Consider the following 72,089-nt stretch of genomic DNA (forward strand, 5'->3'; position numbering starts at 1 on the left):
CAGTACCGCCGATTCCGCCTCATTTCCAGCGTGTATGGGTACATGTCCCCTGGAAAAGATCCAAAGTTTTAGCACTCAAGCAGACACTACCCGATCCCCGTAAAAACCTGACAGGGTATTATAAGGAGTTGTCGCAAACTGCAAGCTCATGTATAATGAATTTAGCGGATATAGACATGTTGTTTGGGAACATTGTTCCACATCCTTTATGGAGTAAAATCCGTCATACGGATCATGACCAAGAATTAGGTGACTCGTGGGCGAACATTACAACTACAGATGCTAGACAAGTCGGTGGTTTTAAACCTGAGCCGTTAATAGCTGAACTTCCCGGTAGAATTATAGCGTACATGAAGACAATAATGCCTGAAGTACGCGTAAACTGGGATAAGCTATCTGCGTGCAAGCAAAAGAAAGATGAGAATGTGTCTGACTTTTTCACGAGATTTGAGGAAACTTTCACCGACCATAGTGGTCAGGATATGGCTACCGAGGGTGGCCAAAGATTGTTCGTAGACAAATTTGTACATAATTTGCTTCCTGAACTGTGTACTAAACTAAAAGATTCAGAAAGTGCTTGGGCTGTCTCTACGTCAGCGCAGATTTTAGCAACAGCCCAGTACTATGAAAATAGGTGCAAAGATGAGTTAGATAAGGCAGACAAAAAGACGAAAGATTTAAAAACTAAAGTTCTTCTCCAGCAGGCCTATCCGCCTCGTATGGCTAATGAGCCCAATCACCAGCAACAACAGCAGTATTCGAGAAACGCGCAAGGAAACGAGTTTTCCCATCAGCGTGTTCCGTATGGCCCGAATCAGTGTGCGTATTGCAAGGAAGAGGGTCACTTCAAAGGTAATTGTCCGGCTCTTGCGCGACGCTTGAACGGTGTTTCAGGTGTAAGGGGAAGAGGTGTTCAACATGCCCTTAGAGGTAGGGGCCGTGGAAATTTCTCCCAGAACACAGCTTCTTTTCCACCTCAGAATTCCATGAATAGCTTTGACCAACAGAATAATGCATCGTCTAAGTCAGCTCAGTACTATGCTGACGACTATTACACCGAACACGAAAATGAGGGTAACGATTGCTAGGACAGCCATGGACAAAGAGAGGTAGTTGTTTCAGTTCCAGTAGATCAGAATGGACCTTATGTCGAGGTAATTACATCAGGAGTGTCAGAGCCATTTCTGCTGGATACTGGTGCTACAAAAAGTTCTATTATGCACTCGAAACTTCCTGGCGCACCTTTGTCTGGCGAAATGAATGTCTCAGTAGGTTTCTCTGGCGCCCCTGTTAGAAACCCGATCTCTAGTCCTATATCACTTTCTGTTGGCCCATGCGAGTTGGAAGCACCCCTCATTCTTACGACAGGTTGCGGTGAAAATTTGTTAGGTTTGGATTTGCTAAAAAGGTTATATGCGACTCTATACTGTTCCCCCTTGGGAGTACAACTTACTTTAGGTAAGAAAGTCATTTCTCCAATGTATTTGTCGAAGGAAAATATTCCAACTGAATTGTTATCACTTCCTGATATACTTTGGGCTAATGGTTCTAATGATGTCGGTCGTTTGGAGATAGCACCGTATGTCATAACTTTGAAAGCCAACGTTAGGTTACCACGTATTCCCCAATACAAAATATCTAGCGAATGCGAAAAGGCGTTGTTAACGATCGTTTATGATCTGATCGATAAAGATGTTATCGAGGAAACAACAGGTAACGTTTGTAACAGTCCAGTTTTGCCAGTCTTAAAACGTACTGATCCTTCACAGCCCCCTGTGTATAGGTTTGTGATTGACCTCAGAGAAGTAAATAAGGTAGTTATCCCACAGTTTCCAGTTGTCCCCGACATTACTGCTTTATTGACAATGGTTCCAGCTTCAGCAGCTTGGTTCTCGGTGATTGACCTGAAGAACGCTTTCTTCAGCATCCCGATTGCTGAAGAGAGTAGAAACATTTTCGGCTTCAATTTAGGAGGACGAAGCTTCCGCTTCAAGTGCGCTCCTCAAGGCTACTGCGAAAGCCCATCAATATTCAGTCAGGCTCTGAAAACACAACTAGACACAATTGTGCTACCAGATGGGTCAACTTTGATTCAGTACGTAGACGATCTGCTGATCGCTGCAGACACTGAAGAAATTTGCAAGCAAGCTACGTTGTCATTATTGCATCACTTATGTGACATGAAGAACAAAGTATCTCTTTCCAAACTACAATTTTGTCGACAAGACGTAACCTACTTAGGTCACATCTTATCGAAGGAGGGAAGGAGACTGACACCAGAAAGAATACAGGCAATCGCAGAACTAAGTGCCCCAAGGACACAGAGAGAGGTTCGAGCCTTCTTGGGCATTACATCGTACTGTAGACAATGGATACCGAATTTCTCACTACTAGCTAAACCCTTGCTGGCACTACTCTGCAAAGACACGCCCAATCCTATGCCCTGGTCTGAAGATTGTCAGACGAGTTTCCACGAGTTGCGTGATGCATTATGTTCGGCTCCCGTGTTGGGAAACCCCAACTACAGTAAGCCTTTTACACTATATGTCCATGAAAAGGAAGGTTGTGCATTATCAGTCCTAACGCAATACTTTGGGGACAAACAGCGCCCATGCGCGTATTTTTCGGCAACTCTAGATCCTGTGGCTAAAGCCCTTCCAAGTTGTCTGAGAGCAACCGCCGCAGCAGCTGTCTGCATTCAACAGTCTGCTGGATTAGTCATGAATAATACTCTGATCGTTATGGTTCGGCATGCAGTAGACATTTTGCTAAATAGGACAAAGACACAACACCTCACTAGCGCTCGACTATCCAGTTACGAACTTACACTGCTAGCAAGTCACATCCACATAAAGAGGTGTGATACACTCAACCCCGCTACGCTACTTCCCATCCCGACAGAAACAGACACAGACAAGATTGATAACCATGACTGCTGCTTTAGGACAGAAGAAAAGACAAAAGGGAGAGTAGACTTACAGGACACTCCCCTTCCTGAATGCAACGATACTTTATGGGTTGATGGTTCATGCTTCAAGTTGCCAAATGGTGATACGACTACAGCATATGCCGTAACGACATTACACACCATTATAGAGACCGCGCGTATTTCCCACAATTCTGCGCAAGCCGCAGAACTTATTGCACTCACCAGAGCATGTGTGTTGGCGAAAGGAAAACGAGTGAATGTGTACACTGACAGCCAATACGCCTTTGGTGTGGCTCACAGTTTTGGGAGATTGTGGCGTGAACGTGGGTTCTTTACGTCACATGGTGCAAAGATACAACATGGTCAGCTAGTTAATGAGCTCCTTGAGTCACTGACCTTGCCACTACAAGTTGCCATCATAAAATGCAGTGCACACAAAAAGATTCAGGATGATGTTGGCCGCGGGAATGCATTTGCAGACGAGGTTGCGAAAGAAACTGCAAGGAACACAATGAGTCGGATGTATGTTGTGGGTCCCGCTAGATGGATTGCTGATGTGGAAATGTGTGAGGACACCATTGAAAGCGTGAGATCGATACAAGCCGAGGCCACTGAGAACGAGGTGAATGAATGGAGAGAAAGCACAGGTAGATTAGATGCGAATGGTTGTTGGGTCGAACTATCAGAACACCAGCGATGGCTATTACCTAATGAATACGTACTTGCAGTAGTAACGATGGCTCACGGAATTGCGCACATCAGTTCGAAAGGAATATGTAAACTATTGGCCCCAGTATGGCAGAATAGTAATATCCCAAAATATGCAGAGAATGTGGTCAGAAAGTGTATGGTGTGTTTGAAGTACAATCCCGGTAGGGGAACCCCAACTCCAGCTGGTCATTTTGCGCCTCCAACGTACCCGTTCGAGGTTTTGCAGCTCGATTTCATCCACATGGAGAGGTGCAACAATCTGAAGTATGTGCTCGTCGTTGTTTGCGCCTTCTCCAGGTGGGTGGAAGCGTACCCCCTTAAGGACAATACCGCCTTATCAACTGCCAAAGCCCTTGTCAAAGAGTTCTTCCCGAGATTCGGTATGCCTAGAATTGTCTGGAGTGATAACGGAAGTGAATTCGTAGGATGCGTGATGAAGAGAGTGTGTGAGTGTCTAGGCATACACCAAAAATTCCACGCTGCAAATCACCCCCAATCGGCTGGATTAGTAGAGTGCTACAATGGCACTTTAAAACTCAAACTAGCCAAGATCCAAGCCAGTACAGGTCTTAAATGGCCCGACGCCTTGCCTCTAGCACTCTTGTCAACCAGAATGACTGTGCATTCCAGATTAGGACTTAGCCCCCACGAGATAGTGTTTGGCCGCCCAGCCAACGTCTGGGGCGTGCCAAGACCAAAGAAACTCAGTGAAATAGAACACCCCGTACTGCTTGACTATTTGTGCGAATTGACAACTAAATTGCGTGTTTTACACCAACAGGTTCACAGTTCCTCTCCGCCAGCCTCTGACGATCCAGGCCACCTCATCGAACCAGGCACGTGGGTCCTGGTGCGGAATTTCCAGCGCACCAACAACGGACAGCCGAGGTGGACCGGACCGCACCTGGTACTTCTTTCCACGAGATCTGCTGTTCGGGTGGAAGGCAAAAAGAACTGGGTACATGGGACCCATTGTAAACGGGTCCCTCTACCCCTTCCATACGACCGGTGGGTCAATAAAGGACTTGCCGACTCCGAGACAGAATCCGTACCTCGCTTCATCCCTTTCAGCGATGCACGTTTGAAAGAAACTAGTACCGAAAAGGAGAGTGATCATATTTTACAAGGACTTGTGTCACCGTCTATGCAATTGGACACTACCGAACCTGAGACATTGTTTGAAGACCACACCGTACCTGGGAAACGACGGTACAACCTAAGGTCTAGACAAAGAAACTAATAAAAATGCAAACTAATGTGAATCTCTTTTCCCCTAAGAACTATTTTTGATTTTTCAGCTCTCTCGTCCCAGGGAACTTGCTCATTTTTGATTTTCGAACCGGCATCCGGTTCTGCTGCTAGGGTCGCGGTTGAAGTCTGGGGAGTGCAACTGGGGAAGTTTTAGGTCCACGGTTCTGGTTGGTCCACGGGAGTTACCCCGGACTGAACAGAGCGCGCTCCCTGGCAGAATCAATCTACCACCGCGGGCAGCAACTAGAGGATGGAGTTTCCTAGGGTAGAGAGACCTATCAGACTCACGAACTTTGAAAAACAGTTATGCACGATACTGTCCAAAAGAAGATTCCTGATAATATGTGTTTTAATGTTATGTAGCATAGTTGTGTTTTTGACTCTATTCGTATTTAAAGTTACCTTTTCGAATGACACCCAGCCACCACCTCCTCCTACTATTTCTCCACACTACTTTCACCCTCTACCTGAACACGAGTCTGCCCGAAGACTCGAATTTGTAAATAACTCTTTCATTCAACTTCTACACCAACACCAGTCCATAATGAACACCTCGAACTGTTGGATAGGCGGACTCATGCCACACACCACCGATAAGGGGATCCCATACTTCATTCTGCCATTCAGTTATTATGGCTCTCTGTGGGCTTTCCAGACCATGTTCCTATTCGCCCTAGAACCATACCCGACCCGTTCCACTGAGAGCGATTCCAGTAACAAGGCACTAGTTGCAGGGATAAGAAATATGAGTAGGGATATCGACACATATCTGACAATCCCCAAAGATGAACTCAGTCCCTACACCCGTTGGAACGTGACCAAACATGGGGTTTACCTGGTCAAGAGCCAGGCAGCAAAGAAATCCCGCCCAGTTTGGGTAGTGCCCCACCGAGGTCATTTATGTTTACAGGGTATTGGTAGGGATCCCACAGCACAGTTAGGAAAGAGCAGTTGCACAGAAACATATGTGTTCGCTTCCCGAACTTCCCCTATACTCTTAGCAGCCAAAGGCACGTATTTCGTCTGCCACGACCAAGCCTACACGTGGTTGCCCCCTGACTTCTCAGGTACATGTTTCATCTCATTTCTGCTACCTCCCACCTACACGGCCAGAGCAGATTACCATCGGACAAGGACAGCTAGGGGTGTCGTGAGTAAAGAGAACACCGCGGGTCAGGAATTCGCTGACTTTGCCAAAGGTTTTCTGCCATTTTGGGGTCCTATGGTGAACAGCAGGAATATTCGTCAGTTATCGAGGATAGTTGAATCCGCCGTGATTACAACGGCCGGAGCCCTTGGCAATTTGACAACCGAGCTTCAGTCGGATCGACTTATGACTCTTCAGAACCGAATTGCCCTAGATATCATACTCGCCGATCGTGGCGGTGTGTGTAGAGTCATCCAATCCAGTTGTTGCATATTCATCCCTGATAATGCGCCGACAGTATACCAGGCCATCTCTAAACTACATGAAATATCTGGTTCCCTTCACGTTGAGAAAGGGGATTGGTCCTTGCTGGGGTGGTTCTGGGAACTGATCACCGGCTGGGGATGGAAAACACTGATCTTCATTGGGATGATCTTAGCACTTCTGTTCATGTTTTGCCTGTGTGTACAGTGCGCTCCTGCACTATGTGGCCTCTGTGCTACTTCGTGTGTACGGAAGCCTGTGTCAAGGGACGAACGGAGTAACAGAATGATGCTACAGCAGCATCTCTGCGAATTTCTTCATACCGATTTGGACTCAGATTAACGTGAGTTATTGCCTTAACATAAGGGCAAACGGAGGGTCTGTGGTTCTGAAAATCTGGACCCTGTTGTTATCCCGATATCGAGGTCCAATACCCGTGTCACAAAACATCAACATACCATGACGAATTTAGTATCGACGAACCGATAATGACTAGGACATCATTCCTATGCATTTGCATAGGAATCGAAGGTTGCTAACACCCCTAAATCATAGTTTCCGTTCCAACCCTTTAAACTCCATTTTGTAAGCGGCATCCATCTTGTGCCTTGCCCTCATGATAAGTCAATTAAAGGTCGAGCTTGATCCAAAAGGACACGTCCACCTTCCCTGACTTCCCCCTGACCTGTCCCAACTGACTCCACTGCCTTCAGCCAGACCTGTTTGGGCAGCTCCTCGCCCAGTGGCCGAACACGATAACATCTATGCATAACATTCCACAAACCATTCACTACATACAGACCATGCTTTCTGCAAACATGCACCTGTCCACGTTCCTTGTTTATGGCCAGTTTTATGACTAGGAGGTGCCTTTCTTTATTGAGGTTTCATCGATATCTGATGGGAGTTCCGGGCCTAACTGGGTAATCTATCAACGAACTGGACATCTAAAATGTGGGCTTGCTTACATGACTTTGCTCTTTGTATTATTGTAGAAATATGTGTATAGCCATATCATAAACTCAAGAATTCTTGCTCGAAGCTATTATGTTTGTATATAAGGAGAAGGCTGGTTCTGTAAAAACGAACAGTTCTCCCGAGAACCTACTATCCGTGTGGTGTACTTCTGGGACACGTGTTACTTGGTAGCTACCAATAAAACTTGATCTTTGACTGCGACTAGAAGACTCCGAGTTTCTGTGGTCCGGAACAAGGGTGAACTCAGAGGTCTTCGGGTGTTATCCCCTGGCACCAACGGGTTCCTAAAAACCCGTTACCTCAATACTCACACACATCCCACGCATACACAGAAACGGATCCGGAGGCCAACTCTTCTCATACATCACTCTTAAAGCGTAGAACGACTTCCCTCAATACATCAGAGCCTCCTCCTCAGGTCTAGAGCTAACCAAGAAGCTGACGCCCTGGTTCTTTGAATGACTCCTCCCTCTAGGCTAGACATCCACACCTGCACAGCACCAGGATACCTTCTCGGGTGATAATGCATTCTAAAAATACACTTAACAAATGATTATGCATATCCCAACTTATTTTCCCCAGTCAAGGTAAAAAGCAGTTCCAGGTGCACAGATTAAGTCTTCAGTGAAGGTCTCTCCAAAGTGAAGTGCAGTGTAGTGGTTTCCTCTTCTGCTAGCACTGCATACAGTGTGAGTACAATGTAGTGCAATAGTCACAGACACCCGCATTTATTTAAACCCCCTCAGAGTGCCAGACATAAAAGATACAGTGTGTGAAAGTTTCCACAAAACGTAAATACCTCTCACAGTGTGGGCAATAATCAGTGTAGAGCACACATATTTCTTAAACTCTAAACACACTCACTGCACTTCATATTACTAAATAGTGAGGAATCTGTACACGCTGCAGGGTCCCTTACTGTACTATGAGGAATCTATGCACTGCACTGCCATATACTGCACTGTGAAAAACCTGTGCACCTTGCACTTTACTGCAATATGAGAAATCTGCCCACACTGCACTGCATCTTACTGAACTATGAGGAATCTGTACACACCGCAGTGCATCCTATTGCACTATGAGAAATTTGTGTCACTGCACTTCATCTTACTAAATTGCAAATTTCGGACCGGTTTTTTAAAGTGGCTATTCCACCTGGTCAGTCCTCATTTCATCCGCTGGGGCTGGGGGTTCCGCAGGGCTCTGCGTTGAGCCCCACCCTGTTCAACCTATATGTGAAACCGCTGGCTGCAGTCGTCAGGCAATGTGGCCTTACCATGACATCGTATGCCGACGACACGCAGCTGGCGGTGACACTCAGCGGTGTTCCTGAGGTGATCGCTCCCAGATTCCGTGCGGGACTTATAGCCGTGGCAAATTGGATGCAAGCAAATTGTTTGCAGCTAAATGCCAAAAAAAACGAGGTCCTGATTTTAGGAAAACAGGCGGAGCTTTGGGGAGATCAGTGGTGGCCTCCAGAATTGGGGGTGACTCCCATTCCAGCTGCCGAAGTTAAGAACTTGGGGGTTTGGCTGGATCCTACACTCTCCTTCACCAGCCATACGAAGAAGGTTGCAGCTACCTGCTATGGTATTCTGCGAGGGCTGAGACCGGTCCTCAAATTCTTCGACCCCCCTACTCGGCAACTGGTGGTCCAAGCCTCCATTCTCTCGCGGCTGGACTACGGGAGTGCGCTGATGCTCGGAGTGAATCAGGCAGAAGCCACTAGACTGCAAAGGGTGCAGAATGCCGCGGCACGTGCCATCGTTGGCCTTCCTAGACGGTGTTCTGTCTCTGCAGTTTTGACTTCTCTCCACTGGCTGCCAGTCAGACAGAGAATTAAATTTAAGGCTCTCTGCCTGACATTTAAAATCTTGAAGCTTTCTTCTCCTCCAGCCCTTGCTAAGCTTGTCTCCCCCTATGTCCCTACGCGGTCCCTCAGATCGGAATCTCTCCATCTGGCGGTTAATATACGGTTCAGACTTAGTAGGATGGGAGGTCGCTCTTTTAAAGTATTTGCGGCTGGATTGTGGAATTCCCTCCCTGCCCACATTCGAGCCCTGAACAGTCTCACTCCTTTCAGGCGCGCCATAAAAACTTTTTTGTTTCCAACTGTTGAATGATTTCTTCTTGTCTTTCCCAGCACCGATTTGTTATGTTGTGGTACCTGATCAGGCGCCGGGACGCCCCTTGGCTGGGGCAGCTGTGCGCCTTATAAAAAATACTAACATAACATAACAGTGCTGTGGTACAGATTCTTCAGTGCAGTAAGATGCAGTGACACACATCCATCATAGTGTAGTAAGATACAGTGCATTGTGCACAGATTTGTCCCAGTGCAGTAAGATGCAAAGCACCTTGCACAGATCTTAACACAAATGATGATCACAAACACCCACAGGGTCAGAATGAAAGCCCCCCTCCTCTACCCTCCCCCACCCCCACCCCATAGAAGAGCCCGGCTCCTGACAGAGATTTCCCCAGGATTATACCGTCTATTTCTACAAACACAGCACAAGATGCTGACAATTTCCTACCTGAGTAGAAACCTGTGCAGACATTTACAGGCTCTCTCCTCCTATGGCGGGGGTGGGGCAGGTGCACATCTGCGAACTGGGGGGGGGGTCTGTGAAGGTCTCAAGATGAAGATAACTGCACAGAAAGACAGGGCGTCCTGCAGCAGACTGGGAACAGATAAAGAGGCCGGAAGTGATGTCAGCATCCGGTGCTGGTGCTGTCTCTGCCACCGCTGAGCTGGAAAAGGAAACTCTTTCCTTTCATAGAATGTGCTCAGTGGTTTCATCAGCAAGCGAGGAGCGCCCTCTGGTGGCCACTAACAGAACCTCCATTCCCAGTCTCCAGGAGTGAATACATTTCACAGGAACAAACATTTTGTGGCAGGAAAGACCGATAGATATGTTTTTAAGACACACACAGTCCAAGTACAGGGTCTCATTCTCGGTTGCTGCTGTAGAAAAGTATTTACAGCTTCACTTCACATGAGAATCTTCAAAACACTGATGCAGAGGACTAAAGAGTATTTACAGGAAGCTGTCAACTGGAAGCAAGACTTTATATTTCATTAAATATATGAGAATATGTGTTAGATGTGCAATTAAACTGGACAGCTTATTTCTTTTTTCATTTTTTTTAAACACTTAATTGGGTTTTTCAAATGCACAGCAGGGTGTATATAGCAACGTAAATAGAGAGAAATACCATGACGTTTTATCCACCAGATCAAATTCAGTTTGGCATAAGGCATGCTTTAATGCGGAAATTAAAAGAACAGCCTGTTGGATTCGTTACGGCAGTGCCAACACGTAAGTGTATTGTTTTGGTTGGGTTTGCTGGCTCTGCCTACAGCCCCGTACACACTTTTCATTGATGACTGGACATGTGGCAGACGTTGGACTCTGCAGGTGCACAAGGCCAGGATATTTCAAGCCAGCTCAAGTCACTCTTCTTTCGTTTAACCACTTCGACTCCTTATCTCACTTTCAGGACCTATGGCAGCAGGAGACAGCTCAGCGCTAGCCTCTGCCTCTCCACCCCCATCCTGCAGGCTTGAGCAGAGCCCACTAGGACTCTGCTGTGTTTTTTATGCTCTCACCTCAGGTAGGGTTGACCGTTTTCCACAAGATAAATACCGACCCGTTGTTGTTGGTTTAGAGTCTGAAAGGCCCGGGTATGATACTAAATGGGACTTTAAACAAAATCATATATATAAATTTGTAACATCACTTTTCTGCCTCAGTTTTCTCTTAATTATTATTCAGGGTATCGTACTCAGTACTCCAAGGTGCATCAATATCTCCTTGTGCTGTAAGGACACTTGTCTTAAGCCATTTTTCGCTCTCCTTACACACTTCACAATCCACACACAAGCCATCATCTGATCATCCATTCGGGAGCACCAAAAATTCTCCCTCACCCATTTTTTGTCAAAGTTTGCCCTAAGTGCCCCTCACGATAATGTTTTAGCACCTCAAACCCTCAGGTGGTACAAACTTGTAATTTCTCATTAGAACTTTTGTGTCACTATGAGTTAGTTCATCCAGAATCTTAACAAATGGTCTCACAGAAGGACCAACCATGCTCTCCCTAAGCTCGCCATGCACTACCATTTGTTCAACACTACGTCCCGATCCATGTACGAACGCCCAAGGCGTTAAGCGGGCCAGGTCCTGCCGGTGCTCACTGGCAGTTCTAAAAAGCAGGTACTGAGATGGGCTCCCCATTTTTGACTTTACCCAAAGGGTGAAAAAAAAAATCTTGACTCTGCAGCAGTTCCATCCTTCACTGCCTTTAATGTAACTTCAAAGAGCCTCGTTTTAGTTCTTTCACAGTCTCATTTCAGAACGGAAGTATTTTCAATATTATATACAACAAAGCCATAGTTGTTGCTTATTTATCTTATTGAACACACGGAAGATGCCACAGGTCTTTGCACGATCCAGAAACACTGAGGAACCTACAAAGTATTCCACAAGAGGAACTGGAAAGACAGGATAGATAAAGAGATACAAAGGGTGGAAAAGTACCCATCAGCCCACTCACTAGTGGAACTTCGTCATTTGGGATTTCATGCTTGAAAAGTTGGTGTCCAGAAAGCACTTCCTCAAGAAAACATTGAGGCTAGCCTAGGACCCAATGGTTGAACCCTCAACCAGAACAAATGACAGAGTTTGAGGCCGATAGGGCTTAGTTGCAGTGCTCAAAGAAAGTATATAGGAATATGTGAAGCAAAAGGAAAATGATCCAAGTGAATTAAAAATGCCTATCTTGATGTCAAAAAGGAAACTTTATTGAGTGTGTCCATCAAGATGGTATGATTAAAAAACAGAGTGATAATAGCAAGAAAGATGGTTTGCTAACTACCATAGATGTTCTCTGGTCAACATGTTTCAGCCTTAAGAGGCTTTCGTCAGGACCTATGAATCACTACTGCAACACTTACTTCATGTGCTGTGAAGGACAGACTACAAAAATTCTCATGGGTGGTGTATCCCCTCCCAAATTTTTGGGATGGAGAACCTCACCTCACCTGGCGACGGCTCAGGCTGAAGGAGGCCACGCACTCTCCGTCGTTACCTCGTGCTTTCGCTGAGCCGAGGGGGAGACGAAAGCCTCTTAAGGCTGAAACATGTTGACCAGAGAACATCTATGGTAATTAGCAAACCATCTTTCTTGCTATTATCACTCTGTTTTTTAATCATACCATCTTGATGGACACACTCAATAAAGTTTCCTTTTTGACATCAAGATAGGCATTTTTAATTCACTTGGATCATTTTCCTTTTGCTTCACATATTCCTATATACTTTCTTTGAGCACTGCAACTAAGCCCTATCGGCCTCAAACTCTGTCATTTGTTCTGGTTGAGGGTTCAACCATTGGGTCCTAGGCTAGCCTCAATGTTTTCTTGAGGAAGTGCTTTCTGGACACCAACTTTTCAAGCATGAAATCCCAAATGAAGAAGTTCCACTAGTGAGTGGGCTGATGGGTACTTTTCCACCCTTTGTATCTCTTTATCTATCCTGTCTTTCCAGTTCCTCTTGTGGAATACTTTGTAGGTTCCTCAGTGTTTCTGGATCGTGCAAAGACCTGTGGCATCTTCCGTGTGTTCATTATGTATAGTTGGGGGACAAGATGCTGGTAGGTCTATAAACTATTCCCCTCGGGCCCTTCTCCACTCTGTAGTTTTATGTGCTTATTTATCTTATACAAATAACAAGCAATGACAAAGCCAATAGTCCTAGTTTGTTGTAGGTGTAATCTTCTGAGGTGTATTTTATATGTGAAAGCAATGACAGAGCAGCAAAATATTTGTCTGGTGGCACACTATGCTAAGCATAGGTTTTTAGCTTACATGTTTTAAGCCACGCCCTTAATACCATCGGCCACACCCCTTTGAGAGAACCTCCCCCAGTTTTCATCCCACTTGACTGTCTGCAAACCCAATTCTTCAGCACAGACCCAGCCACTGCTACATTCTTCCACATCGCACAATGAAACCAAAGTCCCTTCCTGATCCCAGGCAGACCCACTGTGACCGTTTTCCCCGGGACACTCCAAAGACATACAAGAAGGCAGTCAGCGTGCGCGCTCTTCCATATTGATATGTGGGCAACTTTGTAACGATACTCCTAAAGTCTGGAAGCGAGTCTAGCCAACCTAACTGAGCCCTTACAAGTACAACCAGGACTTAAAACTTTCACCAAGGGTTTGTGGTCAGTGCGTATGCAAAAATGTAAACCCCATAAATAGGTCCTAAAATGCTCGACAGAGCAGGCAGCTGCTAGGGCCTCGAACTCTATAACTGAATAGTTGCTTTCACGTTCCCTCAATGAGCATGAGGTAGATTCCACCGTTTTTTTGCGTACCCGTCAGCACCTGAGATAATACTGCCCCCAAACCATGCGCACTGGCATCCACCATTAGAAATGTTTTAAGATGAGTGTCAAAAGGTGACTTAATAGCTTTCAAAAATTAATTTTTAGGTTGGATGCCCTGCCCCGAAATCGTACAGCCAAGGTTTTCAATTTCCTCTACAAGGAACTTGCAGTTCTCCTTCCTTAGGGTAGGACCAGCCTCCCTTAGCCTACCTTAGCCTTAAGATGTTGCTGTGTTCCTAAATGGACTCTCCAAAAAACTGAAAATTATCTTGGAAAACCTTTAGGTTCCAGATCTCTGAAAACCTCCACCATAATCCTTTGAAGCACGGTTCGATCCCCGGCTCCGACGGCAGGGGTCTACCCAGCACCATGTGACTCTGGGCAATAGCTCGCTTAATCTTCCCAACGGCCCCCAGCGCCTTGACACCTTCGGGTAATTGTTTGTGCATTACAAATACTGGACATTTACATTTACAAAAGACACACAATTGATGGCTGGAATGCAGGACAAATCAGAACATTCACCCCCAGTCAAGAGATCTGGGTAAATTCATCATTCTTTTGCTCACCATGCCACCCCAGTTTAGAACTGGCCATATGCAAATCAGTCTTGACCCTGTGCCTCATTTTTTGTTTGAATATATTTTATTAAGTTTTCGGTTTTGATGGTCAGTACATAAACAACCTTTGAGTACAATGGAAATGACACACTTATGTTGCATAATAATATAGCGACAATACAGTGCAATGATGATACATAACAAGGTAAGTAGTACATATCCCAGTTCTTTCCTGGAACTTGGTGGAGTAATGTGTATAGAAATGGTGGCTGTATGAGATGTTATGTCGCCCGGTTCCGATAGTAGCGTGGATTGGGGCATGGGGATGAGATGTGTTGTGGGGCGGCATATTCCCACAGTTGTTTGCCGTCCCTGGGTCTACCCCGGCTGCCGGTGTGTAGTGTGCCACCTAGTATAGTGTTGCATCAGGAGTATTGAGTACTAGATGGTTGTCAACTACCAATATAATATATCCAAGTTTGTAACAAACATGTCGATGGTAAATCTACCATGACATCTTAATTTAACCATTAGTAAAAAGGTGAAAGGGACAGAACAGGGAGAAGTACAAACTCCTCCAACATAATGGGATCGTGGGGGGGAAACTGAAGAAATAAAAAGTATGTTATGAGGAATATAGGATGAGATTAAAGGGTTGATATGTCTTGAAGAGTGTCAATACCTGGCTGTGGCCGAGTCCATGTCTAGGGTAGTGGACGATAGACGTCCCGGGGGGGTGGGCTCCCCTCAGGGGAGGGGGAGGGCAGTGTAGAGGTTCCTAACAGGTACCAAATTGCCAGTGTCAGGAACATGGGGGCTCCAGGTGGTCATCGTAGTACGGCTCTGTATCAACGCCTCTCTGCGTATGTATATGCTGCTTCTTGTATCTCATCTAAAACGTGGGGGTGGTGGCATGGGCACAAGACCCCACTCCGCACTTGCTGCCCAGAGCCGGCTCGGAATGGGGCCACACCTAGGTGATTCCCTGGTCCAATCCCGCCTGTTGGAAGGATCTCAGGATGTCATCCCAGAGCTGCGCAATGGGGAACTTCCTCAGGCCCGCCGTCTCTTCCTGGTGCAGCGTGACGCTTTCCACTCTTGCCCAATTAACAAAGGAGGCGTACCAATATTTAGCATGTGGGGGCTCGCTCTTTTTCCAGCGTTTGGTGAGTAGACGCTTGGCTGTGATGAGTCCCAGGTCCCAGAACCTAGCCGGCACCTTGTTTAGTTTGGTCCTCTTGTACAGCCCCAGGATGCAGGCCTCCCATGTGTGTGGCAGATCCCTATATACACTCTGTATCAGCAGGGTTTTTACCGTGTTCCAGTATGTTTGGACAGTGGGACATGCCCAGAGCATATGTAGTAGGTCCGCCCCAGCCAGGGAACATCTTGGACAGCTAGCGGTAGGGATCGAGAAGTATTTGTTGATCTTATCTGGTGATATGTATGCGTGGTGTAAGATATAAAATTGTATGATTTTGAAACGGGAGTTGCGTGGGATATTAACAGGGCTGGCCAGCACCACTGCCCATTCTTTGTCTGTCCATTCCTTTCCCCTATCCGTCGCCCATTTGTCTCGCAAGTGTTGGGTGGAATGTTGTGTATGTATCAGAAGGGCCTGCGCTAGCCAATGAATTACGTGGGAGCCATTGCCCAAAACATGGAGGTACTGCATGAAGTTGTGTATTTGCAGCTCCTCAGTTATGTCTCCCCAGGAGCCTGCGAATGTACGTACTATGGATGCATGGAGGAGAAATTGTCCGACTGGTAAGCCTGTGTCTCCAACCAGCTCCTCAAAGGGGAGCAGGACTCCGTCTCCGTAGAGATCTCCCAGTGTTTCCACTCCAGCCTGTACCCATCCCTTCAACACAGCCTCCGTTATTACTCCGCCCGCTCTGGGGGTGCCTAATATGGGGAGCACCGGGGCATAAGGTCTCACACCTCGAGTTAGTTTCAGGCTACGCAGGAAGCATCGGCGATGGGCAGGGAGCCCTGTTCAGGGGATGAAATAATGTACAGATTTGTGTGTGGGTCCAGGCCGTAGTACCTGTGGCAGTATCGCCTATGTTCTTTCCACTCAGCCAGCCTGACACCCATTGCAGTTGCGCTGCCAGATAATATAGTTCCAGGTTGGGGACTGCGAGGCCCCCAGCCTCCGTAGGTACATAAAGCTTTGCCAGTGCTACTCGAGGTCTCCCAGTGTTCCAGATGAGGTTCCGGAGCAGGGTGTCCAATTCTCGGAACACTCGGGTTGGAACATATGTTGGGATGTTGACGTAATAATATAATAGCCGAGGCAAGACTATCATCTTCGTCAGCGCAACCCGGCTAGGTACATTTAGAGGAAGGGTCTTCCAGAAGGTTATCTGCGCACGTAGCGAGGAGATGGCTCGCATCAGGTTCCCCTCCAGTATGTTGGATGGAGTCCTATAGATGCGTATCCCAAGATATCTAAAGGTGGTGGGGTACCAAGCGAGCCTTCCATCACCGAATCGGATGTCACATTCCTACGTGTCTGGACTGAAAGAATACGCTCCCGATTTGCCCCAGTTGACTTTCAGTCCTGACATGGCTTTGAAGGTCTGAAATATGTCAGATAAGGACTGTGGTATACTGGGTAGGTCTCTGACATATAGAAGCAGATCATCTCAATATAACGAGACCATGTGCATGCCGTCCGCTAGCGGGATCCCCCACTCTTCTCCTCGCGCTCTCAATAGCGCTGCAAGACGTTCCATAGCCATGAAAAAAAGCAGCGGAGACAGGGGGCAGCCCTGTCTAGTTCCTCTCTGTACCCGGATCGCATCGGAAAGCAGCCTGCCAGTGCGGACACCCACGGTGGGTTTTTGATATAGTAAGCCAACCATATCAGTGTAATCGTCCTCTAGTGCATATTTCTCCAGGATTGCTCTGAGATAGGGCCACTCTACGGAGTCAAACTCTTTCTCAAGGTTCAGCACTAGGCACCCCGATCTCGGCCATCTGTGGGTGGCATACTCCTGTATCCTGAACAGCCTGCGGATATTATGAGAGGTGCTGCGCGTGGGCACAAAACCATTCTGGTCATGGTGAACGAGGGTTGAGACTAGGGGGGTCAGTCGTTGAGCGAGGGTGGACGCGAGTATTTTGTAATCTGTGTTCAGTAGGGCTAGCAGCCGGTATGAGCCCATGTACGTGCCATCCCTGCCAGGTTTTAAAATGGAAATAAGGTTTGCTTCGTTTAGCGTGGCGGGGAGGGAAGAGACCTCGGCGGCAGCCGTATACATTTTTAGCAGCTCGGGGATCAGGTTGTCAGAGCAGGCTTTGAAAAATTCGGCAGGTAGCCCGTCTGGACCTGGAGATTTGCCGTTAGATAGGGCAAAAATGGCAGTGCGCAGCTCCTCAGGGGCAAGCGGCGCTCCAAGGTCCTCTTGTTGTGTGGTGGTCAACCGCGGTAACTGTATTTCTGAAAGATAATCTGTGATGTCCGCAACGGAGCCCCATAATTGGGAGCGATACAAAGCTTGGTAGTGTCCCGTGAAAGCCACGTGTATTTCATGTTGTGTGTACACCACTTCATCTCTGTCATTGCCTATTGCAGACACCGGCGCTGTGCGATCTTCCTGCTTAATAAGCCAGGCCAACAGCTACCCAGGTTTGTCACTAAGGTGGTGCATGCGCAACGAGTGGGCTGCGTAATTGATGTGACAGAGCCGCTCCAACCGCCGCGCATGTTCCACGTGAGCTGTAAGTAATGATCCATCCACACCTCCTATCGGCTCCTGTTCCCGGCGGAGCAGGTCATTCTCTACTTGCTGCAACTCCCCTTCCAGTTGTTTGTGCATGTGTCCCTGCGTGCCCAAACAGTGTCCCCTGATCACGACCTTAAAGGCGTCCCATTCGACCTGGGGGGAGGATGCCGTGCCGGAATTGTCCTCAAAGTATTGCGCCGTTTGTGTAAGGAGGGATTCCCGGAAAGGGGCATCTAGGAGTAAGGCTGGCTGCAGCCTCCAGGTAGGAATGGGCGGGTTTGGGCGCTCCCATGCTATTTCCAATATGTGCGGGTTATGGTCGGAGTGGGTGCGTCCCAGATAGTGCGTGTCTGTGATAAGGGGCAGAAGCTCAGTGGACACCATGTATCTATCCAGCCGTACATGTAAGGTGTGTGCACCTGTATAATGAGAATACACCATGGAGGTGGGATTACGTGTGCGCCAAGCATCATGGAGGTCCCATTGTGTTGCAGAGCTGATAAGTGCCTTCATGGCCCCGTGTGCTGACGTGTTAGCTCGGGGTGGGGAGGAGGGGTCGAGCGTCGCGTCCAGAATGCAGTTATAATCGCCACCCAGTATCCAGGTGTAGGAAGGTGGCTACCTGACTATGGTTACCCCAGATTTTTTGCCTGTGTTTAGCTGGTTTTTTGACTTAGTTGACCTGGTTCCCTGCTAATCAGGGCCCCAGGCCATCTGCTCTCTCTGTAAAATGGATTCCATGTACCCTAGGTACATACCACAATTGGAAATGGACTCCTTGTCAGCCCCTGTATAATGCACTATAGGTGCCCAGGGCATAGGGGCCACCAAGGCCTACCAGGGGCTGCAGCATATCTTTTGCCACCCCTGGCTGGTTCTTAAATTGACACAACTGGCTGATCACACAGCTGGGGTAAGGTGGTGTAATCACCCCTTACTTAGATATAGTATACCTATATCTAAACCTATATCTGGACACATATAAACCTGTGAGCCACTCCTATGGAAGGCCTCATCAATCCTGGAGGCAGAGTGCGTGGTTTAATGTGAGATGAAGCTCTAGCATGAGCTGAGCCTGTCTGCAGCTGTCAGGAACAACTCCCTAAGCTGTTTCAGGATAATGCCATACCATATACTCTTAAGTGCCTTATAATCCTCGCGGTTATATAGCAACTCTGGTTTGGCTTTATCAAAACATGTCGTGTAAGGTGTCATACGATTTGGAATACTATCCCCTCGCCAGTTCTGGCGACGGGGATAGCATTCCACCCCTCTAGAGGGGTAAGACATGTTACTTTGCTTTAATGCGGTTAATTTCTACAAAGACCTTAGATCCACAAAATGGATGCCTCTGCCACAGACAAGAGTCTGGACCCCTGCAGCTGACCGAAACTCAGCCAAATGGGGCCTGGACAAAGGGTTTCCTGTCACAGGAGGGTGTCACCACCCTCCAGACAGGAGATAGTGGATTGTAGCAGGGAGGTCTGAAAGAAACCAGACACTGCCTGGGGCGCACAAGGCTGCCCCTTGCATAATCCGGCCAAACCGGTTCTGGGGCACTCCAGCCCTCGTGCCAGGGCGGCCTGGATCAAAGGAAAGGGGTGTATCCACCCCCTTCCTGGGTCCCACCCATAGGGGGGGACCTAGCAGGTAATCACGCCCCCCAGATACGAATAAGAGTGGGAGCAGTGCCAATGCACTTCAGATTTCCTGGAAGAAACATAAGAAACGAAATTCTGGACCCTTCGACATCCTACTCAACGTGGAAGCCCGAAGAATCTCCCTTGTGGTCAAGGAGTGACCACCCTGCACCAGCAGGCACCATCCAGCCCTCGACATCTACTTTGTTGCAGTTCCCGCCAGAACTCGAGCGACAGAGATTGACGAGATCAAGCTTGCCTGCCTTCCAACAGCCCGATCCACAGTCCCTGCAGAGCTGAGACCCGTGGAGGTGACCGGAAGCGTGGGGCCTGCCATCTTGAATTGACCACGAGACGCTGACCGTGCAGCCCACGAGTGACCCTCGAAGCTGTGCACCGGGTTTTGAGAAGCCCCAACCCTGAGCCACTTTTGCACCGAAGCTCACCCCTCTACACTCATCGAGTGCTGCGTGGGGCCCTTCTGCTACTTTTGGCTCAACGCGTTGGCCCGGTCACTTGCCAGCCGGCTAGTGGCCCCTGTGCCGACGAAAACTTGAAACCGACTTGTGAATCTGGTTGCTCCAGATTTGCACCGGCTCCCCTGAAAAGGAGCCCCCACTCTGACCTTCCTGGTTCGAGTGAGAAGCAATCTCCCGGTTCCGCGTGGATTGCTTTTGCCAAGTGTTGTTTGCTCCAATCTTGAAGCCGACAGCGCCGACGGCGAGAGCCTGCGTGGGACAGATCGTGACCTGCTCCTGGACGTCGTAGATGCCCCAGAGCCCACGTGACAGCGGAGAGAAGCACCTCGACAGCGACCTGATTGCACCCGACATTGCCTGGTTCCGTCCTGGTTCCACCCTGGTCACTGCTGAGTGACCCAGACTCTGTCCCCTCTGCTTTCAGGTACTTTTCGACTCGAGTCCACCCTTGGACTCCACCGGACACTTCTCTTTCACCCCGCCTGCAGCCCTTTCAGCTCCAAGCACCAAGAGCCAGCGTGATGAAACCCGACTCAACTTCGACCCTGTGCACCCGCTTCCTGTGGGTGAGGTAACTTTGCTCCGCCGGTGTTCCCACACTGGTGCACACCTCTAGGGTCTGTGTCTTAAGTTTTGTTCCTCTAGGTTCAGCGGAAGTGTCCTTAAACTCTAACTTTGTCATTTTTATGCACCATTGGTTAACATTGGTGCATGCGTGCGCTTTCCGCACTGCTCCCGAATCCCGTGGGCCTCTCCCGACTTCAGCACTGCTTGTCCTGACTGCTCCCAGCGATTCCCTAGGCCCTAGGCCTAACCACTGTTCGATTGGTATCTCTTATACCACTTGTTTAGTATATGGTTTGAGTGGCCACCCGCCCTCATCCATAATTGTGCAACTTTGTATGTTTAAACTGTGCTTTTGATTTAACGCTTGTGCCCCTTTATTCATAAAGAATACTGGGGATTGTTTTTAGTAATAAACACATATATTTTTATAATATATACTTGTGTGGTGTCCTTTCATTTGATATTACAGGATTGTATGTGGTAAAACAGCTCGCTTAACACGACCTCTTAAGTTAAGCCTTTAGGCTGCTTAGTCCATGCTACCCCTAGGATAGCTTGTCTAACAAGGTTGACTTACAACCTGACACCATAAGGGATTGTTTGGTTTGATAATAGGTGGTTCCAGAATTGGAAACATCACCTATCAGGCCAACTTCTCACATTGGTGAGCAGCGGTGCGGATTTGAGCTTGCTGTTGTTTTACCATTGCAATCTTTTTATCAAATTGAAAGATCACATCAAGTACCTCTAGGTACATATAAATCAAAAGCTTAGCATATTAAGTTCTACTGAACTTAGTAGTTGTAGAGTAAAGGGAGTAGCACACCCTGACTACAACTCACTAGTAAGGTACAGTAGGAAAACACTTAGTGTAGGTAGGTGCATCACTTACACCACACTAGAGTCATGTCTGACACAGGAAAAGCCTCAGGGTCTACTCCTGTGACAGTTGACCTTACCCAGGCAACTTCCAGCTATGACAAACTAACCCGAAAGGACTTGATTGCCTTGTGCAAATCAAGAGGGTTAAAAAGGGGCAGAAGCCCCACCTGTCCAATCCTGATAGCCATTCTAGAACAGGATGACTTAGAAAGGGCGAAGGGAATTCCCCTAGGGTCAGGAAATGGAGAGAACCCACCTGTAACTGGTACCCCTCAGGAGGAAGAAGGAGAAGAGGGGGATGAGGACTCAGAGGTTGAGGACACAGAAGACCAGGATCAGGAGGGTAGCCAGGTTGGAGTTGCCAGGCTTAGCCAGGCCAACTTAAACCTACTGGGGAATGGAGAGGGCCAGCACCTCCCCAGATCCTATAGCATTCTCCCAGGCAACAGAAGAGTGAGATCTCCCTCAGGGGACTCTCATATTTCTAGTGCCTCAAGAGAATCTGAGAGAGGTATGACTGCCTCTCAAAAGCTAGAGCATAGGGCCAGAATGAGGGCTGTCAGACTCCAGATAGAGAGGGAGGAGGTAGCCTTGGCTCAAGCTAAACTTGCCTTGGCAAGAGAGCAAAAATTGTGTGGCTTAGATGCCACTGGTGGCAGCAATATTCCTAAAGAGAAACCCAGGTCCTATGATAGTAGAAACCTGACAAAGATTGTGCCCCCCTACAAGGAAGGGGATGACATCCACAAGTGGATGACTGCTCTTGAGAGAGCCTGCATGGTACAGCAGGTTCCTGAGGAACAGTGGGCAGCAATCTTATGGTACTCCTTTTCAGAGAAAGGGAGAGATAAGCTCCTCACTGTTAGACATGAGGATGCAAACAAATACAAAGTCCTGAAGAGTGTCCTAATAGATGGGTTTGGCTTAACCACTGAACAGTACAGGTTGAAGTTCAGAGACACCCAGAAGACACAGACTCAGGACTGGACTGATTTTGTTGATTGTGCTACTAAGGCTCTGGAGGGTTGGCTACATGGCAGCAAAGTACATGACTTTACAGGATTGTATAATTTGATTATGAGGGAGCAGATCCTAAGTAATTGTCAGAACCAGCTCTTATACCAGCACCTGGTGGACTCTGATCTGACCTCTCCCCAAGAATTGGGAAAGAAGGCAGACAAGTGGGTCAGAACCAGGATTAGGCCTAAGAATCAGGACAGTAACCAGAAGAAGGAGTCTACCAAGCCTCAAGATAAGGGAGGGGATAAAAATAAAGAAAAGACTTCCCCAGGGCCCCAAAACTCCAAGAATGGGGGTGGGTCCCAAGACACTTCTTCAACAGAGAAAAAGCCTTATTGTTATGCCTGTAAACAGGTTGGGCATTACAAAACAGACAACTGTTGTCCCAAGAATAACAATAAAGAGAATATACCTCCAAAGCCAGCTCCAACACCTCCTGTTACTGTCAGCAGTAATCCCCCAGGAAGTGGGAGCACACCCAGGAATCTGGGTGGGTTTACTTTTGGAGCACAGGAGGACCCTGGCCTATCCAGGTCCCCCTCCCCAAATGATCTTGTTTATGAGACTGGCAGGGGGTTTGCCAACTTCTCTGATTGCCCAAATACTTTGAGCAAATATAGACAAGAACCCATCATCAATGGTTTGAAAGTTGAAGCTTTTAGAGACACAGGGGCTAGCATCCCCATGGTGGCTGACTGTATAGTCCCCTCTAAGCAACTTTTACCTGGTGCCACATACCAGGTAACAAACATTGATGGCATCAAAACAAATCATCCCATGGCAGTAGTAAGTCTCAGCTGGGGAGGTGTCATTGGCCCAAAGAGAGTGGCAGTGTCATCAAACTTGCCTGTGGACTGTCTACTTGGTAATGATTTGGAAATCTCAGCCTGGGCTGAGGTTGAACAGGAAATCCATTCTAGAATGGTAAATTCCAATGGAAAGGTTAGTGGGGCTGTAATGGCTACAGCCCCCATTCAAGATGTCCTTCCTGAAAAGGTTGGTAGGGCTGAGAAACTCTCTGCCCCATCTTTAGCAAAAGCTCTTCCTGAACAGAATAGCAAAGCTGTTATGATAATAGCAGAAACCCAAACTGAGTCTCCTCCTGAAAAGGTTGGTGGGGCTGTGAGGGCCACAGCCCAAACTCAAACTGATATGTGTGTTGTGAAACCTGAAATGATGGATAACTCCACACAAACTGAGAGCATGGAGGAGGAAGAGGAATTTCCCCCTCACCAGACTTTAGGACAGGATCAGCCTCCTCAGGGAACTGATCTTACCCCTGATGAAGGAACTGCCCCAGAGGTGGTTGGGCCTAGCCTGACAGAACCTCTGATGTCAGTGGACCCTTCTCAGGTGGGACCCAGTCTGGAGCAGGTAACCTGCCCCTCTCTACCTTGCCTTAGCCAGCCCAGGGCTGCAGAGGACAAGAAGGACAGTGAGACCCAGAGGGCCCCCTGTCAAATAAAGCACCCCCATCAACAGATTAGGGGCACCAAAACTAGTAGCCCTAGTGAGGTGAAAACTTTAAAAACTCCTGAGGGAGCCCCCTTAAAAACAGTTAGGGACCTCCCACAGATGGATTCTGTTGGGCACAGCCAAACCTGGGACCCAAAGGGCCCAAACCTGAACTGTCCCTCCAGCAAGCCAAACAGAGGGACCCAGCCTCCAGCTTTAGGTAGCCAGAGGTTGACCCTGAGAGCACAGTGCAACTCAGTTGAAGAAAGAAAGGCACACATGGTGGAAGATAATTGGAGGAAGCTAAGCCCTAAATTAGTAGAGCCTCACTTCAATACTCCATATCCAAACCAGCCTTTAACTTTGCATAAACACACCCAAGTTAGTGATTCCCTATGGTGGAGACCCTCTAATACCCCAAGGGTGAGGGACTGCTTAGTGGACCATGAGACAGGGGGTACCCATGCTAGTGCAGGTACTTCCTTATATGGCCACTCAGGCAATATAGGCTTACCTGGCCAAGGATAGCCTTATCTCCTTTCGTTTGGGGGGGGTTGTGTAGGAAGGTGGCTACCTGACTATGGTTACCCCAGATTTCTTGCCTGTGTTTAGCTGGTTTTTTGACTTAGTTGACCTGGTTCCCTGCTAATCAGGGCCCCAGGCCATCTGCTCTCTCTGTAAAATGGATTCCATGTACCCTAGGTACATACCACAATTGGAAATGGACTCCTTGTCAGCCCCTGTATAATGCACTATAGGTGCCCAGGGCATAGGGGCCACCAAGGCCTACCAGGGGCTGCAGCATATCTTTTGCCACCCCTGGCTGGTTCTTAAATTGACACAACTGGCTGATCACTCAGCTGGGGTAAGGTGGTGTAATCACCCCTTACTTAGATATAGTATACCTATATCTAAACCTATATCTGGACACATATAAACCTGTGAGCCACTCCTATGGAAGGCCTCATCAATCCTGGAGGCAGAGTGCGTGGTTTAATGTGAGATGGAGCTCTAGCATGAGCTGAGCCTGTCTGCAGCTGTCAGGAACAACTCCCTAAGCTGTTTCAGGATAATGCCATACCATATACTCTTAAGTGCCTTATAATCCTCGCGGTTATATAGCAACTCTGGTTTGGCTTTATCAAAACATGTCGTGTAAGGTGTCATACGATTTGGAATACTATCCCCTCGCCAGTTCTGGCGACGGGGATAGCATTCCACCCCTCTAGAGGGGTAAGACATGTTACTTTGCTTTAATGCGGTTAATTTCTACAAAGACCTTAGATCCACAAAATGGATGCCTCTGCCACAGACAAGAGTCTGGACCCCTGCAGCTGACCGAAACTCAGCCAAATGGGGCCTGGACAAAGGGTTTCCTGTCACAGGAGGGTGTCACCACCCTCCAGACAGGAGATAGTGGATTGTAGCAGGGAGGTCTGAAAGAAACCAGACACTGCCTGGGGCGCACAAGGCTGCCCCTTGCATAATCCGGCCAAACCGGTTCTGGGGCACTCCAGCCCTCGTGCCAGGGCGGCCTGGATCAAAGGAAAGGGGTGTATCCACCCCCTTCCTGGGTCCCACCCATAGGGGGGGACCTAGCAGGTAATCACGCCCCCCAGATTCGAATAAGAGTGGGAGCAGTGCCAATGCACTTCAGATTTCCTGGAAGAAACATAAGAAACGAAATTCTGGACCCTTCGACATCCTACTCAACGTGGAAGCCCGAAGAATCTCCCTTGTGGTCAAGGAGTGACCACCCTGCACCAGCAGGCACCATCCAGCCCTCGATGTCTACTTTGTTGCAGTTCCCGCCGGAACTCGAGCGACAGAGATTGACGAGATCAAGCTTGCCTGCCTTCCAACAGCCCGATCCACAGTCCCTGCAGAGCTGAGACCCGTGGAGGTGACCGGAAGCGTGGGGCCTGCCATCTTGAATTGACCACGAGACGCTGACCGTGCAGCCCACGAGTGACCCTCGAAGCTGTGCACCGGGTTTTGAGAAGCCCCAACCCTGAGCCACTTTTGCACCGAAGCTCACCCCTCTACACTCATCGAGTGCTGCGTGGGGCCCTTCTGATACTTTTGGCTCAACGCGTTGGCCCGGTCACTTGCCAGCCGGCTAGTGGCCCCTGTGCCGACGAAAACTTGAAACCGACTTGTGAATCTGGTTGCTCCAGATTTGCACCGGCTCCCCTGAAAAGGAGCCCCCACTCTGACCTTCCTGGTTTGAGTGAGAAGCAATCTCCCGGTTCCGCGTGGATTGCTTTTGCCAAGTGTTGTTTGCTCCAATCTTGAAGCCGACAGCGCCGACGGTGAGAGCCTGCGTGGGACAGATCGTGACCTGCTCCTGGACGTCGTAGATGCCCCAGAGCCCACGTGACAGCGGAGAGAAGCACCTCGACAGCGACCTGATTGCACCCGACATTGCCTGGTTCCGTCCTGGTTCCACCCTGGTCACTGCTGAGTGACCCAGACTCTGTCCCCTCTGCTTTCAGGTACTTTTCGACTCGAGTCCACCCTTGGACTCCACTGGACACTTCTCTTTCACCCCGCCTGCAGCCCTTTCAGCTCCAAGCACCAAGAGCCTGCGTGACGAAACCCGACTCAACTTCGACCCTGTGCACCCGCTTCCTGTGGGTGAGGTAACTTTGCTCCGCCGGTGTTCCCACACTGGTGCACACCTCTAGGGTCTGTGTCTTAAGTTTTGTTCCTCTAGGTTCAGCGGAAGTGTCCTTAAACTCTAACTTTGTCATTTTTACGCACCTTTGGTTAACATTTGTGCATGCGTGCGCTTTCCGCACTGCTCCCGAATCCCGTGGGCCTCTCCCGACTTCAGCACTGCTTGTCCTGACTGCTCCCAGCGATTCCCTAGGCCCTAGGCCTAACCACTGTTCGATTGGTATCTCTTATACCACTTGTTTAGTATATGGTTTGAGTGGCCACCCGCCCTCATCCATAATTGTGCAACTTTGTATGTTTAAACTGTGCTTTTGATTTAACGCTTGTGCCCCTTTATTCATAAAGAATACTGGGGATTGTTTTTAGTAATAAACACATATATTTTTATAATATATACTTGTGTGGTGTCCTTTCATTTGATATTACAGGATTGTATGTGGTAAAACAGCTCGCTTAACACGACCTCTTAAGTTAAGCCTTTAGGCTGCTTAGTCCATGCTACCCCTAGGATAGCTTGTCTAACAAGGTTGACTTACAACCTGACACCATAAGGGATTGTTTGGTCTGATAATAGGTGGTTCCAGAATTGGAAACATCACCTATCAGGCCAACTTCTCACACCAGGGGATGCCATGCCAAGGTGCCAGTTGTGCTGAGAGTTGTGCAAAAAAGCCCCCCTGGTCTGTGTTAGGGGAGTACAAGGAGACCAGAATCACTGGCTGCCCATCCAGCCGGCCATGGACGATAACAAACCTACCCTCTGGGTCAGCGTGGGAATGTGTTACTGCTAGTGGAGTCCCAGGCCTTACCCACAGCAGTGCCCCGCGGGCGTAGGAAGAGTATTCTGTGGCGTAGAGCTGTCCGCGCCATCTGCGGTGCAGTGTTTGTACTTCCGCCTTATTCAAATGTGTCTCCTGTAGGAGTGCAATGTGGACCTGGTGGCGCTTGAGGTAGGAGTAAATTTGATATCTGCGCAATGGTGCTTGCATGCCTCTAATGTTCCAAGTACATATTTTTATCGCAGTCATTTTATTACTCAAGGTGACTTCCACATTTTCCTCCCACCTCCCTCCCACCGCGCCAACCCACCCCCGGCCCTCCCGCCCAACCCCCCGTTCCGACTTCAAAGACATCTTCATTGACATTAGGATGAAATCCTCAATAAGACATAAGGAGTTTAAGGTAGAAAACATAACAGACCAGAAAGGGCCAAACCAGTAAGTAATACCAAAAGGTCGGTTGCTGAACATGCCGCCGTCCAAACTCTCAATCGAGATAAGTAACCTTTCAATTCTAGGGGGTGTTATATGCTAGGCTCAGTTGCGTTACTGTAACAGTATGGCTATCTTAAGAGGCTTCGTCCCTCCCTAGGCCTCAGTAAATAGGCAATGCTCGGCAGGAGTCATTTTGGGCTTTTATGTCCTGGCTCGTTCTGCATGTGTCTGTGCAGGGTGAATCACATAAGAGGTCATATAGGGCCATGCGCCATAGACGTGGCCGAGTTGCCAATAGTCAGGGCCCAGTAGGTAGGGGCAGCAGGGGGGTATCAATAGTATGGCATCTCGCCACTGTGCGAGCTTCGGGGGTAGTACTCACTGCGTTTCTCCACCGCTGTCCCTGGGTGAGACAAAGGCCCCGCCTCAAGCGTCCCTAGGTCACAGCCTCGCAGAGATGTATGCGGACTGCGTGATCAAAGGCGTTGCTGCCCAGACGTTCCCCATTGAGATCTGGCGATACCCTTCAGTTGAACAGATCCGCCATCTGTGGTGTGACGTTCGGTTGGGTCATGGACATATGAGAGTCCGGTAGCCCATAGATAGCCTCGTCGTCACTTGGAAAGGCCCGGGGGCTGGCGTCCTGGGCAGAGATTGACGTAGGGGAACTGCTAATTTCCATGACTCTGCGGAGAGCGTCCTGTTGTTCTAGGAGAACTAGTTCCACAGGTGGGGAGTGGTCCTTCGTCCCTTGCGACTGATGGATCGTTGGCGATTTGTGTTGTCATCGCGGTCCTCGTGTGCGTGTCGTTGTGGTGGATCCTTGTGCCCGCCTGGGCGCCGTGTCCACACCACTGTCCAGCCAAGCCTCGGTTTCCTCAGGGCTGGTGAAAAAGTGCATTTTGTCTTGTGCCACCACTCTCAGCTTGGCAGGAAAGAAGAGAGAATATTTGAGGTCCATGCAGCGCAGTCTCTGTTTTATAGCAAGCAAGGAGTGTCTCTAACGCTGCACCTGTACCGTGTAATTGGGGAAGAACATTATTTTGGTGTTTTCGATCTGGACATCTCCGAGTTTTCTTGTTTCTCGTAGGATTGAGTTTCGGTCACGGTAATTCAGAATCCAGAGGAGTAGCGGTCTAGGGTTAGAGCCTTTGGGGAGAGGTCTCGTCGGCACCCGGTGTGCACGCTCCACCACGCAGTAGGGCCCTCAGCCAGTCCTCCATGTGTTGTGTAGGGTCCTTCCCCTCCCATCTTTCCGGCACTCCTACTATCCTGATGTTGTTTCTCCGTGCCCGCCCTTCCGCATCCTCAGCACGGTCTTCTAAAAAATTCAACTCTGTTTAGGAGGTCTTTTACTTGTTTATCAGTCTGACTGACTCGGTGTTCGAGATCTGCCATTGCTCCTTCCAGAGAGGTAGTGCGGTCTGCCAGCTTCTTTTGGTCAGCTCGTAAATGGGCGAGGTCAATCGCAACACTATCTATTTTTGTTTCCAGAGAGGTGCGGGTTAGCTAGAGCGATTCCTCCAGCCGTTACATGGCTGCGAGCACAGAGTCCAGTTTCGACGTCACTTGGTCTGCTTCCATCTGTTTCTGTGGTTTATCCGTTTTCCCTTTTGGTTGCGCACTTCCAGTGCCAGTGCGCGTCTTCACACCCCCAGACATGGGCGAAGCGATGGGCGAGGGGGCCTGAGGTGTCCGCGAGAATCTTTAGCTGTAGGAATTGCGTCAATTCGCAGCTCAGGTAGCGTAGGATCAAGGGTGTGGCAGCCTTGAAGGGCCGCCGGGACTGTCAGCGTATCTGTTGTGGCCACTGTGGATTTCCTCCTTCCTCTAAACCAGCTATTGTGATCCAAGGTACCGGGTGTCGCCCCCTCCAGTCTCAGGCTGAGTCAGCCATTGTGATCCAAGGTATCCAGTACTGCCTGCAGGTGTCCAGGTGTACTCACCAGCCGGAAATGTTCGTTCAGAGCGGGCATAGGGTACGTGCGTAGCTAGTGTGTCTGTGGCCGCTCTCATCAGCGTGTCCCCGTGTTCTGCCTGTTAGCCGCTGGTCTCCCCCTTCTGCATGTATCACATCAATGATGAATCACGGTGCAGTGTCTCCAAGCGCGCAGGTCTCAGAGGTCCTCCATCTGGTTCTAGGATGTTGGGGGGGTGGGTGAGGGCTAAGCGCAGTTCGTCTCAGCGTCTTGATCTAGTGGTGGGCTGTAACGCTTGAGTGTTCTCGTTGCGCAGTTGCCATAGTGGGGATTAGCGCTGTGGTCCACTCCCGCCAGTGCGGGACCCCGTCCCAACCCGCAGCGTAAGGTCGCGCTCTCCAGGTGATCGTACCTCTTTTAGCTTTGGTCCTCTGTAGGTTGCTGCAGAGTTTCCGTGCCTCGGGATCCCCCCTGGGGTCAGTCAGCAGGAGGTTTGGGGTGTTGAGGTAATGGCAAGTTCCAGTAGTGGCTGGGGCCCACGTGTCTCAGGAGCGTGCACTTTGTCCCGGTCTCGGGTGCTCAAGGGGCTTCCGATGCCACATGTTGTGGGCCTCGTCTTCAGGCCCAGTCCCTCGGCAGAACCTCCGGTTTCCCGTGCTCCTGCCCGTCTACCAGGCAGTGTGTTGTGGCCCCAGGAGGCTCCGATGCGGGTGTGTGGCAGTTAGTCACGTCCCCACAGCGCCAGGGCGGGCAAGAGGGCCTGTAGGCCTCAGCGAATTGCGCACCACGGGGTGCCCCTTGTCACTGTAGTCGTGTGGGCATCACCGTGGGCTATTCTCATTGCCCGGAGGTTCCAGCCCGGTCAGCCGCTCAGCGCCGTATTCTCCAGGGGGGGATCTCGTCTCTCACGGTTGTGGCTCCCGTCAGGCGCTCGATGTGGCTCCCCGTCCCGGGTCCCTCCCTAGCTCTTTGCGGTGGGAGATGTGGGGGGTGTCAGTCCTGGTGCAGTTCGGCTTCGATCAAGGCCTCGGGGCGCAGACACATCTGCCTAGGCTTGGTTGCGTGGCTTCAGGGGGTCTCCGGTGCTATGCATTTCAAATCACGTTTCCAGGCCCAGCATGTAGACGGACACCCCGGCCTCGCGTGGTCGCGCCCGCCAGCCAGGCGGCGCGTGATGCGGCAGGGAGCCCTCAGAGTGTGCCGTTGCGTGCCTAGCCACACCCCTTTGACTCTGTGCCTCATGGTAAGAGTCTAGCCCGAACTGCCAAACCAGGTCCTCTCTGGATCGGAAACAAGCATCCTGGGACTGGTTTCGGGGTTTCACCCCTCATCAACCAGGCTAGCTTGAATCCAGTGGCACAGTGAGCCGGGGACCCACATCTGGGCATACCTTACGCACTTAGGGTGAGACAGCAAAAGACACACTATTTAGCGCTGCAGGTAGGAGCGGTGGGGCCGGCTGGGAGGATTTAGAGAGACGACCACAAGGGAAAATTAAATGAATAATTCATAGGCTGGACAGAATAGTAGGCTCCCAGTCCCTGCTCCCGCTCTTAACCAAGTCGGAATATTTAGGCAGGACGCACTCGGATCATAACCCCTTGTGGTTCCAGATTAGCTGGGTGGCAGATAGACCTCCGGTGCCCACATGGCGACTGCTGCTGGCCGCGCTAGAGGATACGGAGTTCAGATCATCCCTGGGTACCGCCATTCTCTCCTACTTTGAGGAAAACGAGGACACAGCGAGCAACCCTATGGTGGAGTGGGACGCCCATAAGGTAACTATCCGGGGGCACTGCATAGGGACCACGTGGAACATCCGAGCGCAGGTATCTGTGTCCCTGACCCGCATAGAATCCGAGCTACACCAGTACGAGCGAGAGGGGGAGGGAGCGGGTAGGCATGCGCTTAAGCTGGGGGAGCTACGAGGTGAGCATGCAGTCCTCATTGAGAGACTAAGGTGTCACAATTATGCAGCGCACACGGCCAGGACACATGCGAAAGCAAATAGAGCAGGTCGCTTGCTAGCCTAGCTGATACAGGCCGCGGAGCGCAAGGCGCCAATCGTTGCCATTCGCTTAGGAGACGGTACTGTGGTGTATACACAGCGCAAAATACACCAGGCGTTCACTGAGCACTATCGGGACCTCTACAAAGCTCGAGGCACTGGCCGGGAACATGCGGTGGCTGACTTCCTAGAGCTGGTTACGCTGCCCACAGTCTCTGATGCACAGAGGGCGGACCTGGGTACCCCGCTCGTGCTGGAGGAGGTGGGTGACGCGATCCAGGCGCTGGCGAGGGGGAAAACACCAGGGCCGGACGGCCTGCCAGCTGAATATTACAAAGTGAACAGAGACATCCTGGCACCATGGCTGCTCCAGATGTATCGGGCGTCGATAGCTGAGGCCCGACTTCCGTCCTCCCTGAGAGAAGCGTTTTTGGTGTCCCTGCCCAAACCTGACAGAGACCCAATGTCCCTGAGCTCGTATCGACCGTTGGCGATGCTCAATACGGACTATAAAATATTAGCCAAGATACTCGCTATGCGTCTGGCGCCGATAGTCCTGCATCTGGTCCACCCAGACCAGAATGGTTTTGTGCCGGCGAGGTCCACATCCCTGAATCTCAGGAGGTATTTTCGAGTGGCGGCGGTGGCGGCGGTGGTGTGGCCTCGAGCAGGGTGCCTGATACTGGACCTAGAAAGGGCCTTTGATAGCCTCGAGTGGGGATATCTCCGGGCGGTGTTGTAGGCGTATGAGCTGGAAAGGGAATTTCTGGAGATGGTGGGGCTTCTGTATAGGAACCCCGTGGTCCGCGTCCGGCTGGGGCCATACGTCTCGGAGGAGGTGGAGGTGGGCAGAGGCACTCGACAGGGATGCCCTCTGTCACCGCTGCTCTTTGCGCTCGCCATTGAACCTCTGGCGGCAGCCATGAGGCAACTGCTGGCTGACGGGATTCCACTAGGGGATGGTATACATCAAATGTCCCTATATGCAGATGATCTATTGGTCTTTGTCAGGGATGTGAATAGTATGCCGGAACAGCTTGCCCAACTGCTAAGTCGATTTTCCGGTCTCTCGGGGCTCCGAGTTAATGCGGGTAAGTCCTGCCTATATGCCTTTAATACAGAGGTTAATGATCCGGAGTATAGCCTACAGGGCACGAGAGGGCAGTGGCGAGCGGACACATTTAAATACTTGGGGATCCAGATCTACCGGCAGCCAGCGGACCTGATGGACGGGAACCTAGGTAGAGCGGTTGCAGCGCTCAAGGCGCAGATAAGCTTCTGGTCCACGCTCCCCCTGACGCCCACGGGCAGGGTCGCTTTGGCCAAAATGGTGATGCTTCCTCACCTTCTATACTATTTCGCAAATCTGCCTCTGTTCGTGCCTGCATCTTTCTTCTCCAAGCTTAACGGGACCCTGCGCGACTTCGTCTGGGGCGCGTCTCGACACCGCCTGGCCCTAGGGAAGCTATTTCTTCCCACAGACAAAAGTGGCCTGGCCGTCCCCTGCTTTGAGCACTACTATCTGGCAGCGCAGATCCAATGGATTGCCAACTGGATGGCGGACAGGGGGAGAGAGGACACCGCCACAAGTGAGCCGCATTACACCATGGAAAGGATGTTTCACCCGCTGGCAGCCAGGGCCAGACCTGCCCCGCTTCTGCTAGGGGTGGCATACAAATGCTTCCGTAGGGCACTATACCTCACAAGGAAAGTGCTTCCATACGCGCCCGCGGTGCCGTTAGAGGGCTCTATGGGAGGTGAGGGTGTTCTCACACGCCGCATGCTAGAGCAGTAGCAGGAGGCGGATGTGCAGACGCTAGGCGATCTATACCTGGATGGAGCCCTGATCCCCTTCCAGACGTTGGTTGCAAATGTTGGGCTCCCCCCTGGGGGTTTCCTCATGCATAGGTCCCTCACGGCCCGGATGGCGATGGGGTGGGGCGACATAGCGGAAGAGCCGGCGCAGCACCTGACGATACAGTACCTCCATGTCATGGGCAGGGGCAGGCATCTCATTAAATGGTTTGCCGCGTCCCTACGGTTGCACACGGAGCTGGACTTGGCCCCCCTCCGCGGAAAGTGGGAACAAGATATGGGAAGACCGCTGACGGACAAAGAATGGGAAAGGATGCTCAAAAGCCCGGTGCGTATCCCCAGAAACATGCGCTTTTGCCAGATCCAAGTATATATACTCCACAGGGCCTTCCTCACCCCAGCCTTAATTAATAAATATTTTAACAGGGCAGATGCATCTTGCCCTCGATGCGACGAGCTAGATGCGGACCTCCTTCATCTTTTGTGGCGCTGTTCACGACTTGGCACTTATTGGAGGGAGATCCATGCCCGGCTCGTGCAATGCCCTGGCCGCGCAATCCCCTGTGACTGGTCTGAATTCCTCTTACACCACTTCAAGCGGTCACCTGCTACCAAGGCGTCGTCCTGATTTCTGGACCTGGGCATGGTCACGGCGGTGAGACTGCTAACAAAGAGATGGAAGGCGAGGGACCCACCCAGTGTGCAGGCGTGGACCTTGTCTCTCCTGTCGTGGACCCGTGCGGAGTGGACCGCCATTAGGAGAGAGGAAACAGTGGGACTCCGCAGAGAGCCCATTGCGGAATGTTGGGAGGGCATGCTCAACAAGCTACAGGCAACAGGGACTGGCACGGCTGAGGAGGTGGCGGGGGACACGGAGGATGGAATGGATAACAGTGGGGAGGGGCGCACGGCGAACACCAATAACAACAACAATGACAGCAGTAATACTGACACTAGCGCGCAGGCGGGGGCTCATGGCCGGAATGCTGTGAGGGTGCAGTAGACATGGGGAAGCATATATGCGACGAGAGAGAGGAGAAGAGAAGTGGGGGGTGTGGGAGGCCTGTTAGATAAGATAAGGGAATAAACACACACTTACTGAATGAAGGAGGTGGAGGTGGACCTCGGGGAGGGGAATGGGGGAATGTTTTGTATTGAACCCTGGTGATAAAGCTGTATCTCGTTATTAATGTTTTCTTGCAAATGTTATGGTTGCAACTGAGTTATGTATATATGAACTGGCACTCCAAGCGGAAAAGAGACGCAAAGACTCTCACAGGAAATGGACATGTATGAAGGCCCGGGACTCAGTTGCCTGACGTATATGTCAAACTACATTAGCGTCCTAATAGCAAAAGGCGTAGTCGGAGCGCTGATAGCAGAACACTGGTGATAATGTATTTGATGTACATGATGCGTGAACTGAGTTGTTGAAAATGACATAGAAATGCCAATAAAAAGAGTTGACAAAAAAAATTAAATGAATAATTCTTTTTCCCTTGTGGTTGTCTCTCAAAATCCCCCCTTCCCCCCTCAAGCCGGTCCCACCTGCCCCACCGCTCTTACCTCCAGCAGTTGCGACTAACAAAATTGACCGACGGAATGGCGAACAAATCAGAACATTCATCCCCAGTCAATAGATCTGGGTTAAATGCATCATTCTTTTGCTCCCCATGCCACCCGAGTTTAGACATGGCCATATGCAAATCAGTCTTGACCCTGTGCCTCATGGGAACGGTCCAGTCTGAACTGCCAAAGTAGGTCCGCCCTGGGCTGGAAATAAGCATCCTGTGACCAGTTTCGGGATCTCACCCCCTCATCAGCCAGGCTAACTTGAATCCACTGGTACAGTGAGCCCGGGACCCACTTCTGGGGGCATACCCGCCGGACTTAGGGCGAGAAAGCAAAAGACCAAGCAAAACCCCTTGTGCTAGGGTTAAAAACAGCAAGGAGAAAAAGAGGTATGACAGGAACCATTAGATCAAGTCGTCCTCAACTTAGATCGACATGTTTCAGCCTATGACCTTGAAAGTATCAGGGTTTTCTTCAGGATAGTGAATGAGCTACTGCTGTAATAGTGAAAAGAAATAACAACAATGGTAAGTGTTTCAGTAACCTGTGTTTGATACTAGACCAGTGATCCAGGGGTAGCAAGATGGTGGATTCACTGGCGGTACCTGTAGGGGAACAAAAAACAACATACTGAGCAATGTATGAGTAAGTATACAACTCATATGAGCCAGACACTATGAGCTGTGTAATTACTCATACACTGCCTGGTATGTTCTCATTGCTGTTTTTAACCCTAGTATAAGGCAGCCAGAATAAAAGTATGCGGTAAATCTTGCAGCTATCTTTAATTCACCCTCATTAGCACTGTACGACTCCCAACACTCTGCCAGCTCACATCGGGTCTTAATGAGAACCCCTCTGAAAACAAAACATCCTTGGGCTCCTCCGTCGCAGCGAGAGGGTTGTAGCCCGCACCATGACTAGGCTTCATTGTGCGAGGAGGATTCCCTATGATGAAGCCTCTGCTGGGGGAGGGAAACCGTCCTTTAAAGGGACGCTTTCGACTTAGCCAGCCTCTCTTACCTTTTTCGATCAATAACAATATGCAGGTCAAACTGATGGACCAACCCCAAAATCGTTGGCCCATCTTCAGCCACATAAGTTTTTCCCACGACCTGTCGTGATTTGAACTCAATGGGAGACAAAAAATATCACAACACTTCTATCTTTTCTCCGTGTAACCTCTAGGATTAATATCTTTGGGGAGAAGCGTAACATAAGGTCTCTCCTTTCTCCAGGTTCGATATTCAATAAAGAGCTGGAGTCGATCCATCAGTTCCACCCATCTGTCCAGAATCTGGAATGATGCCTTAGCAGGGGCGGCTCCTCCACTAGGACGGAGGAGTGTTGCCCCACTGATTTCTCGCAGTGCGAGAAAGCCAAATCATAAAATGATAATAACTTTTTGTTATTACTATTTTCTGTTTCTTTCCACACTGCGGGGTGGCTGATGGGCAGAGCTGCCCAGGCAGGGCAGGGGTGGTTTACCCACTCCTGAGTACGCATGACTGGTTTGGTCGGCCCTCTTGGGCCGACCAAACCAGTCATATGTATTCTGGGTTGCAGCCTACATGGAGAATATGCAATCCCCTACAGCCCCTGGCTGGGCGGCGTCCCGGCCAGTCACAATGCTCCACTGTAGCGTTGTGATTGGCTTAGGGGAGGGGAGGGAGGCTGCCTGATCCTGTTCTGGCCAGAGGCAGGACAGCAGGAGCAGACCGAGCAGTGAAGATGCAAGACCCAGGCCGGCAGAAAGATAGGTTTTATTTTTCTTAAATTATTGAACCCAACCTCCCAACACGACCCCCCTTCCCTCGTGACCCCTCGCCCGCCCCCCCCCCCCCCACCCGTGAGCCATGCTGGCCACAACTGTGCCTTTGGTTGAATCCTTCTGACATATTCTCCCAAGTCAGGGAGAACCATCAACACACAATACTCATTCTCGTCTTCCCAACTGCAGTCATCGGTAACTGCAGCACAGGATTTGGCAGACCGGGGCATATTGACTTCTATAGACAAATCTTCTGCACTCTTTGTTTGAAGCTAAGCACCCCATTGAGTCACTGGTATGATACGCACTGCAGCACCTGGAGCAACCCTTTGCTTTTGCCTCTCTCTGTGCTTGATTATTGTATTTGCTTGGTCTTTCCAACTGCAGCAACTTCGCCTTCTACAGTCTCTTTCCTACTCATCTCTTTCATACAATCCCTCCAAGTCTTCAACAACCTTGGCAATGGAGACGGCATCCTTCAAGGAAGGATTTTTTGCTGCCCACAGATGCTCCTGTGTTTTTTTACTCTGCCACTGGACAATAAGTTGGTCCCGGATCGTCGGTCATTTGGCCAAAATTAAATTTTATAGAATGTTTACATAAGTCTGATACACGGTTATCCAGCGAGTTGCCTGCTTTTTGAGGGCTGCTATAAAACTTGTAACATTACATTACAATAATCTCCTCTTTGGCAAACCTTTTGTCCAGATGTAGTTTTGCCTCCTTGAACACATCCTCGACATGCTGATTGTCACTACCCGGTACAAAAGGGGGTGGTGATGGACGGAGCATCTGAATCAATCAAACACTCACACCCAGTCAAAAGATCTGGGTTGAATCCATCACCGTTCTTTAGCCCACTCTGCCACCCCAGTTCAGACATGGCTATATGCAAATCAGTCTGACCCTGTGCCTCATGGGAACAGTCCAGCCCGAACTGTCAAGCCATGTCTTCCCTGGACCGGAAACAAGCTTCCGAGGACCGGAAGCTTGTTTCCGGTCCAGGGAAGGCAGGGCTTGGCAGTCTGTACTGGGGTGGCAGAGGGGGCTAAAGAACGGTGATGGATGAAACCCAGATCTGTTGACTGGGTGTGAGTGTTTGATTGGTTCAGATGCTCCGTCCATCACCACCCCCTTTTGTACCGCTTTGGCCGCCATAAGTGTGGCAGGGTATGCTCAGACGTGAGTCCCTTGCTCACTTTGCCACTGGATTCAAGCAAGCCGGGCTGAAGACGGCTGTAATGCCAGAAACCGGTCCTTGGAAGCTTGTTTCCGGTCCAGAGAAGGCATGGCTTGGCAGTTCGGGCTGGACTGTTCCCATGAGGCACAGGGTCAGACTGATTTGCATATAGCCATGTCTGAACTGGGGTGGCAGAGTGGGCTAAAGAACGGTGTTGGATTCAACCCAGATCTTTTGACTGGGTGTGAGTGTTTGATTGGTTCAGATGCTCTGTCCATAACCACCCCCTTTTGTACCGATTGTCACTACCCAGCACCTAAGTTAAGTATTTAAAAATATGATGAGCCTCCTTGCTAATGGTGTCTAATAACAATGCTTTATTCCATTTAGGAGTGGATTCCAGCCCATCCAGTGCAATAATGTAATTATCAAACAGGTCTATCCACTCCTCACCTTGAATGGGAGGTTGACCCTGTTGTGCCAGAAATGGGGGTGGAATCACAATTGAGGAACCTGCCATAATTAAGTGCCAGGGGAGCTCTGAAAGGGTTAATATATTGCTGGGTCTTGCTTGCCGAGATACTTTCTTCTACTGAAAACCACACAGTCTACTCAGCAAGAGGATACAGCCGTTCTTCTAATGTTTTACATGAGCCATGACTCTCCGTCTTCAGAAACACCCCTGCCACAGAGCAGAACCAATGAATTGTCCTCCACAGTGTACACTGACCCAAAACGGTCAGGGGACTGGCTCCAACAGGCGCGTGGTGTAGAGAGTGTGCAGTCTTTACCAACACAAGACCAGTTGTGTAGTGTGTGTGCCCAGCCAGGCAGCTTAGCAGAGGCCTTGTGAGGCAACGATGCTCAGCAGCTACAGCGGGCAGACACGGCAGGCGAGACAGTCTGATGCGCCCATTACTCACAGCGCTCTCCGGTCACACTTCGGCCCCCAAATGCACATCTTGACAGACACAGTCTTCACACATTATAAGGCCAGCAGTGTAGAGCGCCCGACATGGCAGTTCAGCAGAGGCCTCGGTGCATGAGGCAATGTTACACTGCAGATACAGTAGGCAGACCCTGCATGCGAAAAGTAAACATGCCCATTACTCACTTCGGCCACCTGACCTAAATCTTGACTGGAAGCACTGACTTGAAACTCCTTTTCCTGTGCTACCCATGCCTCAAAATACCTTTAGATGTGATACACACCCAGCGGCTGCTGCTGGTCCCAGAACCGACTCCACCCACACCACAGCCTGGTGTCATTCACAACACGTGGCTGGCGATTGTTCCCATTATTTGGTATGTTTTGATGTATATTTTTTTTAATCTTTTATGGATGTTTTTATCCGAATAAATCTATGAAAATGGAAATGCCCAAGTCAGGCGAGGAAAGCAATGCTTTAGCCATGTGAAAGGGAATCGGGGCAGATTTTGCAAATACTGAGTACATAGTTTCTTATATTGGGTTGAGCAGTTCAGAAAAAGATTCTGCCTGAATTCCCAGGGCAAGAGTATTCCTGTGAAACAACATAGGAAATAGGACATGCTTGTATTCTGACCTTGTATGGTAAGAAATATATTTGGTCTTGGATTGCAGCATAACAGAATGGATTTACATTCTGTGTCGAATAGCTATGAGACAGTCAGAAGTTTAGATTGCAGATCAGGGTAAAAGTTGAGATGGAGTAAAATATTTGAGCATCACTGGCAAAAAGATGCCGGGCAAAACCAAAGTTTGAAATGATGTCTCCAAGACATGCAATGTAACAACAGAAAAGCAGGGGCCTAGAACCAAGCCCAGAGGATTCCTAACTGACAGTTAGGAAACCTTGAGTGGAAAACACCATGAGTCTGAGATACATTAATCAGAGCGATAACAGAAAAATCAACTTAATGCTTAGAGAGTTGACTACAGTATTGAGTACTGAAATTATGGTACTATGGTTCACGGTATGAAAAGTGAGTGCAAGGTAAATACATTCATACACTAGAACACATCTCATAAAATGTTGAAGATTAAGCCCTTGAAATTCCAAGAAGCTAAACAACCTTAATGGATGACTTCATAGGTCTCCCGTTAGCACCTTTTGAATTTACTAAAATTATAGAAGACGGGCTAAAAACCACTACATATCTGTATGCTGTGCTGGGTGGAATTCATTTGTAAATGGCATGGCAGCAGACCTGCGGATGAAGAGGACTGGCTAAAGGATATAGCCAGTCCCCTTCATCCACAAGTTCGCTGTCATGCCATTCACATATTACTTCCACCTAGCACAGAACAGGGCAGTGGGTCAGCCCACTTCAGCCATAGACAAACTTCCCTGAGTGAGGGCATCTTGCTCTTTCATAAAGTGCATATCCGTCCACAAAGAAGTTCCCTTCAGAACCAGGAGCTACTGCGACAATAACATACTTTTGGTTTTATCCAATCCTTTTTGTCTTATTGTAGGTGGGTCCCAAAGCTCCCCCAAAAATAATGTTTTACAAAAGCCATGGCAAAAAACAAAAAAAAACATTGGCAAAGATAAAACACCAACAGCCAAAGTATGACCTATTGGTTTTGCTACGCTCGTTTTAAAATGTTCTCTATATTGAACCCATTCATTTAAAAATATTTTCGTCAATAAACAGGTAAGTCAAAAATATGTACAACTGCTCAAAATGTCTTCGAATCAATGCTTCAAAAAAGCAGGTTGTATTTTTCTATTGAATTAAAACACGAGCCTTACAACTCCAAGCCTATTCAAAAATATCGTCTCAAAATGATGCATTTTTACCTACGAAGGTGGCCACTTATGTTATTGAAAGTACTTTTATAGCTGTCCCCATCAAGCCTATAAAATACAAATTAAACAGAACGTTTTCACAATATAAAAACAAAAAGGTACACCTAAAAGCGAATCCCTAACGGGTTAAAATGTATGAGTCAACATAGACAAATTGAATTCAGAGGCATCCCAGATGGGAAACATCCTTTACAAAGCAACTTTTACCACGCAGTGCCTTTACGACGCAACTTTTACAACGCAAACCATTACAACGCATTGCGCTGGGGGGCGCTCTAGGATAGGGAATAAGTTTAATTTACTGTCCAACACCTTCCCTAGTGTCCACGGGGACTGGAGTTGGAATAGTAAATTAAACTATTCACTATCCAGCGCCCTAAAGCACTATGCGTTGTAAAGGTATTCGTTGTAAATACCGCGTTGTAAAGGCATGCGATGTAAAAGTATGCGTTGTAACGTCATACATCCATCGCAGATCAAAACGAGGGCTGCTGTTTCTTGAAAAATATAGAGGAAAAGTGAAAACCCGGTTGGAAGCTTGAGGAGCTAAAATGCCAGCTTCAGAGTGTTTGTATTCAGCAGAAATGCACACACTAATGTACACAAGATCGGAATAGATGACAAATGTTCCCTTCACAGTTATCAAATGACCGGATATGACGCAAGACCTCATCCGACGGTCTTGGCTTTATAACCAATTACCACGTTGCTTAATATAGCCTTTGTAATTTCACTTTTAACATTGGGGACTATTGCTCCAGAATGCATAGTGCTGAAACAAAACATAGAACCAGCACACGCAGCTGAAGAGAAGTAGCTGGTCCCATGAGGGCGGTTCTAAGCTCCCTGTCAGGGCAGCATGGCTTTAACTGAAGAGACTGAAATAGCAGTGGGAGCAAGAGAGGGGGCATGGAGGAGGGAGGGAATTACAAGGAACACAATCTCGGTGTTTGAATGCACAACATCCCCGCCTTGTGTTGCTGCACGGCGCTCTTTGCTGCTGGCAAGCACACGGAAAAGCATCAGGGCTTGATATTTCCCTACATTATACAAAGAAAAGAAAACCTTATTAAGGCAAGGTACATGGCTGACATTCAAAAAGGGGCTTATACTGAGGGTGCAGAGAGACACAGGAAGAGTGGCGGGAAGGGGGAACACGAAGATAGACAGGCATGGAGTATATCTGACGTTCAACCAGAGGCAAGCATTGAGCGAGGCAGGAAGTGGTACTTTATTTTAGAAATAAAATGAGTGAACAGAGACACAGGAAAATGTAGGGAACAACTTGAGGTGGACGGAGTAAAATTTTGAAAATGTCACAGCTGGCAATTTGAAACCTTGGTAGCTATGTAGTAAGAAGGCATCAGATGGCTGGGGAGCTGTGAGTTTTAGCTGACATGTTCGCTGGGTCACGGCTCCCAGGATGTTGGAGCTGAGAGTATGGCAGACTGAGAAACTGTGGCGCTGGCAAGGCTCTGAGGCAGCAGCGGCTGCCCCGGAATAGAGAGGGGAGCTAGGACCCCATGAGCATAGACAGAGAAGCTGCGTGGCTATGAGGCAGCGGCAGCTGCCCAAGAGTAAAGCTGTGACCTCCGGCCCCTGGTGCATTTTGAGGACAAAGGAGGAAGAAGGTGCGGTGGCGTTTTGGGAAAAAGCGAATAAAAATGTTGAAAGGCGGGCAAGTTCCTTATTAGGCGAAGATACAATATTTATTCCGAGTCTCCTGGTATGCTGCGTTTCTGTCCATTGTCCTCCCCGTTGTCCGTGCTGATGCCTAAATTTCAAAACTTTGGTATTGCCAAGGGACCTACGACATCAGCTGAAGAAATATCCTGTAAGTACAATATCGGATTGAGGGAGCAGCTCGTGTGCAGATGGGAGACTTCGTTTCCTGCAGATTTTTTTTTTCTTCCGAGGAGTGAGCAACGTCTTAGGAGACGAATACGCGCTAGAGCTGTAAAAAGTGCCATAAGGGTTGTTGAAAGAGGGGGCCCCCAGCAGGAAGGAAGAAGACCCCAATTAACAGAAATACACTCTAAGAGCAGCTGCGCGGAGGCGGCATGCGGGACCACCGTAAAACAATTAAAAGTGCCTTTATTGGTCTGGAAGTGTCCGGCCGGAGCCCGCATCACCTTGCGGCCGCATCCACGAGAAGAGCTGGGTGGGCGACGGGCTCAGCTCCGATGTCACGCCCTCGTTGGCCAGCTTGCAGCCCCAGCTCGGGGTCCTGGCTGCTTCCGACAGGGCCCCCTGTGGTGCAGGAGGTCCGTAGCCGTAAAAGTTGCTGGGGTCCCCGTGGCAGGTGATGGCACCGGGCTTTTATGATAGGGGGAGGAAGAGAGCGACGACGCCCCGTGGTAGAAGTCCTGGTTCTGGCCGGGGTGCTGGAAGGAGCCCCCGGTGCCTGGCCCGTACGCCACCGTGGGCCTACACCGCAGCTCCTGCGTGAAGCCACAGTCATAGTAGTTGGGTGGGGCGCAGGGAGTCCCCGCCTTGTACTTGGAGAAGAGTGAGTTAACAAAATACGAACTCATGGCCCCTCTCTATCGGCAGACACAGCCAGAGCTTTGGGTCTCCCCGCCTCCAAGCTCGAATGCCCGCTCACCTCGAATCATGTGCAGCACAGCGCTCGCCACGACGTAGACTTGGCCTGCTTTCCTTCTGAAGTAAAAGGTTTATTATCTTTTTGGGGCCATGTGTTTGGCCCTATAAAGATAAGAAACCTTTACGCCAGAAGAAAGGCAGGCCAGGCCGTCCAAGTGGGAAGGCAGAAAAAGAGAAAAGTGTACGTCAGAGCATGCTCTTTCCCAATGGCTGGCCACCGTTTAGCATAAACGTGACACCGGCCAATTGAAAAGAGGGGCGGGGCTTAACGCCCGTAATGGAAAGATCACCAAAAACATAAAACCTCGCCAGAGAGACTGTGCATGCGCAGCCTACGCAGGTGAGACCTAATAAAAGGTGACGCCAGCCAATAAAAATATACTTTCTTACAATATCTCTCGCCCAGCGAGTAGCGCTTTGTGCCGAGCCCAAGATGTCAGAGAAAGTGTCCGTTTGTTTGCGCTGTATTCCCTGTCTTCTAACACGTCAGCCCCTAAGAGTCTTTTTGGACTGAAAAGACTTGCAGGCCACACAACTGTCTTCTCGAAGTTCGGGCGAGAGGCATAAGGTACAAATGGGATGTTGGTCGGTGTGAGGGCATTTGGAGTAGCACTTCGGACAGAAATGGAACAAAGTGCGTTCCATGGGCAGGTCATTCTCAGAGAGCATTGGAAATGGAGACATTTTTGCCTGAGCCTAAACCCACTATGTATTGTAGAGTCTAAGTATGAGAAGTAATAAGATACAGAGCAAGACAATACCACAGATATAACGGACCAAAGGGAGCCAGAGGGCGATTCGAACTGGATTGCGAGATTTTACATCTCAACCCGCCAGTGGAAAAAAACCATTCTGAAGACGGCGTTGATGACAATGCGCAGTATTACCAAGAGGAGGAGTCACAAAGCCGAAGAAAACTTCTTGGAACAAAAACAACTTATAATCATCTGAGCCGAACACTAGATAGCGGACTTATCTACAGCACACATGCCTCGAACATTAGTGTTTAAGTCAACTGCTTATGGTGTAATATTAAATATGAAAGGCTATATATCTAACAGAGACAAATACTGTGAAATAACTTTTGGTGTCATATTTTACCAAGAAAATTATTAAATTAAATATGGACAGGTGTAAAAGAATATCACATAAGTGAGCAAAATAATCTTGTGGAAATGTATTGTGTCTTTATACTATATATTTGAGACGTCATTCTTATTTACAATTGTTTTGATATCTTAAATTGTTCTCATGTACTTTTTTGGGTGATAATTGACCTTTCTTAATAAAATGTTTTCTTTGTATATTTATTATGGTCTTGAAGACACGGTTTTATGTAAAGCAAGGTGAAACATATGATAACTGTTTGTCTGTTTTTGGATTAAAGATATTATTAATGATAACCCCACAATCATGTAAACAATATTGTTGAGTTGCATAAACGAGGGCGCTGGTCTAGCTCACTAGGCTTTGGCCTTCCCACCCACGGGTGCCAGGACTGAGTTCAGTGCTCCATCGCTTAAACAGAGTTCAAAGTTATTGTACCACCACACAACCCCACTGGGCATACCTGCTGGTGTGGTATCCATGCTTTCTGGGATACCAACAGTTCTGTGAAGGGGTCAGGGACGCAGTGGTAATTCAAACCAATTTTCTGTCTTTAGAATAGCACTGTAAAGAGAAAAGTCACTAACTATGTTTGAAAGTGTTTATTTCAACAGCCTAGTTGCTTAGTACATGAAACTAACCACATAGACTATAATTACTACAGCACTAATGTATGTTACAAGCAGCAAAAATAATATGAACATTTGTAACAAGAATGGAATGTTCCTAGGAGCTTAGCAACTGGAAGACTACTTCTATGTGCTACACTACAAGAGTTTGGAGTAGCTAACATGCCTCTAGAGTATCTTGGGATTCGGCACACTGCATACCTGTTCACATTGGAGAAGCTGTCACTACCAGACTTAAGTTGGAAAGAAAACAAACAACAGCTGGACTTAGCTCCACTCGGCTCTGGATTGGCTCTCAAGATATGAATGGATGCTGCAGCCGTCTGGCAGGAGCTCTTGTGGTAACCTGGGCGAAGAGCTCTCTAATTCAGTGGTCAATTCATGAGGTATATATAGCATTAACATCTGACATTTACTCTACATTGACAGGCTTTCCATTAACCTGAGACATAAATGGAATGAACCAGCATGAGGATAATATGTCAAACCATAGTACCAAAATGTCAAACTAGATTTCATATTTATTTTCCTCATTCACTGTCAGACCTTGAAAGGCAGATATCATGGAGCTGTAAGCAGACGTGTGTTGCATTGTGTAGTAGCAAAGTTATTGTTCGGATGAATTGACATTTTTAAAATTGGGAAAATCTGGATTTTCTTGCAAGACTGGAGACTGCCATCTTGCTATTTTAAAGCTGCTTAATAACAGAAGACGCATGCACAATTGGTTGCAATGGAAAGTTTTGTAAGTGGATGCCGAAACTGATTAGCTGCTCTCCGAATTTTCTGTTATACACAATTTGGGCACGTTTTTCGCTACCTTTCATTACTTTGACCCTGAATTCTAAGCGTGGCGGAGCTACTGGATACAGCGAAAGCATTTGATTCCTTTCAGTGGGACTATATGTTCACTGTTTTGACAATGATGGGCCTTTCACCGTTCTTCCTTCAATGGATTAGGGTATTGTATACCGCGCCCGTGGTCAGATTGCGTGTCAATGGCTGGGTCTCTTCGGCCTTCCCGATCGGCAGAGGCACGCGGCAGAGTTGCCCCTTGTCATTGATGCTTTTCGCGTTAGCGCTGGAGCCCTTGCCTTGCAAATTTCGCCAGTTGCATGCGTCAGCTGCTTTGCGTTTCCAGCAGCCACCCCATGTTGTCCACTTTATATTCGCGAGCCAGCGACTTACCTGCTGGAATTACTCTGCGAGTATGTTAAATTCGAGGGCTACTCTGGGTTAGGGATTAACTGAGCTACATCGACGGTGTTCCAGCTGACACCTGGCACACGTGAGGTTGAGCTGAACTTCCCTCTGACTTGGACCTGGTGCTGCATAGGGATCCTGACTAGGTAATCTCCATGAACTATGTAACACAGATGAAAGATAGGGCGGAGCGGTGGTCTCGGCTGGAATGTTCTGGTGCAGCCATTTGACCGGGGAGGATGTGAGGCATCAGATAGACGCTTATATTAACTTTGCACACAGGCGCAGTTTGCCCATTATTGGTTATTTCCACAGCGGTTCATGCCTCATACAGCAATTGAGTCTGATGCGGCACTCCCGATGCTGCTAGTGGCAGCAACTCTCTCTGGAGGGAATAGCGACCCGAGGACGGAAATTAATCTGCTACTTTATTAGCCAGCGACTTACATGCCGGAATTAAACCACGAGTACGTTAAATTCGAGGGCTACTCTGGGTTAGGGATTAACTGGGCAAAGTCGACGGTGTTCCAGCTGACAGCTGGCATGTGTGAGGTTGAGCTGAACTTCCCTCTGACTTGGACCCGGTGAAATATTTAGGGATATGGCTGTATAGGGATCCTGACCAGGTAATCTCCATGAACTATGGACGTGTTGTAACACAGATGACAGATAGGGCGGAGCGGTGTGCTCGGCTGCCGCTGTCGCTTGCTGATCGTATTGCAGTTACGAAAATGTCTATATTACCAAATTTGTTATATTTTTTAGTGAATATCCCCATTCGGCTGAATATCTCTTTGTTCAAGACGCTGTAATCGGCACCACTGTCATTTGTTTGGGGGGGGGGAGAAACTACGATTTAGTTGGAATGTTCTGGTGCAGCCATTTGACCGGGGAGGATTTGAGGCATCCGATATGTTCAGTTTGCCCATTATTGGTTCTTTCCGCAGCGGTTCTTGCCTTATACAGCAATTGAGTCTGACGCGGCACTCCCAATGGCGCTAGTGGCGGAAACACTCTCTGGAGAGAAAGGCGCCCCGAGGACAGAGATTTATCCGGTACCGTGCACTGCTTGGGCCTGGTGGACGCTTGCCAAGAGGGCCCAGCTAGATTACCTATGTGCCCTGAAGCTCCCTATTGCTGCACATCCAGACATTTCGGCAGCTCAGGAGCGACCTGCTCAACGCGCGTTGGAGACTGTTTGTGTTATGCAAATGGGGTGACCTATATGAACGGGGTCAGTTCCGCTCACTTCAAGATGTACAGGCGGGTCGAGATTCCAGGTTGATGCTGGGATTCACCTATGTGAGAGTGCGGCAGGGGGTCAGTGCCGTTTACCCTAACTGTCCCACTCAACCACAAACACTGCGAGCACTGCTGGCGGTGCTGGCTGGGGAAAAACACAAGGGTCTGATCACTAGGCTATATGATGCGTCACAGCAGGAGAGGGAGCCAGGGGACCACCCTTCATATCTTAAGTGGAACACTACACTGAGGTATGAGTTACCTCTAAATCACTGGAAATTTTGCTGCGAGTTGACTGGGCTTCTCACGGCAAACAATAATAAAAGCATCATTCATTTGAAATTTTTGCACCAGTTATATTATACTCCAGTGCAATTACACAGATTTGGCCTGCGGAAACAGCTAATTGTGCGGACAGGTTGACGCCGATTTTTACACCTGGCGTGGCAGTGCGATGGGATAGCTGCGTTCTGGGCCAAGGTAGCGAGTGTGCTTTCAGATGTTGTGATGGGGAGTGTACGGTGTGTACCGAAGCATGCCTGTTGGGTAGCATGAAGTATCTTAAGCCCTTCAACAGGCGGGTAGTCTCTGTCTCGACCCTGTGGATAAGCGTGCTGTAGCGCAATGCTGGGGTGCAAAATCCACACCTACTGCAAAGAAATGGATCCGAGACTTAATATATTGTAGCGAACAACTGGAGGGGTACGCGGAAGAGCTGCTTGAGGCCTCACGACCCAAAGACTTTTGGGCTCCACTGACTGTGTACTTATTGAGCCACCCTGACGTGTAACGTGCCTTACGTATTTACATGATCTCTTCCCTCATGTGTCTGGCCAGGACCTATTGGACTTGGAACTACCTTTTATGTGCTATCACTCAAGTGTGTTCACATGGCTTTTGGATCCGACTATTGTATGATGCAAAACTATTTCAGTGCCGGGAGAGGTGTGGGGGGGTTCAGTTATTTTTTGAATTTTCTATGTAAATAACAAAAATTGGCTTGTATCGACACATGTGAGGATGATATTGGTGCACCCAGCCTTGGAGTGTTGTGTATATTTGTTGCAAGCATTTCAATAAACAAAAATAAAAAATGGTTGACAGAACTGCACTGTTAGGCCAGATCTAAAGGAACACTCCCTTGCTTTAAACTGTATGGTGTTACCAGCTTGGTTGCTGAAGTACTTGAAAGAGTTGATGAGATGAGGAACATGAATGAGGAAAAACTGCCATATTGTACTATTCCATTCAAAATAGTTTGGAAAACTGACTGCTTGTTGAGGAGTAAAAAACATACACAGAATAAAAAGAAGAATGTTCTGTTATTGCGCACGTTTAGGAAGCCATGGCACCCCAGGAGGAATGACCCCATAAAACAGGTTCTATCAATTCCAGATTGTTTCATGGACCACGTAACCCATCTGGAAAGAGTAGCAGAGGATACAGGACAATGACGTTTCCTAAAGTAAAGATGGATTTGAGAATCAAGCATTCAGAGACCAGATGTTCAAGCTTCCTATTCTTTGAGACATCAAGCTACACAGAGATTTGGTTGCTCCAGAAAGGCAGGTTAATCCACTGGTGTTAAAAATGTTTTGTACAGCTGGAAATTGAGAACAGAATTCCAAGAGAACACTGCCTAGCCAAAACATCCATATTATGGCTGTCTGAAACGCAAAATCATGGTCAATTAAACTCAATAGACCCATCAGAGAGAGATCGGGATAGTCAGGCCAGGCATTTAACACAATAAAGACTACGTTACCACATTATAACATTTGATATTTTGGTAAAGGAGGTCTACTTATCCTAATTTATTTTTTAATAGTCAAAGCACTGGATGCTTCACCACAGGTTTCCTATCAATAGAGTGTGGTGTAGACGATGGTCCATCTAAGTGTGTTCACCTTTCTGTAAGACTTAGATGAAGACGCTAGCTAGCTTAAGATATTTGCAACAATAGTGACAGAGCCACAGCATTTAATGGAGTGTGACTGGTCATTGTGATCTGTAACATTTTAATAACAACACCTTATAGGTTCAACTGAATCTGCTCCTAGATTCGAAGAGATATAGGCAGGTTTTTATGCTACCCTGTATCCCATACACATTTTTTACATTTGAATACTCATGATGTAATACATCTTGTTACAACGTGATTCAGTCACATGTTCCAAGATCCAAATTGTTCATTTTCACCTAGGGAAGTCAACTGAGTACTACTAGCGAGCAACGGTTATAAGCTTCTGCTCAGTGGCAATTAAATGTGCTCGGTCACTATATAAGACAACACATTGATTTTGTCAGAAAGTGAAATGTGCTCAGCTGATTTGAAATGCATACGCTAAAACAATGATCACTAGTACACTGTGGGTTGTCTTTCTAAAGTATGAAGAGTATGAGGGGGACAGTGTTTGGAATATTTGCAACATCACAACGTGACTTCAGAGCACACATTTTGAAGAGATCATAGAGTGTAATTTTGCATGTAATATTTTTCTGCATGTACCTTATAAAGACAGACATCAAGCAGCTAATAGGGTGATATCTTCAAGCAGCGCCCTGGAACAGACCAATAGCACAGAATTGGATGTTACAAGAAGAAGCAGCAGGGGTAACAAACGCCCCCCAGACCCTTCGGTGTGGGCGAGCCTGAGCTCCAGGGGTCCCCCACAGCACAGTACTTTGGCATGAGAGCTCCTGGTTGAGTCCAGAGCGGGGCCCTATGTGTACCTTGCAGGGGGGCCCCCCTCAAGTTTCGTTACACCACTGCGAGCAGCAAGCAAAACCGATATACTCAACCCTGCGTGTTCTCACATTTATTTCATTTTTATTGGCTTATAAAGTGCCCGAATCACCCCCAAAAGATCTGGTCATTTCTGGAGAAGAATAGGGAGCTGATTCCAATAATAGAGGGCCAAGTGGAAAAATGCTTTTCCACCTAAGCGGGATTTTTTGAAACGCTGGACAAGGAGCAAGGATTTGACTCATGAGCGTAGAGATCTAGGTGACTGATACGCTTTTCTGCTAGATAGCCAGGACCTTTACCGTTTAGTGCTCTGTGCACAATGCAGCATATCTTAAATCTGACCAGCGTGCGTATTGGAAGTCAGTGCAAACATTGTAATAGACAGAGAGAAGCTGTTCTGGTAAGGGAGTTTGAGACCAGGCGAGTGCGAGGTTTTGGACTGTCTGAAGTCTACTTAGGGAGGACTCACTTGCTGAAATCAGGAGAGCTTTACAGTAGGAATTACCTCTACGTCCCTCGTCCTCGACCCAGTCATCACTCATGAGACAGGAAACAAAACAGGAAACGCTTTTAGGCTCCACCACTAGAAGCACATCCTGTTTTGTTTCCTGTCGGTGGTTTTACTTGATGGGAGACGCTTGGGTGAGTGCCGGGCACTTACCTGCTTCGCTTGTCCTGTGGCTTCCTCCTCTGCTGGGCTCTGGGGGCTCCCGTGGACCGTCGTGAGATGCAATAGAGTTGTGCTGCTGGGCTTCTCTGCCTCTTCCTGGGCTCAGGAGACCTGTGTTCTGTGGCACCACGGGTCTTCCTGTTTCTGCTACCCGGTTTCATGATGCGAGGAGGTCCTACGTTTCATCTGGAGGCCGATGCTTCGGGGACTCGCGGGTGAATATGCCTGTCCTGCTGCAGGTAGGTGGTTGCTGTCATAGCGCTTGGCCGTGTCTTGGGCGCACTTTGGATCAGTTTCCTCCTCCTTTTTTGTTCCATCTGCGGCGTTCCTCACATGCCTTTCCTACGGGCGCCTGGGTGGGCTCCGGTGTGCCTGTCGTCACGATGGGCACTCTTACTGCTGCAGATTGTGCCTTGGCGGCCCGCGCTTGCTGTTTCCGTGGCCGCGGGTTTCCTCTGGGTGACGCCCCTTCCTCTCCCGTTGGTTTCCTGCAGTTCACTACGGCCTCCATTGTGATTGGCCGGCGGCTTCGTTTGTCTCCGCAAGTTTACCGGGTTCGTTCCGGTTGCGGTTTTCGGACCTGGCCTTCCCTGGGAGTTTTTTCCGGTGTTGGGATTGGTCGTTTTGGATTTGATTCGAACTATTCGGATTGCTTTCATCCATGGTGGCTGATTGGTTTGTTTGCTCCCTCTGTATATATTGGGCGGGAGTTTTTTGTGGTGTTTCTTGTTGTATTTCCTGCTCTACTGCTGCTGCTGTTTTTTGTGCATTATGGGCAAGCATCATCGCAAGAGGAAGCATTCTTCTCCTGTGCCTTCCTCTTCTCCTTAGGCCAGTGGGGACTCGGCTACGCCTGTGAAACATGCCAGGGTAGATGATGATCAGATTAAACGCCTTATCCTGGAGACATTGTCTGATATGAAGGCAAGCAAGAAGGCTGTTGGAGGTGATTCTCGTGCTACTTACCTTTACTCGGACATTTCCTCCTCTAATGATTCTGATGGGTCTTCTCTCGCTGCTGCTGAGCTTCAGGGCAAATACTTTTCCAGGGATCTCTTCCCTGATATCTTTTGCCAAGTTCGGGTGAATATGGGGTATCCTGATGCTTCTACTCCCAGCACCTCTCAGGATCCGGTCTTGCCGCAGTTTCAGAAGCCTGTTGCCTCTTCTCTGCCGGTGCACCCTTTTGTGATGGATGTTCTGCTGAAGGAATGGAAGGACCCGGATCACATCACCATGCCCAGGTTTATGTCCAAGCTTTATCCTTTGCAGGATATGGCGGACTCCTTGCCTGATTCTGTCCCGGTGCATTCCGTTGCGGCTAGTCTTCTTGGGCGTCCTTCCATGGCGGATGATAACATCCTGCAGGACGGTGTGGATAAAAAGATCGATTCGGCTTTGAAGAAGTCATATGCTGGCTCTCACCTTGCTATTCGATCCGAGATTTATGGGGCCTATGTTGCTCAGTCTTTGTTGTCTGATTTCAAGACCCTGTTTTCCACGATGCAGGAGGTGGGCAGCTGTCCGGACTTGCTGGAGTCCATGGAGCGTCAAGCTGAATTCTTATCGGACATCGCCTTGATTCAGTGAGGGCTTCTGCTATGTCCTGTGGTTCCTCTATTGCTGCTCGTCGGACCCTGTTGCTAAGGGATTGGAAGACGGACGCAGCCCAACGTTCCATGGTTTTACGGTTGCCTTTCACTCGTGCCCGTCTGTTTGGTGACTCTCTTGAGGATAAGCTGCATAAGGTCTTTAAGGAGCGCAAGCATTCTTTATCCTTTCATCAGCTTCTGTCCCGTGGGGGTTCCTCCTTCTCCAGTGCCAGGTCCTTCCGCCAGCCTTCCAGGATTCCGCAGTCCTCCTTCAGGAGTCAGCCTGGTGCTGGCCGGTCCTTTCTGTGCAAGTTCCAGAAAAAATCCCGTGGGGTGCTGGGTCTGGTCCGCAACGTTCCTGAGTATGCCGTCCGGGAGGTCGGTCTCGCTGATGGTCCACATGTGTTGGTGGGAGGCGACGCCTGTTTCTTCCTGCTTGGCGATTGACGACCTCCGACAAATGGGTGCTGGATGTTTTGTCTCGGGGTTACCAGATCGAGTTCCTGTCTCCCCTCCCCCACTCCGGGGTGGTGGTGACTCCGACGCCTCGGGACGCCGCCCGCCGTCTGGCCTTGCTGGAGGGTATTCGTCTTTTTATCAGCAAACATGCGATTGTCTCTGTTCCGCGGAGGGAACTGGGGATAGGTGTCTACTCCATCATCTTTGTGGTTCCGAAGATCACGGGGGGTTTCCGGGTGGTAATCAACCTTCGGGGTCTGAACTTGTTTGTGAAGAAGATCCCATTCAAGATGGAGACTCTCCAGAAGGGGATTCAACTGATCCAGTCCGGGTGGGTGTTCTCCACTCTTGATCTCCAGGACGCTTATCTTCACGGTCCCATGGCTGTGGGGTATCAGTGATTCCTGCGCTTCTGCCTGGGAGGTAAGCACTGATAATTCTGCGTCCTTCCTTTTGGTCTACGGTACGCCCCCCGGGTGTTCACCAAGGTGGTGGCTCCCTTGGTGGCGCATCTCCATCTCCTGGGGGTGACCGTGTTCCCCTATCTGGACGACTGGATGGTCCAGGCCCCATCTCTGGAAATCATGTTTCGCCACCTTCTCTTGACCATGTCTCCGCTCAGGGATCATGGGCTCTTGATAAACTTGCCGAAGTGTCAACTTGTGCCTGCCACCCGGAGATCCTTCATCGGGCCGTGTTCGACTCAGTGCTGGGAAAGGTGTTTCTGCCGGACTCCCGGATTCTCCGTCTCCAGTCATTGTTGAGGAAGTTGTTGTCCCAAGCTGCGGCTCCCCTCCTACAGTGTCTGGAGGTTCAGGGTCACATGGCTGCATCTGTCTTCACCATCCCCTGGGCCAGGGTTCATCTGCGTCCTCTGCTGTGGCATGTTCAGCGGAGGGTCCCCTTTCCTGTCTTGGACTATGCTGTTCCTGTGCCTGTATCTCTGGACATTGTAGCTACTCTCCAATGGTGGCTGGATTCTTCCCACCTTTCCAAGGGGATGTGTATCCATCTGCCTCCCCCTCTGGTTTTGACCACGGATGACAGCGCGTACGGCTGGGTGCTACTTTGGATCATTGGACGGTGCAGGCCCGTAGGCTCCCGTCAAAGTCGCGCAGGTCGTCCAATTGGCGGGAACTATCTGCCGTGGAGAGGGCACTTCGCTTCTTCCGTCATCATCTGAGGGGTTGCCATGTCCTGGTGAGATCGTACAACACGGTGACGGTGGTCTACATCAATCACCAGGGTTGGACCCGCAGTTCTTCCCTGATTCTGGTGGCCTGCTCCATTTCGGATTGGGCGGAGCAGCATCTTCTTGCCCTCTCTGCTCAGCACATTTGGGGTGTGGACAACATAGTGGCGGATTCCTTGAGTCGGAGGTTTCCTTCATCTCTGTCCGTGTGTCTGGTGCCCCAGACTTTTCGGTTCATTTGCCAGAGGTTTGGGACTCTGGATCTGGACCTGTTTGCCTCCCGGTCCAATGCCCTGGTTCCCCTGTTCTGCTCCAGGTCTCCGGAGCAGGGAGCTTGGGGGTGGATTCCTTGTCTCTCCAGTGGCCTCCTTGGCTTCTTTATTCCTTTCCTCTGATTCCTGCCTTCTTGTGAAGGTTCAGCGGGTGGGGGCTCAGGTGGTGGCTGTTCTCCCGTACTGGCTGCTGGGATTTTGGTTTCCTCTGTTACTGGGTATGGCTGTGGGTCCTCCTTGGATACCCCGCTACCCCTCTCCTCTGAGGTCCCCATCTCCCTCCCTTCTGGTTCCTCTCACCTTGGCGGTCTGGAGGTTGAACAGTTGTCTCTTGGGGTCCGTGGTCTGCCCGACCACATTATATCTGTGATGCAGGTCTCTCGCAGGAAGTCTACTTGGCTTTTTATTTTAAACACTGGACTTCTTTTTCTGGGTGGTGTCCCTCCCTTGATCTGTCTCCTACCTCTTGCCCTGTATCTTCTGTTCTTCAGTTTTTTCTGGATGGCTTTCAGAAGCGCTTTGCTTTGCCTACCTTGCGGGGTCAATGGTCTGCTATCCGTGCCTTCAGGGATCCGGATTCTTTTCGACCTTCGGATGGCTTATTGGTTTCTCATGTCTTTCGGAGATTCTTTCTCTCTTCTCCTTCTGTCTGGTCTCTGGTACCCCCTTGGGATCTCTCCTTGGTGATGGGTGTTTTGCAGTCCTCTCCATTTGAGCTTTTGGAGTCTGTGGACCTTAAGTTCCTGTCTTACAAAGTGGCGTTTCTGGTTACTATTACTTCGCGCCGAAGGTGCGCCAAAGGTAAGTCCGTCTGCGCCCGTCCGCGCCTGGACCGCGCCCAGCGCCCGTCCCCTTGCTCTATGCCGCTCCCAACCCCCCAGAGTAACTTATGATGCCGCTACTCTCCACGCCCTCAACGCCGGACGCACCCCACTTTGCTGCGAAGCTACCCCAGGACGTACCCACGGCCCATTCTCCTGCCTCTCCTGTAAGTTCAACTGCATCAAGACCCTCACCAAACACACTTCCTCCACACACAGCTCCGAACCCAACAACTTGAAATGCATCCTACTGAACACCCGCTCGGTCCACAGACATGCAACCGAACTCTGGAACCTAATCGACACTGCGTCACCTGACATCGCCTTCCTTACTGAAACATGGATGAATGCATCTTCTGCCCCCGACATCGCCATAGCCATACCGGACACTTACAAGATCATTCGAAAAGACCGCACCGATCAAACTGGAGGAGGCATCGCCATCGTCCATAGAAACACCATCAAAATTACAACCAGCTCTGACGTCAATCTTGCAACCGCCGAACACCTCCACTTTCAGATCCACACCGACCCCAGGACCACACTTAGAGGAACCCTCATTTACAGGCCCCCAGGCACCCGATCTCAATTCAGCGACGACATCACTGACTTCGTCAGCCCGCACGCCCTCGCCTCCGAGAACTACATTCTTCTAGGAGACCTCAACTACCACCTTGACAACATTCTCGACAACAACACCACCACCCTTCTGGACAACCTGTCCAATCTCGGACTCAAACAACTTGTTGACACCCCCACTCACATAGCCGGACACACGCTCGACCCTATCTTCACTTCCAGCAAGCACATCTCCTTCGATCACACTACTGCTCTCCACAGGACGGATCACAGCTGTGTTCACTTCAGCTACAAAACAACCCTGACCCACAACCGTCCACAAACCATTCCCCGAAGAAAATGGAACAAAATCACCACCGACCAACTCCTCACATCACTCAGCCAAAACACTCCCACCCTAGCAACGGACCCAGACCTAGCGGCCACCAACCTCAGGCAATGGATTACCCACAGTGCGGACGAACTAGCACCCCTGCAAAAACACCAGTCGAAATCATCCAGCAAAAAAGCTCCCTGGTTCAATGATGACCTTAAAAAATCCAAGAAGACATGCCGCGCCCTGGAGAAGAATTGGAGAAAAGAACCAACCTCAGACAACATGGCCTCCCTCAAGACAGCCACCCGCAAACACCACCAACTGATTCGATCCGCCAAGAAATCAGCATTTAAAGACCGTCTCGACAACAATTCTCATAACAGCAAGGAACTCTTCAATATCGTCAAAGAATTCACCAACCCTCCCGCAGCATCCAACGACATCACTAACTCCCAAGACCTCTGCGATGCGCTATCCTCCTTCTTCTACAACAAAATTGCCGACATCCACAACAGCTTCAAGAATACTCCCAATGACCAACTCACCCCACCCCCTTCTGATCCCACCCCTCCAACTAACTACCTCAACTCCTGGAACCCAATCACCATTGAAGACACCATTCGCCTCATGAACTCAATCCACTCTGGCTCACCTTCTGACCCCTGTCCCCACTACATCTTCAACAAAGCTGACTCCATCATCGCTCCCCAACTCCGCGATGTCATCAACTGCTCCTTCAACTCCGCCACCTTCCCAGAAATATGGAAACACGCCGAACTCAGCGCCCTTCTGAAAAAACCAACAGCAGACCCCTCAGATCTGAAAAACTACCGACCCATTTCCCTCCTCCCTTTCCCGGCCAAGGTCATCGAGAAAGCCGTCAATAGCCAACTCGCAGCCTTCCTTGAATCCAACAACTCCCTGGATCCCTCACAGAACGGCTTTCGAGCCAAACACAGCACCGAAACCGCCCTCATTGCGGCGACCGACGACATCCGAGCACTCCTGGACAACGGTGAAACAGTGGCCCTCATTCTACTCGACCTCTCCGCCGCCTTCGACACTGTCTGTCACAACACCCTCATACAACGCCTCAACAACATCGGCATACAAGGAAAAGCCTTGGACTGGGTCATCTCGTTCCTAGCCGGAAGAACCCAGAGAGTCCGACTCCCCCCTTTCTACTCAGAGCCCACCGAAGTCATCTGCGGCGTACCTCAAGGCTCCTCACTCAGCCCCACCCTCTTCAACGTCTACATGAGTCCCCTTGCCTCCATCGCACACCAACACAACCTCAACATCATCTCCTATGCCGACGACACCCAGCTAATCCTTTCCCTCACCAAAGACCCCAACACCGCCAAAAACAACCTTCACGAAGGTATGAAAGAAGTAGCCGAATGGATGAAACAGAGCCGCTTAAAACTCAACTCAGACAAAACGGAGGTGCTCATCCTAGGATCCTCCCCTCAGCTTGGGACGACTCCTGGTGGCCTTCCGCTTTGGGATCTGCGCCCACACCCACAGACCATGCACGTAACCTTGGCTTCATTCTAGACTCCTCCCTCTCAATGTCCAGACAAGTCAACGCCGTATCGTCCTCCTGCTTCAACGTCCTTCGCATTCTCAAGAAAATCTTCCGCTGGATCCCCCTCGAAACAAGAAAGACTGTCACCCATGCACTGGTCACGAGTCGACTGGACTATGGCAACACACTCTACGCCGGAATTACAACAAAATTGCAGAAAAAGCTCCAGCGCATCCAAAACGCATCAGCGAGACTCATATTAGACATCCCGCGACAAGAGCACATCACCGGTCACTTAAAAAACCTCCACTGGCTTCCCGTCAACAAAAGAATTACTTTCCGCCTTCTTACCCACGCACACAAGGCCCTTTATAATCTAGGACCCGAATGCCTCAACACCCGACTGTCCTTCTACTATCCCACCCGCCAACTAAGATCATCCAATCAAGCCCTCGCCGCAGTCCCGCGCATCCGAAAAACCACCATGGGTGGCAGATCCTTCTCCTTCTTGGCTGCCAAGACCTGGAACTCACTCCCCACCCACCTCCGCCGTACTCAGAATCACATCTCCTTCAGAAAAGAACTGAAAACATGGCTATTCGATAAACAGTAAACCCCTCCCTCCAGCGCCTTGAGACCCTCTGGGTGAGTAGTGCGCTTTATAAATGCATGAACTTGAACTTGAACTTGCGAGAAGGCATCGGGAACTTACGGCCTTGCGTTGTTCTCCCCCATTTTTGAGGTTTCTGGATGACGCTGTGGTCCTCTCTTTGAATCCCGATTTTCTCCCCAAAATCTGCTCTCGTTTTCATTCCTCTCAGGAGCTGGTTCTTCCTTCTTTGTGTCCTTCTCCTTCTTCTCCTTTTGAGCTCTTGCTTCATTCTTTGGATCTAAAGCGCGCCTTGTCAGTTTATATTGCTAGGTCTGCGGGGTTTCGCTTCTCTGACTCCCTCTTTGTGACCTTTGGTGTGGCTGGTCGTTGTAAGGCTGCCTCCCGTCTTACTATAGGTCGCTGGATTAAGGCGGTCATCTCTCTGGTTTATCTCGGTGCTGGTTTGCCTTGTCCTGCTGGGGTTCAGGCATGTTCCAGCCTAAAAGTGTTTCCTGTTTTGTTTCCTGTCTTGTGGGATACCTCATGAGTGATGACTGGGCCGAGGACGAGTAGGACTAAGAGTAATGGGGATTACTGAAAGTAATGATAGCAATACCCTGTGTAGGAGGCTTAATATTTGAAAGCATGAGCCCACGGTGATTGTAACTTGCTCTTTCATTGTGAGTTTCTGGTTCAGATGTATGCCTAGGTTCTCGACCACAGTCTTAGGGACCGGGGTATCGCTGAATTCCGGAGGCCACAATTCTGGATACCAGAGCAGAGGCGCTTCTCTGAATAGCATGATCTCAGTTTTCCCAGCATTTAGCTGTAGGAAATGATTCCTCCTCCAAGTAGCGATGGCAACGCATTGGCTGGACCCTAAGTTATGACATTGTTGAATTAAAGGAATTCAAATACTAAGGAACTTTGTACGCTTACATCTTTTGAAAAGACAATTTAGTGGTGCACCTCTCTACTCTCATCCATTAGCGATGGCAATCATGCCTTTCTAGAAAGCAGTCTGAGCATGGTAGGAATTGTAGTCAAATGACAGTAAAAGCTGGGTTTGATATATGAAAAAGTTTTTAGTCCCTTTGCACTCTTGTAGTAAAATGTCCCAAAGATTATTCTGTTTTGGGTTGGCGCGTACATCTGACACACGGTGCCTGGCCGTGCCTTGAAAGAACTGAGGGCAAATGAGGGTATTTACCCTGCAACCCACAGGGATGAATGATCGTATTGAATATTCATGTTTTTTGTAAACTTTATGACCACTTCGGCAAGAGGACTATCACTATCCCCCCAATACAATTACTTATATTATCCTTAATAATGTGCTACACGAGGACATATCACTGATTTACTGTTCTACATCATAACCATCTCTGAAAGTACTCATTGTATGCATTATGTAACTTCAGTTGTCTTAGTTCCCTTTGATCACACATTCCGATACTGCATCACTCTATACTTCCCTTTTTACCAGCTGTATGTTTTTCCTTTTTCCACCCTCCAACTAGAACTTTATTATCACCCCTGTTCACTCAACAGAGACGAACGTGCTGTCCCCGACGAGTCACGTGATCATCTCTCGAGTATAATCCAATATCTTGTTACGCTTTTGTTCTAACCACTCTCACATTAATTAACCTTCGTTTGCGCTCACTGTTTTCTAATTGTTTTTCTTAGCCACATAATACATATATTCTAAATGCACACTCCTGTTCACTATCCGAACCGCTTTTCATATACATAGTGTTTCTTCGTTTTCCATTGAAGCCTAGTCACTCACATCACGTGACCGGCCTTACGGCTACCTTCTTTTTATTTACCACCTTCACTTCCTGTATACCGATCTCGATTTGAACTACAGACGCTACTCGTCCTGTTTATCCTGAGTAAGTTTTGATCCCGTCTCTTTCTCCTAGTTGCCTGCTGTGTTGTTTTTCGCCACTGCACCATATTGTTCTTTTGCACGCCGTATATTTGTATCGTTTTGCACTTCGATCGCTCGTCGCTTTTTCTATCACCTGTTTTGTTGTTTCTTGCCACTGCATCAGATTGTCTTTTGCACGCCATATATCTGTAGCGTTTTGCACTCCGATCACTTGCCACTATTCTCATCGTTTTTGCTCCACACTATATTGTCCTTTCAGTCTGGTTGACCTTTTCATCTTCTCTCATCATTATCACCTTTTCACCTCTGAACGTGCACTCTGCTAACTTACTTCACCCATTAGGCATGTTTACATACTCTCGAACATGTATTTATTAAGTGTTTTGAAAGTACTATGTTTGCTAAGGTCTTGTATTATGTTATTTTTAGGCCCCTGAGGAAGGGTCATTTTTCTCGACCCGAAATTCATTGGGCAATGGATAAAAATTAAATGACGTAAATATGGAAGAAAAATCATTCTTATGAAATACAATAAGAAATGAAAATTGTCATGCAATAAATATCAGATGATTCATGAACAAAAACCTTATGGATTAATCATTGAATAATTCGATTAAAAGAAGTAAAGAAACTCAATAGTTCCAAGTGAAAACGTGCGCACGTCTCCGTGAGAGGGTTTCCTCCCTCCACACATTTGCCCTCAGTAAAATCTGGGTGTCATCAGCATACGAGATTGGTGTGAAGCCCAGCTTTGTAAGGAGTCCAGCTAATGGAGCAGTATAAATGTTGACCAGAGTGAGACTATGGCAGGATCCCTCAGGAACTCCTTTGGTCGATTCCATGGTCTGTGATTGGAAGTGGCGAAGATTGATGGTCCGAGTCTGATGAGTGAGAAAGCACAAAATCCACTGAAGGGCTTGTCCTTGGATTCCAATTTCTCCAAGTCTGAGTAGGATGTGATGAGAAACAGTGTCGAAAACCGCTGGCAAATCCAGCAGCACTAGTAGTACTGCTTGTCCATTGTCAGGGGAGTGTCTTATATTGTCAGTGACGGCAATCAGTTTTGACTCAATACTGTGCAGTGGCCTAAACCAGACTGGGAGGAGTCAAGGCATCCAGTAGATTCCACACAGAAAGAGAGATGTTTATGAATATGCTTTTCCAATAACTTACTCACACGGGGTAGAAGAGAAATCGGACGATAGTAGGACGGATCCTCCATTGGAACATTAGCTTTCTTTCGGATGGGAATTATTTGCGCTGCCTTTCATTCAAGTGGTAATTGGCCCTCTCTTAGTGAAAGATTAAGGATTGAGCAGGTAGTTGGGGACAACGGTTTAAAGAGTAACGAGGAAATGTTGGCTGGAATAATATCCAAAGGGGAACCTGATTTAACTGTGTACAGCAATGTCCCACCTGTATCAACTGGGAGAGGGGGAAAGCTTTCCAGTGAATGCACATTGGTCAAGGATGGAAGATGGTGGAATGCATTGTCATTCAGAGGGTTCTTGTCTTTAGTGATTTCATCATAAATGAGCTATATTCTCTACGAAATGATTAGCTATTATATCGCAGAGTTCTTGAGATGGAGCAGCTTCATTGTTGCAGGCCTTTGGGTTGGTTAAGGATTTAGGGATTTGGTATAATTCTTTAGGGGCATTCCATGCCTGGTTAAAGTGCAACGGAATGTGGGCTCTGTGTGCGTTCTTTAAGTTCTTATTATATTGAGCCACAGAGGTCTTATACCTTTCTTTATCAATTACATCATGGGTGTTGACGCCAACATCTTTCCAAGTTCTTACAAAGACATTTTTCCTTCCGTAAATCTAGAGAGAACCATGCTGCATGTTGGCATCTGGCTGATTTATGGTAATGTTTCAATGATGCCAGCTGGTCTTTGGTTGTTTTTACTATTGAGTTGTAGATGGCCTAACATTCCTGAATATTCCTTGATTCCAGGATAATAGTTGTCGGGAATGTGTTCAAGAAAAGGGTCAGGTGTTATGTTATGCCACTGTCTAGGGAGACTGTAGGGGGCAATGGAAGGGGCAGAGTTGACCCTGGGTCCCCTAAGTAAATTAAAGAGTGATCTGTCCACAAAAGATGTTTGGAGAGTTGGTCACGATAAGATCTAACGTGTGTCCCGCTAGATGTGTAGGACCCTTGTTGATCTTTCCTAGTCCTAAAGTGGCTAAGTTTGCGAGAAACATACAGGCGTCCTGATTAGAAGTGTTCTCACTATGTACATTGAAGTCCCCTAGTAACAGAAAATGTTTAGTGGAGATAACATGAGGGGCAATTAATTCCATCAGTTGAAGCGAGAAATCTAAAAGGGGACCTGGGGGCTGAAATACAAGGGCACCTTTCCAGCTGTAATGAGGTAAAAAAAAATAATCTAAAAACCGCCATATCTATTTTATCATTGCAACATTGCTCAAGTGTCGATACATTAAGGATGTCTTTATGGATAATGGCTATTCCTCCACCCACGTTACACTGTCTATCGAGCCTTTGAATATGGTAGCCATGAAGAACTGTCACCGCAATAGCGGGGGTGGAGCTAGGTTTGAGTCAGGTTTCAGTCAAAAATGCGATGTCGGGATTCTCAGACGATAGTAGGTCCCAGATTTCAGTGGCATGCTTGGGCAGAGATCTAACATTGCCCAAAAAGCAGTTCCAGCCCTGACCAAATTTGTCGGAAGGACAGTCTAGGGGAGTCTGAGGAAAAGTCTGGGAGGGAGCATCTAATTTATAATTATACTTTGACTTTTCTGGATCAGATAGCAGCGGGCCGCATGCTTCTGCTTCAGCTCCTTGTCTTGGAATTTGCAAATCCTGCACGCGAAAGACCCCTCCATGTCATGGAATACCTGAAAGTTTCATGTGGGTGGTTAATACATTTAGATGCGCTTGATCGTTTGATATCTAGGAGTTCCCGGCCCGCATAAGAGTATATCTGCCTGTGTCCCAAGTCAGGCATGAAAAGTGCAGGGGTCTGGGCTCCTGGCAACAGCTGGGCGCAGACACATGAGATGTTTGTGAAAGATCTTTGGTTGTATTTTTCTCAAATTAGTAGTAGTAAAGTTAGGACTCCTAACTTTAGGACTCCTAAATGCCTTCTGTGAATACCGAAAGTCTTAAAATTAGGATTTTTCTCAACTTTACTACTAATAAACTGAGAAAAATCCTAATTTTAAGACTTTCGGTATTCACAGAAGGCATTTAGGAGTCCTAAAGTTAGGAGTCCTAACTTTACTACTACTAAATTGAAAAAGATCCTAGCTTTAAGACTTTCGGTATTCACACAAGGCATTTAGGAGTCCTAAAGTTAGGACTCCTAACTTCTGTGAATACCGAAATGAATAAGTGCCCTCTGTGAATACCAAAATGGTAGTAAGTTTAGGAGTGTGTCTTAAGTTAGTTCTGTGAATCGGGCCCAATGGTTTTACATACATCTTTATGCAGCCGAAGAAGGCTGCACACTACTTCTTTTTTTTTTTATTTTTTTTTTTTTATTGTGTAAGATGTTTATTGCATTTTTCACACTTTACATGATACGCAATACATTTTCTACATCTTCTGCCAGAAGAGGCCGGTCGGATACATAAACGTTGTAGACATCACGTCATGCGTTGTACACAGCCCATCAGCCGACATCATTAAGACCGGCGGCGTTGCATGGAGAAATATTTGCGTTACACATCAGTGTCATTACTGCGTTTAACCATGTTGAGATTCTTACATTTTTTTTTTATACCAACCAATAACTTAACCAAATACAAAAAACCCTCATATAACTCAGGTCCCTGTGGCACAGCATTCTGCCCCCCCATTATAATTTGTTTATCCGTACACATCACCATTTGCATACTCCGTGACCTGTCTCGTTACTGTGACCCAGTTGGCGTCGCTGTATGTGTCAGTAGATACTGCCGGAGATACCCCCAATAGTCCCTTGGGCGCGAGCCAGCCGGCAATTCCTCCTCATAAGTGTTAAGTGTGTCACAGCAATACGTTAAATCTTCTAGCCAGTTCTTTATCTGCGGTCTCATTGTACTATTCCAATGTATGGACACTCTCCGCTTTGCCATTAACAGCGCTATCATACAGAATTTACGTTTTTGCGCTCTTAGGTGGGGTATAATACCCAATAGACAGACCTTTGCTTTGCATTCAATGGATGCCCCCAGCATGTCATTCAAGGCTTGAGTTACTTGTTCCCAGAATCTTGCCACTGGGCGACAGTGCCATGCTAGATGCATGAAGTCTGCGTCCCCTTGCCTGCAGCGGACACATTTAGAGTAATCTCTCAGTCCATACCTGTGCAGCCTCATAGGTGTATAGTACATTTGATGGAGGTATTTGTAATGGATGATTCTCAGGTTTCCATTAGATGTTAGCATGCCGGTGAGCAGGCAAGTGGATTCCCATTCCTCCTCTGACAGTGTATCATCTAGCACTTCGCCCCATTTATCTCTCGCCCTAGCGGCGCTCCCTCCAATGTCAGCTTGCGCGCTTGTGTACAACTTAAAAACCAAGTGTGAGGCAGTATGTGTCGTTAGCATCAACTGTAGGGGTGCCAGTGTACGGGGTTCCTCCGGGAATTCAGGAAAGTGGTCTTTCACCGCCCTCTGCAGCCGATAGTAGGTAAACCTAAACAGCAGTGTGGGATTACTGATATAGTCTAGGTCGCCTAATGTTTGAAAGCTCCCCTCTTTGTATAGGTCACCCATCTTATCTATACCTGTGTTTCTCAAGATGCCCATTCCAACCTGGTCCTGCGTCATTGAAAGTGCTGGATGGTGAGCTAGTGGGAGTGCGGGTGCATACAGTGGGAGGCTATTCGTTAATTTGCCCATTAATCTCCACGCTTCTACGGGGGTGTTAACCGGATTAATGTCCCGGTCATGTAATTTTATTCGTTTATATGGTAGCATGCTTGTCAATGGAATCGGGTCCGTGTCTCCCGCTTCCACCGCCACATGTGTCAGAAATGGTACTTCGTGGAACCAGTAGTGTGCAAATTGTGCCTGAGCGCATAAGTAGTATAGATATAGATCTGGGACCTTGAAACCACCTTTAGCATACGGGAGTTGCAGTGTTTTCAGCTCCAACCTGGCTTGCTTTCCTGCCCATAACAGATTCAGCACTAATTTATTTATATTACGGAATACCTCCGCAGGAGGCTTGATCGGTATATTATTGAACAGGTAGAGAAACTTGGGTAAGAGCACCATTTTTATGATGGCAGCCCTATCCGCCAGTGATAACGGCAGCTTATTCCATCTCTTAACTTTCTCTTCCAGCGTCGATATCACTCTACCGTAGTTAGTGCGGATAACTAATGCTGGATCCCTGTGGAACCATACTCCCAGGTACCGCGTTGGTTCATCCTGCCATTCTAGGGGATAGTCTAGTGTCGTCGGGCTTGTGCTATCCGTCAGTGCCAGAACAAGGGACTTGGCCCAGTTGATCTGCGGCCCAGTTGATCTGCAGCCCAGAATGACGGCCAAATTTCAAATACTCGCGCAGTAGTGGGTTGAGGTGTTGGTCGGGGTTTTTAACGTAAAGGACCATATCATCCGCATAGAGTGATATATGTATGGGGCGCGACGGCATCTGTATGGCCGAGCAGTGATGATGTTGTCTAATTTTGCACGCCAAGGGTTCCAAAATGAGGGCAAAAAGCATCGGGGAGAGTGGACAACCCTGTCTGGTGCCCCGGCATATTGTAATCGGGTCCGAAACATGTTTGTTTATCCTAATGCGTGCAGTCAAATTTGTGTAGAGCATCGTGATCCACCCAATGAAAATCGGCGGAAACCCCATGCGTGTTAGTACTGCGTGGAGAAAGGGCCAATCTATAGTGTCGAACGCCTTAGCCGCATCCAGTAACACCGCCACCGCCTTTATGTCCGGCGCCAGATAATGCGCTAGCGCAAATAACGTGCGTGTATTGTGTGTTGTCGATCTGTCTGGTATGAAACCGGATTGGTCAGGTCGTATCAGGAGAGGCATTAGTGGTTTTAGTCGTTCTGCCAGTAAGCTTGCGATTATTTTAGTGTCCACATTAATGAGCGACAGGGGCCGGTATGAGTCACATTGTTCCTCATCCTTGCCTGGTTTCAACAGCGCAATGAGTAAGGCTTCCCTCATGGATGGTGGCAATGTTTGGGCCTCGTGTGCTGCGCCGTATAACCGCACTAGGTGTGGGGCAAGTAGGTCCGGAAATGATTTATAAAATTCTATCCCGAAGCCGTCTGGCCCTGGTGCTTTGCCATTTGGTTGCCGCTTAATAGTGTCTATAACCTCCTCTACCGTTATAGGACGAGCCAGGTATGCTCTGTGACCCGCAGACAACCATGCTATTTCTACGTCCTCCATGTAGGTTAATAGGTCCCGCTGTGTCATCGACGGACGCGCCTCATATAGTTTGCCGTATGTGTCCATAAATTCGCTCATTATGCCTTTAATGTCATGAGCCACAGTACCTGATCGGGTTTTGATTGCCGTAATGTGCTGAGGTGCTCGCCCTGCGCATATTTTTTCGGCTAGGGCCCTTCCAGGCCTGCCCCCCTCCCCGTACCTTCTGGCAGTTTTGCGTTTAAAGATATATTTGAGCTCATCCACTGCAAACTGTTTATGCTCCGCTAGTAGTGCTTGTATGTTTCCCAGTAGCGTCGTGTCCCCCGTAGCTGTATAGTTTTGCTCTAGTGCCTGTATGGTGGTTTCACGATTTTTTAGCTGTTGCCTAATGTCCCTCAGTATGCCTGTGGTCGTGCTAATGCATACCCCTCGCAGTGTGGCCTTGAAGGCTTCCCATAGTAGGCTAGGGTCGTCTACCGTGGGGCTGTTTAGATCAAAATAATCGATAATTGCTTTATGGATGGTGTCTACGTACAATGGGTCACGTAGCGCGGCAGCATTAAATCGCCATGTGAAAGGCGGAGGCTCGTAGTGCGGAATCATCAATTCCAGTAGTACTGGATTGTGATCCGAAAGTGTTCTAGGGAGATGCGTGATATTGTGTGTCCACGTTAGCATATTCTGTGTGCCCAGCCAGTAGTCCAGCCTAGACCAACTATTGTGTGCCGCGTTTATGTGCGTGGCAACTGATTCCCCAGCGTGTTGAACCCTCCACATGTCAACCACCCGCAAATCTTCCATAGCATCTTGGAGCCTCGCTCTCGCCCTTACATGTGGTTCCACCGTGTGAAGTGATCTGTCAAGTCCCTCCTTCAGCGCTATATTGAAGTCGCCACCCCATATGAGATTGTCTACCTGGATATCAGCTATTTTATGCCAGAGTGCCTCAAAAAATCCCGGGTCGTCCACATTCGGCCCATACGTGTTTATCAATGCAACCCGGTGCTGTCTCACCGTTCCCACTACTATCACACTTCTCCCTTCCGTATCCTTGTGAGTGTCTGAAATCTGAAAGTGTATACCCTTCCTTATTAGAATGCTAACCCCTCGGGAATATGACGAGTAGTTAGAGCTTGTGACTGACTCTGCCCATCTGTTCCCCCATGTAGAAGTACTGTTTACCGCTGTGTGCGTTTCTTGCAGGAAGGCCACATCTATGCGTAGTCTATCGAAATAAGCAAACATTTGTCTAATTTTCTTTGGATTACCCAAGCCTCTAACATTCCATGTTATTAATTTTAGAGTGTCAGGTCTTGCTGGACCATTAATTACGGGTACTGCCATGGCATTGTGTGATTTGTTCTCCTACATAGTACGGTCACAGTTGGTGACATCCATAACATACGTACATATTGTCTAGTGATAATTACATCAGTCGTGATAGCACATTTATAAAACAGAGAGGTTGCAATGCTTCTCAGCCACAGTGAAACTATAGGAACTTTCCCTTGCTCCCCTTCCCACCCCCCACCCACTTTAGCACCCAAACTTTGCCAAAGCCATCCCCTTGTAACAACCCATTGAAAAGTAGAACTTGATCTGGGGTACACCCGCTTTGGGGTGTCGCCAGGTGCACACGTCTCCATCCACATGGTGGATGTGGACAGGTGCTTCGGTCGTTTTTAATGATCACAATAGCCCTTCGTCCCTCTCCCTTTCCCCACCACAGTCTTACATTTGTCTCGTATTCCACTGTCACATTCGACATATCTGCAGGTCTGAGCACGTGGCTGCATTGGTACTCACTGCGCAGGACTACAGTTCGTGTCCAGTCTGCCAGTTATAGTTTCTCACATGATGCCTTCAAGGCCTCTTCTGCCGGTCCATATGCAAATAAAAGAAGACATCGTCGAGTAGTATATTCACTTCATCCGTGCCCCTCCGTTAACATGAGCAGTCAAGACCTCGGCATACGTCTGTCGCAGGATAGTGTGGTGAAACTCGAGGTCCTCAATCAAACATTTCCTTAGTCGTTATCGCTTGTCCGGTCCTCTCGGTCTTGTGTCTTCCTCCGCTTACCAAATTTCTTGATATACTCTTGAGCTGCTTGCACTGTCGGCAGAATCACAGGTCTTTCCGCATTAGTTATTTTGAGTTTTGCAGGGTAGAGCATTGCGTATTCCATACCCAGCTCTCGTAGCTTCTTTTTAACTTGTGCAAATTCTTTCCTTGCCAACTGTACAGCCATGGTGTGATCTGGGTAGAACTCCAGTGTGCTGCCTTGATATGTTACCGTGCCCATTTCTCTAGCGAGTCTTAAAACAGTGTCTCTGTCTCTATAGTTGAGCAAGCGAGCAATGACCATGCGTGGGGTGGCTCCCGGCTTCGGGACAGGAGCCAAGGATCGGTGCGCTCGTTCGACCAGGAAAACCTCCGACAGACATTCCGCTCCAAACAGTTCCTTCAGCATCTTTTCTATGTAGCTTTCCATTTTACCCGTGTTGGTGGACTCCGGCAGACCCGCTATGCGGACGTTATTTCGTCTGGATCTCGCTTCTTGGTCCTCCACCTTTGCCCTCAGGACCTCCAGTGTCTTTTCAATGCCGCCGCATGCCTTCGATGTGACTCTGGATTCATCTTCCACGGTGGAGATCCGCCTTTCCGCCTCCACTATCCGTTCATCGTGTTTCTCGATTTTTGCCGCCATATTGTCCACACGCTGCACTACGCTGTCCAGCTTGCCGTTCATGTCTTGCAGACTTTGCTGAATCGCCCTTAGGGCTGCCTCCATGCCGGTCCCGTCCGCCACCTCTTGGTCGCCTTCCACATCCGATGGTGCCGAATTGCCTTTGGTCTGTCTCCTGGCTTCAAAGGGCAATTTGGTCTGCTGTTTATCATTTTTTCCCATAGTGACAGCACACGTGAGAGGGCTATGTCGCAGCGTTCCCGGGCCCGGCGTTGACGTTGTATTCCGACGTTGGGGTGTCCTGGATGCCCACCGTGTGCCAGTGGTATTCATCTGTAATGTCCGCAAGGTTGCATGGTCCTCTCGTTATTTTTTTTTTTTTTTTGTGGCTGGGATAAAGGTGTCGCTAGTATCGCGCTTTTTCTTCCTCCTCACCTCAGCACTCCCTGTTAGGACTTCTGCCACTGTCACCCGGCCAATTTTGGCTACCCGTTGACAAGTTACCACATCAGCAGCTACCACTCGCTCTGCCAATAGGGCCGCACGCGTTGGTCCGCGCAGTGTGTAGAGGGGGGACCACTCAGCTCGCCAGCGTGTAGTATGTGCCCACCTTGACGTCAGTGCACTGTCGTTTACGTGAAACGCTGTAGCGACCCGTTTATTTGGCTATAGCATGCTCCCAAAGTCAAACGATTACTGTTAGGCGCCCCTGCCAACTCGTAGTCAACGCTCGCCTCGCACCTTCATGCAATCCGGGGAGCCCCCTCACTTTCGCATGCCTCGATCTTAGCACAAGAAGCTGCAGAGGATCCGCTTTTACTGTCCCGTCACACTACCTGGCAGCCGCTACCTCCGATGCAACCTCTCTCCGTTCCGACCTCACTTTTGCTCCGCATGTCCGTTTTCCGCCCCTGCACTGAAGCGCAGTCCGTGCGTTCCACTGCCGCCGCCATTTTGTCCTCCGTGACACGCAAGCCCATCCAGAGCGCCCCGGCAGTCCACATGTAACATCAAGTGTACAGCCTTGAGGGAGAACGGCCGCTACAGTGCCTGGGCGGTGTACTTGCCGATTTTAAGCCACATCGGGGCAGGAGTCGATCCGAATCAGCTGTGGCTCCGAGCGACAGGTGCGGCCATCTTGTATCGCCACTCGCCTCCTGCCAGTTTCTCGCCGTGTTTTGCACGTTAAACTGGACTGAGCAGCATCTCTTCACCAGAGGAGTTCAGGTCGCATCTTCCGATTTCCCCATATGCCTTTATCTGCTCGTTTGCTGGGGTTTCAGGGGTCGAAAGGCCGCGTTATTGGCACCCGTCCGGCGGAGCTGACTTACAAGTCAACCATTCCGCAGTGCGCCCTCTAGCGCCCCCCTGCACACTACTTCTACACATAATCTGATTGAACAGCACAGCCTCGGAGGGTGGCACACTGCTTTTATACAACCTTTGATGCAACAGTACAGCCTTGGACAATGGCACACTTATTTTTCACAAACCCTGACACAATGTTGCAAACTTCCAACCAAGGTCTCTAAGGAAGAATGGATTATAAAAATAAATTGGAGAATTTTGGATGTTGATGAGAAGAATCTATCACTATTCCCCTCTGTTCGTACAGAGGTCAGAACCACAGGAACCCTCATAACCATGGCAGACATGCCTGGGGTGGTTGGTGTACGCACATCAGACCATCTGTCCTACTAATGGTAGGCATTCTGACCTACTTGCTTCTCTTCAGGAACATTATATAAAGACTGGCTGTCTCAAGCAGAAAAAAAATAGGAAACAAGCATTTGCAATGCAATCGTTCTCACTCTAGGGACCTTATATGTATTTACCAATGCAGCATATTAGCCTCGGTGCTGAAACATCTACTGTTCTTTAACCTCAAAGCTACCTTGCCTGCTGAGAGGGAAGGAGTGCCCCACCCCTGCAGGATGTGTGAACGTCTAAGAAGAGCCAGAAGCAGCTGACCACGGAGCTGAGGGTCCATCTACCTAGAGAGAAATGTGCGTGCTCCTGGATTGGAGAGCAGTCTTTTCTTCGAGTGTCTGCACCACCGCACTCTTGTGAAGTAGGAGGGTGACACTTTCAAACACCCCTTTCTATTTGTGATTCAAAATAAGAAGCATTAAACCTTTGACAAGTCGGAAAAGCTTTCCTGACTAGTAAAAGTGATTTAGCAGATAAGACTGTACTTGCAAAATATATTCATACATGAGAACCAATCTTACTGAAATGGTGTTTTAAAATTTCCCCAACGCAGTTCCTATGCGTTTTGTTCGGTAACAGCCATTCTTGACCAATTTGTGCGACCTTGAGTTGCCCTAGGCTGAAATGGAAGAAAGTTTTCTCCTGTACTATGAAGTAAGCCGAGGAACAGACAGCTGAAAAAGAAACAGTGCCTACTACTTAAAAACTGTGTCTGGCTGCACAGCACCGAGAGGCTGAAAGTTCGGGAGACAACCGTACTCCAATGCAGTAAAGTGCGAGAAAGAAGTATAAAAAATCAGGTAGTTGTAAAAGCAGAGTTCACCAAGACACCCTCTGAGCAGTTTAATCTATACACGAAAAGCTGGTAATCATGCAGCAGAATGCTATTTGTGCACAGGGGCGCCCAAAA

The sequence above is a fragment of the Lissotriton helveticus genome (genome assembly GCF_964261635.1).
Source record: "Lissotriton helveticus chromosome 1_1 unlocalized genomic scaffold, aLisHel1.1 SUPER_1_unloc_13, whole genome shotgun sequence".
NCBI lineage: Eukaryota > Metazoa > Chordata > Amphibia > Caudata > Salamandridae > Lissotriton > Lissotriton helveticus.